Below are 72,089 nucleotides of genomic sequence, written 5' to 3'. Positions count from 1 at the left end.
AAACTTTGTCTTTCAATTGGAGTCGGCTTTTAACTCTTTGCATATTTGCACATCGCATCCTACACTTTTTAGGATTTTGTACTCCACCCCTGCAATTATGTCCAAATGCAAATTTTAAGTAGAATCCGACAATCAACAACATATTTGGCATAAATAATAAGGAAAATCAACCAGAAAATTAATAACAATTAACACCCTGTGCAATAATAATTACCTACTCAAGAAAAATATAAATTTTGTATATAGCGGTGAGCAGGGTCGAATCCACAGGGACTGGGGATAATTCATTTCTTCTAGAATTAAGCGCATGCGACTCTAGACAAAGGTGCAACTTTTCAGACACGGTCCATTCAACTGATTATTGATGCAAAGATAATTCAATTACTCATTACTAACTTGGTTATAGCTGTCATACACGCAATGAACAACCAGTCTTTCCTTAATTTCTCGATAGTTAAGGTACGACCATTAACTATTTCTCTAACCAAGAAATAACCCTAGGTACGACCGTAGGATTTAATTACTCGATTGCATTAATAATTAGAAAAACCCAACCCTAACCAACAAACACACTGCGAGGGTTTGTTTAAGTTAGATCATACGTTTCCCTAACATGAAACCAATCATGCTAGTCGCCACTGGTATTAGTCAATTGAACAATTACGGATTCAATCAATTAATTTGGCATTAGATCATTAGGTTAATTCGAATATTGGGCCCTTGACATTCAAATAATATAACAAGCATAAGCAATTAAATCAGGAAACGTACAAATACCAATGAATAAAAGAAATAAATAAAATTAATTCGATTTTACAGATATTTGGAACCGTGCCTTCAAATTGGCCTTCGACTAGATAAGAAACTTAGTTCATCTACATGGACGAAATCCCATGCGAAATTGCAGAAGTTATTATCCAAAAACAAGCTGTGTTCCCGTCGTTCTCCTCCAAGAGACGGAAAAAGAAGAAAAATAAATTAAACGAAGGAGCCCCAAAAAACGAAGTTCCCTATTCTAAACAAATGACTACTTATCTCCCTAGTTGGTCTCTCCGATGATAAGGAAAAGATAAGACAAAAAGTCAAGTGCTACTAATGTCCTGTTTTCTCGTTTCGTATTGCTAGTCAACTAGCTAGTACAATGCACTCCTCATTAGCACAAAGAAAAGGAAATCATTTTCTTCTTCTCCTTGCAGGCCAGGTTGATGGAGCTTTAAGAAGTCTCCTACGTGTGGAGCAATTTTGTCCATAAGGTCCATCCTTTTGTGTACTTTTCTGCTCCACTCCCTGATATTGAGTCCAAATACCAAATATAAGTAGATATTAATAATTAAGCAATATTTGGCAAGGACAGAGAAGAAAATTAACAATAAAATTACTAACAATTAACACCCTATCAATTCTCCCCACACCTAAATCATGCTTGCTCTCAAGCATAGGAACAGCAATTGAACACCAAAGTTTGACAATGGCTATTGCTCCAACTACCGCACTGCCAAAATACCAAGAAAAACATATATCAAGCATCATAGGTCATGATCCAAGAAAAATCACCCTGGTTAACTTCCCAACCACCAACTCCTCCAATTTAAAGCAAACTAATCTAAGAAAAAGGAATGGTTGCTCACATTTATCAGCAAATAGTCCAACTATTAACCAAAATCTCAATATTAAACCCATAAAATGGCAAGCTGACTTTCGTCACATTTGACACAACCTTCATTTTTTTTTATTATCACACTTTTCTATTTTCTCTCTTTTTTTTTCTTCTTTTGAGAATAGCAAAAGATTTAGTCTCTAGCCATTAGAGCCTTTTGATGCGAACTCTAACATTTGCCAGATGAAGGAGTCCAGTTACTTAACTCCTATCGCTATACGACCACGTACTCATAAAAATCACTACCTTTTGACGCGAGAATCAACACTTTAGGTGAAGATCCCCGGTTACTCAGTAGTAACAACTAGCGGAGTACAGTCAACACTTATTAACAACCTTATAGCACAATAACTAAAAATCACACAAAAGTAACAGCAGCCAGCCTCAAATTTCCAAACATGGAGAACTAAAATTAATAACTGGACCAATTCACATGAAAAATGCCAACAATCATTCCCTATGCCTATAAAAGTTACCCAAAAATTAGAAAAGTCAAACAATTACTGATATTCACCAAAGAGATGTTCTTGAACTCAACCACATTAACTTGATACATTTTTGTTACTAAAACTTGGCAATAGCAGAATTAAAGACAACAATCCAGCATCAAAACTTGGTATTCATATAAGAACTGACCGCTAGAAAAAAAAAAGAAAAGAAAATAAATGAAAGATAGGCGAAAACAAACTAAAAATAAAGGGAAAATCCTCTAGAAACTAAAACTGGAAAAACTATCACCACAACTGATCCCCCCCACACCTAAATCACACATTGCCCTCAATGTGATGATTTAACAACAAAAGTAAGCAAAAGAGCAACGGTACTTCCCTGAAGTCGTCAAAACAGGGATGGGTCAAGTGGGAACTGAGGAACAAAACCCGCATGGTGCATAAGTGCTACCAAATTCTGCGCCATGTTATGCAAGTTGATGTCAATGTGGGTCATTCGAGTCTCCAGTTTCTCAACTGTCATCCGGAGTTGGAGCCAGCCGTCGGCCCCTAGGGGAGGATCGTGGCTTCACCATGGTAACTAGCAAGCAACCCAACAATAAAATGCACAATGCAGGCACCCAAAATCGCAGTAGGTGTTCCAATGAACTAAGTAATTGAAATGAACAAGACAAAATACTCCCACACAAGGCAATAAGGGGCAACCCACTTCAATAAGCAAAAGCAAAGTCACATTCATAACCCAATTCAGCAAATGGATGCAATTCCACTCACAACCTCAACAGCTGTCTCCAATTGGACAGTCAAATACCCAATTAAACCTACTAAAATTAGCAATTGACCCAAGAAATGGCAACTCCAGCAGCCACAGTTCAGAATGCGGACTGAAACAACTCAAGCACAAATGTCCAGTAGTCAATTAAGCAACCAATAACATAAGAGGGATAAATTTTATACACACTATCACAACCAGTACCACTGGTGTGCCCCACAGAAAATGGAACAACTCGAACTTCCAAACAAATCAACAAAATCTCAAACTAGTCACTCACGGTCGAGATAAAAGGTGTAAGCAAACGCACAGTTTGAATCAATAATCAGACTATCTCCAGCAGGTCAATTAAATTCACCCAAAAGTTGTAAGTAAAGAAAATGGCATCCACACAAATTATGGCCCACAAATAACATCAATTTACTCAATTAGAAAGCAGCAAAAGGGCTTCAGTGAAAACGCAAGGTGACCCACGCACTTGAGAGTGCAAAATCGCAATCAAGGGTTGAAGAGAATGTGTACCGATGCCCCAAGTGTGAAGGTGGCACTGCCGGGTGGTTTGTCGTGAGGGTGGAGGTGTAGTGGCGGTGCGAGCTGGCGGAAGCGAGGGAAGCATGCGACTGCTTGGTGGAGTAAGGATGCCCATGGGGGGCACTGGGGAAGATGGATGGCAACCGAGCGCAAGGGGACAGCTGCTGGAGTGAGGCGTGGCTGCTTGGATTGGGGTAGCGGCGTGCGTACGGGAGGTGGTGGCGATGGCTAGAGCTAGGTGGAGAGGAAAAGGGGACTGGCGGGGAGCTCTGCGGTTGCTAGTGGCGGTCGAGGGTAGCACTCGATGGCAGTGGACGGCATGAGCTGGTGGTGAGCGAAGAAGAAAAGAAGGAAAAAGAGGAACAAGGCAGCGGGGAAGAAGAGGAAGAAAAGAGAAAGAAAGAAAGAAAGAAAAAGAAAAAAGAAAAAAATAGTTTTTGGGTTTTTTTTTTTCTCTTTTTTTTCTGATTGCAAATTCAAATTTCAAAATTCGAATTGTGAGAACCAAAACTGAAGGTGTAAAACGGAAAATATTTTTATTTTGATTTTGTTTAGGAAATTGAAATTCCAAAATTTGAATTTTTTTTTTGAAAAGAAAAACAAAGCTAAAGGTTTAAAAAGGAAAATAATTTGTATTTTTTTAAAATTTATTTATTTAATTTTTTTTGGTATTTTCTTTGTTTTTGGGTTGTCAAATACAGCGTGGGCACGTCAAGATTATAAAACGTCCACTGATCTCAGGAGTCACTAAATGGCGTAGGCACGCCAAGATTGCATTTCCTGCCAATGTCACGAGATGTTGAGATTTGACCAACATGACGCGGGCACGCCAAGATTGATAAACATCCACTGACCTCTGAAATCATTGATACTGCATGGGCACGCCAAGATTCCAGTCCTAACCACAGTGGAGGAAAATATTAAGACCGACTAGCTACTACTCAAGTGAGAAACGACAAAACAAAAAATTGAACAACTAAAAACAATAAAACCAATATTTGGGTTGCCTCCCAAAAAGCGCATTTCTTTAACGTCTTTGGTTAGACATTGTCATATTTGTTCAGGGAGGATAAAATCTTGTGGCTTGTTTCAATACTTCATCCTCTGTATAATCCTGATAGTTCTCGTAAATAGAGTAATCCTTGAGCACACGAGTTACGGTCTTCCATGGACTAGTAGATGGCGCCAAACAAGTCAACAATAATCTGAATTCTCTATTCATTCCTCCATCACGCGCATTTATTGGCCCAAGATATGCTGCCATCGCCACTTTTAACTTATTTCTGTCATGAAATTCAAAATTTTTTGGTATAATAAAGTCAATCTCACTAGCAGGAATTGAAAAATAAGAGTCAGAAGAATATTGATTAAGGAATTCCTTGGTCCCATTAGTAAGGGTTGAGGAATTCTCTTTTGGATTGCCCTTTGTTAGTGTTCCATCGGGGCTAAAGCATACATCCTTCTTGCTCCTTACTTAGGCAGTAGCTCTCCGATTAATAGTGGTCATCCACCCCTCTTGTATCTTTAGAGTGCTCCCGTCAAGATCTTCAAACGGGGCATTCAAGGGCCTCAGCCTAAGCCTCGTAACCAAGAGCACTCGCTTCATCAGCGGAGGGCCTACTCATAAAGGAAAAAGCATGGAGTTTCGCACAAGGTTCAGACCTCCCAGCCCCCAGCTTTTTGAAGAGGGCTTTTGGTAGAGTAAAGAACAGATACAATTTTTCCTTCTTTGTTGTCTATCGACAGAAGACATTTTTGATCGTGCCAGCTATAGTAACTTCTTTCGTTCTCACTTGGATATTAATCTAGTAGAGTAAGCAGGACTTTTCTAGGGTTCATGTGATCATTGCCACGGGGGAAGCTTACCCCGCTCGAAAGACTACAAGGACGTCTCCTTCTGGCAAGAAAGAATGTCCTTCCAAAAAGCTGAGTGCTTGCAAACGCCTCAGGTGCATCACAACATGCAGGCATGCCACTCTCGAATGCACCATTTTGTCCCACTGACGGACTCTACTTCTCCAGTGATTTCAGGCAAAGGTCATGGTCAAAGAGTGGTATACTGACTTGCTTGTTCGTCAATCTACCGCCCTGTGACTTTTTTGAAAGCAAGCTCCATTCAAAGCAGTCTAACGACCCCTTGTGACATAGCCAGGTTTCCATCAAGCTCAATCAAAAAAATGAACCGGCCCCGATCAGTCCCATGGGGCTCACCCAAAAAAGGGCTTTTCTCAATGGGCCACCATTTTCATGACATGTATGCCGCGCTGATGAATGCCTTGGGTCCTTTCTATCGGCATTTTCAGACTGACCGTTCTCAGGCATATTTTGAAGACAAAGATAGGGCGATGCAAGGCCGGATCAATCCCCCTAATCCTAGTTTGAGATTACCCAGTACTCACCATCAGTCTGCTGTGGTACCTCTTTCAAGATAGAGCTTGCTACTAAGCTAGCCCGGACGACCAAGTTGATCAATGGATTCGCGCCTCTCCGCCACGAGCTAAATCCCCAACTTTGAACGCACTTTTCACTCCTTACTCAAAAGACCTATGGACGAAATGGAATGCAGACAAACTGACTAAGCGAGACGCGTATGTTGCTAAACCTGAAAGACTCTCGCCTTCACTTACCGACTGAAGGAATCGGACATTGGACCAAAGCCCAAGGGAGAGAGAGGGGGTCTCTTTGTAAATGAAAGGCAAAGATGAAAGCGACAGAAGAGGCCTTAACAGCCTCCACTTGCGGGCAGCTTCAAGTTGAGTATCAAAGAGTGTCCTACAAGTGAGAAAGACAAAGAAGAAATGAAGAGACTTTCTTATGTTTCGGCCGTTGCTAGTTTGATCTATGCCATGGTTTGCACCAGACCAGATATAGCTCATGCGGTTAGTGTAGTCAATCAGGTCCAATCCTGGCAGAGAGCATTGGAATGCAATGAAATTGATTATCAGGCCAGGTTCTCTTTGTGTTTCGGCAATGGCAAGACCATGCTAGATGGATACACGATGCAGATATCGCTGGTGATCTTGATAATAGGAAATCCATATCTGGGTACTTGATGACCATTGCAGGAAGAGCAATGTCATGGCAAAGAAAGTTGCATCAGTCTATCGCCCTATCCAGTACGGAGGCAGAGTCTATCGCAACCACTGAAGCTTGTAAAGAAAGTCTTTGGTTGCTGAAATTCCTACAGGAGTTGGGCATGAGCATGAAGCAAGAGAGGTATCTTCTTCACTGTGCCATTCATCTTTGTAATCACTCTACATTTCATTCTCTCTTTCATTCTTCACTGCTTCTTGGTCTTTTTTCCTCCAATGCACCAAACCTCTCTCCGAATAAGAAACTTTGTCTTTCAATTGGAGTCGCTTTTAACTCTTTGCATATTTGCACATTGCATCCTTCACTTTTCAGGATTTTGTACTCCACCCCTGTAATTATGTCCAAATGCAAATTTTAAGTAGAATCCGACAATCAACAACATATTTGGCATAAATAATAAGGAAAATCAACCAGAAAATTAATAACAATTAACACCCTATCAATTCATCCCACACCTAAATCATGCTTTCCCTCAAGTATGGGGATGACAAATAACACCAATATTTGAAAATGGGTATTGCTCCATCTACCCTATTGCCAAGATACCAAGGAAAACATCTATCAAGCATTAGTGATCAGGTTCCAAGAAATATCACCCCAGTTAGATTCTAAATCACAAACTCCTCCAATTTAAAGCAAATTGATCTAAGAAAAAGGAATGGTTGCTCACATTTATCAGCAAATGGTCCAACTATTAACCAAAATCTCAACATTAAACTCATAAATCGGCGAGCTGACTTTTATCATATTTTGACACAATCTTCACCTTTTTTTTATCACACTTTTCTATTTTCTCTTTTTTTTCTTCTTTTTTTTTTTCAGAATAGCAAAAGACTTAATCTCCAGCCATTAGAGCTTTTTTGACGCAAACTCCAACATTTGACAGATGGAGGAGCCCGATTACTCAGCTTCAATCGCTACAGGACCACACACTCATAGTAACTGCTACCTTTTGACGCGAGGATTGACACTTTAGGTGAAAATCCCCGGTTACTTAGTAGTAACAACTAGTGGAGTACAGTCACCTCTTATTTACAATCATATAGCACAATAACTAAAAATAACACAAAAATAACAGCAGCCAGCCTCAAATTTCCAAACATGGAGAACTAAAATTAATAACTGGACCAATTCACATGAAAAATGCCAATAATCATTGCCTATGCCTAGAAAAGTTAACCAAAAATTAGAAAAGTCAAGCAATTACTGATATTCACCAGAGAGATGTTCCTGAACTCAACCACATTAACTTGATACCCTTTTATTAAAACTCGGCAATAGCAGAATTAGAAACAACAATCTAGCATCAAAACTTGGTATTCATAGAAGAACTGACCACTAGAAAAAAAGAAAAGAAAATAAATGAAAGATAGACGAAAACAAACTAAAAGTAAAGGGAAAATCCTTTAGAAACTAAAACTGGAAAACTATCACCACAACCGATCCCCCCCACACCTAAATGACACATTGCCCTCAATGTGACTAACCAACAACAAAAGTAAAGAGAAGGGCAACGGTACTTCCCTGAATCGTCAAAAATAGTGGAGGGTTAGGCGGAAACTGAGGAGAAAATCCGGCGTGCTACATAAATGCCGTCAGATTCTGCGCCATGTTAGCCACATTGGCGTCAATGTGGGCCACTCGAGTCTCCAGTCTCTCAACTTGCATTCGGAGTTGGAGCCAGTCATTAGCCCCTGGGATGGAAGGAGGCTGAGAAGTTCTTGGTGTCCTATACCTAGAGGAGGATTTGTGTCTCACCATTCTCTATAAATGGTACTCCAACCAACAAAAACACAATTCAGGTACTCAAAGCTGTACAAATACCCCAATAGCACAGTGATTGCAATCAAGAAGCACTGGTGACCCGAATTTAGTCAAATACAGAAACAATGCAGTGCAAAAGTGCAATGGAAGTGTCACAGGAGCCTTCCAATTCAACAAAAAGACGCAGAAATTACTCAACCAACGGCACTTCAATGGACACAAAACAGAAACTAGCAAAACAGAACTCAAGTGATACCAACAGGGACCCCAACAAAGCAGTGAATTCAACCAATTTGAGCAAGTGAAACTCAACAAATGTCACCAATTGGACAGTCAATTACCCAATTCGACCTGCTAAAATTAGCAATTGACCCAAGAAAAGGGAAATTCTAGCAACAGTAGTTCGGAGATCTAGTAGGAGCAACACTTTAAGCACAAAAGCCCAATAGTCAATGGTTCACAACAAAAATTAAATTAGCCACAAGAACCTCTTAGAAATCGCAACCGATGGTGTATAGAAGCAGCAACTAAATGCCCAACCCAAAATCGCAACAAACACCCAACAAAAGCAGCAAACCCCCAAAATCAACTCCCAATAACTTCCAAATAAAATAGCTATCAAAGGGAAATATCAATCTCAAGGGCTAAAAGAAGTCCCAAACGAATGAATTGGGATAGTAACTATGGCCATGAAATCAACAATCAATGCACTAAGTATTATAGTTGCTGGATTGAACAAATAAATGCACAACTCTGCCAACTACAATTCAGCAGAGGCCCGAATAATTTAGCAACTTAAATCAATAGTCATAGGGTATTAAGAATTCAGCAAAATAATTTAGCAGGGACCCGAAAACTAAAATTCAACATAAAACCCAAAGTCTGTGCCCAATTCAATCTAGAAATCTATTCCAGAAATAGTACTCCAAATATAAGTAATTTACCTTAGAAAGATAGCCAATAAATTGGGAAAAACAAATACCTCTGCTTCATACCAGAGACACCAAGCAGATGGCCATGGGTGGTGGAACAGTGGAGCAGCGGAGGAGCGCACGGATTCGCTTCAGTGGAGGAGCTGGGGGCTGTGAGGAGGAGCTGTTGGCCGTGAGCTGGTGACGAAATGGAGAGAGAGCAGAGGGAGGTGGCGGCGGTTGGCGCAGCTTGGGTGAACTGGTGGTGGCGCGAGCCCAGGAGGCAGCGGTACGCTTGGAGTTGCGCGTGGGGCTGTGGTAAGCTGGCGAAGAGGCGGTGGGTAGAGCTTCATGCGTGCAGCGGCGCGCGACAGTGGCTCTGGTCATGGATGAAGCTGGAGGAGAGCTGGTGGTGGTCGCGGGTGGTGGATTTGGTCGTGGCGCGCGACGGTGGCTTGGAGGAGCGGCTTGGCTGCGCGGGTGACGCGCGTGAGGTTGAGGCGCGCGATGATAGTGGGCGGAGTGGAGGAGAGAGACGGGTGGCGTATCAGACGATTGAGTGGCTGACAGCGACGACGTGCGTAGAAAGATTGGCGGCCAAAAGAAGAAAAGAAGAAAAAAGGAAACAGGGCAGCGGGGAAGAAGGAAGAAAGAAAGAAAAAGAAAAAAGAAAGAAAGAAAGAAATGAAAGAAAGAAAAGAAAGAAAGAAAAGAAGAAGAAAGAAAAAAAGAAAAGAAAAGAGAAAAGGGAAGAAAAATATTTTTTTTCTGGGTTTTTATTTTTTTCAAAATTATTCAAATATTAATCGACCAAAATTTGAAAATTTTTTTTTTTGTCGTCAAAGACAGCGTGGGCACGCCAAAATTATAAAACGTTCACTGACTTCGGGAGTCACAAATACCGCGTGGATACGCCAAGATTGCACTTCCTGCCAACGTCGCGAGATGTTGAGATTTTACCAATATGGCGTGGGCGCGCCAAAATTGGTAAACATCCACTGACCTCGGGAGACACTAACACCGCGTGGGCACGCCAAGATTCCTGTCCTGACCACAGTGGAGGAAAATATTAAAACTGACTACTACCCAAATGAGAAACGACAAAACAAAAGAATTGAACAACAAAAAATGATAAAATCAATATTTGGGTTGCCTCCCAAAAAACGCCTTTCTTTAATATCTTTGGCTAGACATTGTCATGTTTGCTCAGGAAGAATAAAATCTTGTGGCTCGTTTCAGTGCTTCATCCTCTGTATAATCCTGATAGCTCTCGTAAATAGAGTCATTCTTGAGCACATGAGCTACGATCTTCCGTGGACTAGTAGATAATGCCAAACAAGTCAACAATAATTTGAATTCTCTGCTCACCCCTCCATCAAGTGCATTTATTGGTTCAACATATTTTGCCATTACTGCTCTTAACTTATTCTGGTCATGAAATTCAAAATTTTCTAATATAATAAAGTCAATCTCATTAACAAGAATTAAAAAATAAGAGTCAGGAGAATATTGATTAAGGAATGGAGGAGATGTCACCGCATTTGGAGATTGTTCATTGGATTCATTCACTTGAACGAGTTGATATTAGGGTCTCATTTCTTGCACTTCAAGTTCCTTTTCAATTGCCTCTTTAGATCCATTTTCTTGAGACTCTTGTAGCTCCATATCATTTGTCCGGATAAATATATCCTCATCTTTCTTAACGTCGACGATGGTCTGTGAGGGCAATTCTTCATAATTTGAAGAATTCAATTTGCTCAGTGTAGATGCCAATTCAAGCCTTTCATCTTCCATCTCTTTTTGAATTTGATCTTGACTCTTATTCTCCCGAACTGTAGGCCCTTTAATTTCTTTTCCACTTCTGAGGGTTATGGCACTCACGTTCTTTGGGTTAACTTCAGGCTGAGATGAAAGTCTTCCTTGGACTTGGGATTCTAGGCGGTTAATTGCTATCACCATCTGACTCACCTGACTCTACATTACTTGCATCTGTCCAGTTGATTCCTCATACTTTGTATGTCAGAATCTGTCTTTTGTTGATTAGCAATTAATTGCTTCATCATTTCTTCTAGAGACGGACCTGGCATGGATGATGATTGTTGAGACTCTTGCTGTTGAAAATCCATTGGTCTGGTAGCATAATTAAAATTGGAATCACCCTACCATCCTTGATCATATCCGTTTGAATAAGGGTTATACCACGTTTGATATTGAGGTAAAAAATCTCCAAAAGTATCGATTGGATCACTTAGGCCATCTTGAAATGCGGGGTATATGTCAGTTGGATGATCTGAGACAAAATAACTTCCATAATTTGCAACAGCCAATTGATCATTAGAAAAAGCATGAGTCTCATAACCCCTTCTAAAAATAAAATCCATTTTATCACCAAAATACGGAATGTTAGGAGTCATAAACTATATAAAAAAAATAAGAGAAAAAAAAGAAAGAAAAACAAGATGAACTAAAAAAGAAACAAATTAATCAGGCACTAGTCCCCGGCAACTGTACCAAAAATTGACAAGTTGTCGAAACCTGTGCAATAATAAATATCTGCTCAACCAAAATATACTTTCTGTAGATAGTGATAAACAGGGTCGAATCCACAGGGATTGGGGATATTTGTCTCTTTGAAGTTCAAATTGACAATGGGGAAATTTTCTTGGAAAATTAGCAATAACTATACCAATCAAATATTGCAGTTAAATAAGAATTAAATAACAATAAAATAGCAATAAGGTAAAGACTCAGATAGTATTGGAAAACTCTAGTCAAGAATCAACTTCGGAAATGGTTCTTCTAATTGATTATCGATGCAAGAATATTCCATAGATAAACTGATAAACAAGTTATAATTGTCAAACAAACGATGACAATCAATTCCTCCGTAATTATTGATAGTTAAGGTACGACCGTTAGCTATTGCCCTAGTTGCAAAATAATCCTAGGTACGACCATAGAATTAAATTTCACAATTACCTTAAGATTTAGAAAAACCTTGTTTTAACCAGACAACACGCTACGAGGGTTGTCTACAAATTAGCCCGTATATTTCTCTGACATAATCTTGATTATGCTAGTTACCACTAATTTAGAACAATCAAACAATTACGGATTTAATTTTTCTAATTAGCTCTAGGTTATTGAATTAATCTAGCATCCGGGTCCAGGACAATTGAATAATACAATAACCATAAGAAAATAAAGCAGAAAATACACGGATACTAGAAAATAATAGGAAAGCTAAAATCGATTAGATCTCACAATTTAAGTCGAACCAAATCCTCCATTGTTCTTGACTAGAAGAAGAGATTAGTTCATCCCTGTTGAGAAGAATCCGTACGAGATTTTAGAGAAAATTGTCAAGTCCATTGTCTCCAATTGTGACAGCTCGATTCGTGCTCATAGGGAGAGAAAAGCAAAGACTACACAAGAGAAAAAACCAATGTCTAATTCCTAATTGCCTTCCATTCTAATGCCTCACATACGAGAGAAAGAAAAAGCAACCACAGGGATCCAAAATCCAATTCCAACCAAAAGTCCCAATTGGCAGCTCATTTCTCTCCTTTTTAATTCCTATACGGCTGCCAAGAGAAGTCCCCAGCAAAGAGTCCTGCTTCTTGCACTTTTTTCCTCCAACGCACCAAACCTCTCTCCGAATAAGAAACTTTGTCTTTCAATTGGAGTCGGCTTTTAACTCTTTGCATATTTGCACATCGCATCCTTCACTTTTCAGGATTTTGTACTCCACCCCTGCAATTATGTCCAAATGCAAATTTTAAGTAGAATCCGACAATCAACAACATATTTGGCATAAATAATAAGGAAAATCAACCAGAAAATTAATAACAATTAACACCCTATCAATAAAGCAAAACCATTATCCAACCTTCTACCATGCTTTCCTCATACTTGTATATTTACGACTCCAATAGTATATTTGTTCTTATTCATTGTTGTCCCTAACTTCGTAAATACATTTTTACCTTAGAAAGATTGGTATTATTGCAGTAAATTCATCTGCAAAAACCCAGAGTGAAAAATATAAACATTAGCTATAAAAAGAATATCGAAAGAAAATGAATATATTATTATGCAGCTACTGTTAGACTATTTATGTGGCCTACATGACCACATATAATATTATTAAGATAACTCTCATTAATTAGAAGGATGAATAACCATATGAATAAATACGAATAACCAATTACCGAACTCTAATGAGAATAGATGACTGGAGGAAGTAAGGAGTCTCATATTCATTGTATGTGGACATATTATATGATATTTATTGCAGTGATTTATCTGATAATTACAGTAATTTTAAACTGTATCTTATCATTATGGTTAACAAATAAAGTATGATAAGAATATTAGAGTTTATCATTATCCCATGATGGGAGGGATTGTGGCTCTATAAATGTTCTAGGGCTCCTGATCCTTCTCACCACTCTGACATACGTTATTTTTACCCATCACTAAAATAATATAAAAGAGAGTTAGGTGAGGGAAGGCTGGATAACATAAAGTTGTAGTTTACAACCTTGGAGATTGAAAGGCTTGGTGATGCAGAGTTGTAGAATTCTTCTCCAAAATGTCTTCAATGTCACACGGTATGTCAATTTAGAATTTATCTCTTAATTATAATTTACAAATCATGCTAAAGATCCTGCTTTTTATGTCTAACATGTGGTATCAGAGCCAGGTTAAAGTTTATGATTTGTGAATTAATTATGTCACACTTAATTCTGATTTATTTTGTCGATAAAAATTTAAGACATCTGGTTCATTGTCTCAAGTACAACATCCGCATATGAGGCCTTGATTCCTTTCCTTAACAATTTCCACTAGTTGTTATAGAATGGTGATAGTTAGATGTTTTTATTAATCATAAATATATGTTTATTATGAATCCCATGATTGATTGTATGCTCGGTTCATGATTAATCATGATTATATATATATATGATTGATTATATTATATATATGATTGATTATATTATATATATGATTGATTGTATGATCAGTTCATGATTGTTTGTATGCTCGGTTCATATATATATACTTATATGCTTATTATTAATCATAATTGATTGATTGCAAGAAATCAAGGAGGGTTAACTATATGCTCGATTATAGTAGCCAAGATTTTCTACTAATGATTCTGAATTTAACCATATTATGTGCATCTTAATTTCTATTCTATGAAGGGTTTTATGTATTAAAATAAAATTTGAATGGGTAAATTGTACTTGATTTGAAACACCATTTGTAACCAATTATATTGCCGATAAATATGCTCTTTAGCAATAGCCTCAATGTTCACGCTTCAATTATGCTGGCTGATTGCATAAATGATTGCATACTACCTTAATGGTTGCATAGTTTATGTCATGGTGTACCATTTTCTTTTAGCCCAAATTATTTAGTGCATATATACTCCTTGTCTTCATTGTGTCTGTCAACGACAATTGATATTTTGGGAAGAAAGTTTTGTATTGATATTAAGAATTACAATTATGTCATGAAAAGCTCAAATTTTAAGAGAGCATATATATAAATGCAGATTTGGGCAATATAAGATAAAAGTATTCTTAATAATGGTTCATGGATATTCAAGTTACCATATATTAAACTAATATAGTTATATTCTTGGGCAGTTTGAGGTTAAATAACCTAGATAAACATGATAGTGATGATTAATTAGCTGTTACCAAAGTGACCTAATTGTGATAAAGTTTATTAAATGGTTATTTATATTCAGGTGAAATCATGGTTATAGAATTATAATTTGTCCAAAGGTATTATATTTCTATATCCATGAAATAGTTGTTATATTACCCAAAGGTGTATAACTTCTCTGATGTAAGTGAATAATTGTCACTTACTTGTAAAATTGCCCAATTAATATAATATTTCTATTTTGATTTTATAAGTGAATAATAGTTTCTCACTTATGGAGTGAATCACTGGCGTGTCGTTATTCAAACCAAAGGTAGGATACGATGATGCAATGGATTACTCACCTAATGTTCAATTATTTAGTAAATCTATTATACAAGTTGATTTGCTAGACATTAAATTAGGAAATTTTCTATGCCCAAAGGCTAGGACTATTTCTTTAATTTATTGCTTTAGCATATGAGTTCAGATTTACTATTTTACAGTAAGACAAAATAGCATGCATCCTTACACCTTATGCTAGTATTCTTGTTTTTAACTTGCATTATATTCCAATAATTTGTGATTATTCTCTTATGCTGGTCACATTATTTTGTTCTCTTGATTTTGGGTGCAAAATTGAATCAGCACACATGAGCGTGAATCTCGCTTTAATGTGTATGTGCTAATATAATGGTTGGGTACAAGTAGTTAGACCAATTAATATTATTCATATGCTCATTAAATGTTGTATTCACATTGAGATGTATGGTTATTACCCTTAAAGTGATTAAAGTCAAATTTTCCATAAAGGTGGTTGTGGAATTATAGTATAATTTTGACTAAACACCCTTGAAACACCTTTTGTTTTGACTCTGAAATAGTGTAAATTAATTCTTGAATTTAAGGCGCACGCTGCTAATTTATTTATGGTAAATCCCGTGATTGATTATTTTTGATAATTTCTTGAGCATTTCGTTTTAAATTCTCTTTTGAAACTTTGAACTATTCAAAAATCTTTTATAATACACATTGAAGAATATGGTTATTACTCAAACTTAACCATGTGTATGTGAAAGAATAAGAGTAATTTAAATTTGAGAGACGGGACATTTAAAGTTAATATTATGTCTCATAGATGTGGAAATACAAATAGAGACAACAATTTTTCATAAAAGATGAAAATACATATTAAAATAAATATATGTTGCCCTTATCCAATCAGGAAAACATTGAAAGATTTGTCTTTATGATTGAAAATTATTTTGAAAGAATTTAATGGATTCCCTCATTTTATGACTATATTTGACACTAGATTCCAAAAAAGTAGAACAAATTACATGAGAAGATAGGAGGAAAAAACAGAGGCAACGCGTATGGGTACTACTCCCGTACACGCTGAACCCGAACATTTGAGAATTCCCTACTATCCAGTAGAACTGTTGCCCTTATGTTCCCTGGGAGGATAGCAAAGGACGTAGCGACCCACTCCCTTCCCAAATTGGATCCTGCTAATGCATCGGCTGCGCAGTTCACCTCCCTAAAGATGTGAAAAACAGAAGCAGACAAGGACTCAACCAACTGTCTGATCTGTCAGACAAAGTTGCAAAGAGGCCACTTAGAAGAATTCCTTGAGTTAACTAGAGCAACCAGCGTGAGCGAGTCCGCTTCCACCATTAGTCTCCCCTTGAACGCCATGGAGCACAATCGGAGGCAATGGCGCAGCGCCAGACTTTCTGCTGTTAGGACATCTGTCTCCCCGAACTCCTTATAGAAAGCAAAGATGACCTTGCCGTCGTGGTCCTAGAGCAAGCCACCCCCTGCTCCACTTCCCTGGAAAACACTCACGTCCGTGTTCAACTTTATACATTGAAATGGAGGCCGCTTCCATGAAACGGCCAAGCTTCCAAGTTTCGTCAGGCACGGGGTGACCAAAACCCTCCATGGGTCCTGCGGATCCCCTCTGAAGTGCTCCGGTTGAAGAATATTTGCCTGCCCTAATCGTACCATAAAATTTTCTACCATGCGGATAACCCCACGAGCGTTAAACATCTCCCCTTCAAACCGTGCTCTATTCCGGCCCTTCCATAAAAACCATAATATAGTGCAAGGAAGCGTCACCCTAATATGACCCCACCCTACGCAAGATGACGAGAGAAACCACGCCAGGCACATAGCTGAAACCAAGCGAGGGCTGGGTCCCACAATCCCAAATCGCTTAATGAAATGGTCCCAAACCTGAGCCGCAACCGGACCATCCAGGAAAAGATGTACCAATGATTCCTAATGGGCCGAGCAGCACAAGCAACAAGAAGCAAGACTGAAGCCCCAATTTTGTAAAACTGTCTCCACAGGGACCATCCTCTGTAGAACCTTCCACACAAAGAAGGAAATCTTCAAGGGAATCGTACCATTCCAAATCCGGCTATCCACTAACGACAAGTTATGTCTCTGTCTAACCGCAGCCCAAGCCATTTGTAGCGAGAAGCCGCCGGACGACGAGTCCTCCCAAACCATGACATCTTCTTGGCCAGGGAACAACTGCACCAATTGGATTTGCTGCACCAAACAAGGAGGCAACCAACTCTCCAACTGCCCTCGATTCCATCCATCATCGCCGCATATGCGGGTAGTCAGTAAGTGGCACCATCTCCGCCAAGGGCCGATCAGCTAACCACCAATCAAACCAAAAATCAACGAACCCCCTACCTAAACACCATCAGATTTTGCTCTCTGCAACATCTCGAACCTTCTCCAGTCGCCGCCAAGATAATGGGGGTCTAACTACCTTCAACACCATGGGGTGCACCCCTTTGATGTATTTCAAGTGCATGAATTCAGTCCATATGGAGTCCCTCTTCCGTAACCTCTACCATAGTTTACAGGCGAACGCCCTACTCATATCAGCGAAAGATCGGAACCGCAGCCCTCCTTCCTCCACTGGATAGCAACACCTCTCCCAGGACCTCTATCGAATACCTTTCACCCCGCCAAGTTTATTCCACAGAAAAGCACTACAGATTCTCCCCAAAATCTGAACCACACCCTTAGGAGGGCTCATTACCTACAATAAGTACATCGGCATGGAGGATAGCACATGGCGTAGCAGGATCAATTTACCCTCTGAGGAAAGTAGACGTGAGCTCTAGTGAAACAGTCGGTCCCGCATCTTTGCCATGAGGCCATCAAATAGACCACACGTCGCTTGTCCACTCGAGATTGGCGTCCCCAGGTAGGTAAACAGGAGCTCATGTCGTAAAAAATGGAGCTTCGTCGTCACCAAACGCGCATGCTCCTCTGAGGCCTTGTTTGAGAGCACGAACAAACTCTTGCTAGCATTTACCTGCTGGCCCGAATGCGCCTGATACCTCTCAAAGAGCCCTGAGAGCGCATCCAGGCAGTCCTTAAAGCATCTCATAAAAATAGGGATGTCATCTGCAAATGCTAGATAAGGCACCCGGCTACCAACTGAAACGTAAGACCGACCCTCGTCGCTTTGGAACAGACAATGCAACCCTTGACCCAAAAATTCTGCCACCAAAATGAACAATGTCAGTGAAAGGGGGTCCCTTTGACGAACCCCCCTGGAAGATTTAAAGTTGCTGGCTAGAGATCCATTAACCAGAACTGAGAACCAGTTATTTTCTAATGGATGAAAAATCAAATCCACGTTCCCCTCATCGAAACCAAGCTGGCGGAGCATGAAGATGAGAAAACCTCATTCAACTCCGTCATAAGCCTTCTCCACATCCAACTTCAAGATAAGATAAGATTTGGATTCTTTAGTCTCCGATCCAGATCCCAAACCAATTCCTGTGCCATCAGAATATTATCTGCTATACCCCTGCCCGGTACAAAACCTGTTTTCCAGTCGGAGACCAGCCGGGGAAGCAACTGATTAATGCGAGTCACCAAGATTTTGGAAATCAACTTCGAACTCACATTACACAAGCTAATCGGCCTGAGCTCCTGCCATCGCGAGGCACCTGTTACTTTAGGAATGAGAGTTATCAACATGCTTGTAAATCCCCTAGGCTATTGCCCGCCCTCAAAGAACTCGCAAACTGCCTGTAGCAGATCTTCACAAATTATCGACCAACAGTCTTGATAGAAGCCTACACTAAAGCCATCTGGTCCAGGCGCACTGTCCTGTGACATTGAGAAGACAACCTCCTTTACCTCCATAATTGGTAGTTGGTGCAACTCCGAATTGTCAAGTAAGGTCAATCTGGGGACAGGAAAATCCAAAAGTGGTTGCACCCTTCCCTTCTCGCTCCAAGGAGAACAAGGTTCTAAAAAAATCCACCGCTGAGGCTCTTATGCCCTCCATATCCTCGATTCAGTGACCCACTACATCCTTAATCCGAGAGATGGAATTCGTACTCCGCTTTTGTCTCACCATAGAGTGAAAAAATTTGGTGTTAGCATCTCCTGATTGAATCCATTTAATCGCTGATTTCTGTCTCCAGTAGTCACACTCCACAGCCAGGGCGTGAGCATGAATCACTCTAGCCTCCCCCAGGCTAGCTCTCGATATCTCGTCCCGAGCAACGTCGTATGCCAGCTCACGTTGGTGAAGAAGAACCTCAGCGTCTCTGACTTTCTGGAAAATATTATCGAAGGAATCCCGGTTCCACTGGCGAAACCTATCTTTTGTATTACGCAGCTTGTTGAAGAAGGCCCTTATACCCGTGGCATTCACCGGAGTCTGCCATACCTCCTTGACGACTACCAAGAAATCTGAGTGAGTCCTCCATGCATTCAAAAATTAGAAGGAAGAGGCCGAAGCGTTAACCTCACCACACCGAATCACAAGCGGGGCATGATCTGACCGGCCGCGCATCAGATGCATGACTTTAGAACATCCAAGTAACTTGGTCCAAGCCCCATTGCTAAGGGCTCTATCCAAATGTTGCCATACCACTCCATTAGTCCAAATGAACTGCGACCCCTCAAAGCCCATGTCAGAGAGACCACAATTAAAGACTGCCTTATTAAACTCCACCATATTCCTAGGATTGGGCGGGGCTCCGCCTGACCTCTCAGTGGCGTTAGAAATAATGTTGAAGTTGCCGGCTACCAACCAAGGGCCATGGCTTCTAGCAGCGACCGCCTCCATCGCCTCCCATAATTGGCACCTCCCCACCCTTGTGCATTTTGCATATACTGCAGAGATTTGAAACGCGGATCCCGACCACACCACCTCCATGTGGACCAACTGATCACCGACTTCTTGGAACTGGAGTGCCAAATCATCTTCCCAAAAAAGCCAAATTTTCCAACCTGCCACCGCCACGGCTTTCGTAAAACACAAGAAACGCCAAATTTTACCACTCCCAAGAGTTCTATTTGACACTAGATGAATTGTCTTACACCACACAATTCACATTGTCGATGCCTTTACGAATGTACAAGTGGAGTATTTTTACCCATAATAGAAAGTTCTTTTCAAAATATATTTTGTCGCAATCTAGAATTCGCTTTTTTTTAAATTAATAACTATTGAATACAATTTTAATATTGATTATTCAATAGGAGTTTTAAAATAATAAATTTATATTTCTAGATTTTCAAATGATGTATGAAATCAAACAAGCTTCGTTTGTCTTATGTAACAATATTGGCATTAAGTGTGTTATTCATGTAAACTTATTAAGTTTGCCATAGGAGATTGAAATTTGTCTCTATAAATGTATTTTGATAAAATACAAGACTAAATGATTTTAAATTTTATCATGGCATATATTTGGACTACAATACAAAAAGTTAACTAGTCAGATTATTATGAATGGCCAAAGGTGTCTACTCTATTAATAGTCATAATACGAAATTCTATGAATTATTTTCTGCCAAGTTGAAGTGGTTAAAGATATTTACTTATCTTATTTTGATAACATTCAAACTTAATGTCTTTGTTCTTGTATTTTAAATGTTGTACAAGAGATGAAGATATAAATGTATAAAAGGTAGAAAATAAAACTATAATGTCCTATATGCATAATTCTTGATAGATAGCATTGATAAAGAATATACAATGCTTAATTGACAAATTTTGAGTTATGTGTTTGCATCAAGAAACGAACAATTTTGGACATAACAAATAGCAGTTAGAATTTTTCTTACTCTTACCCAGTGAAATCTTGAAAATATCATTGTATATGTTTTAGTGCATCCATCCATTATTGTCAAGAATTTCATTTATGTTTTGGATTGGATAGATATCTCAGCTTAAATGGGGATATATTATCAACACTTAACGAAGTTGAATCAATAACATATAGATGTTTTAGCTTATATGGGAATGTATAATCAATTCCTAAAGAAGCTAAATGCACTAAAAAGAAAATGATTATTTTCATGGACTATACTGTCATATGTTGCAAAAGTGTTTTATATTAGAAATACTTGATTTTGAGAAAATAGGATGAGTGATTGGACTCAAATAATGGAGTTGAAAGGTAAGGTGAATCATGCATGTTGCCATTATGTTATAGAGATTAATTGCCTTTTAAGAGAAATTTCAAGTTTCAGCAATTGTCTCTACGTGACTAAAGTTGAGAGATCACATAAAGAATATTCTATTATAAACCCACTAATCTAATTATTAAGGAAATAGTGGGAGTCAAGAAATTCTCAATTCTAGTAAACTTTCTAATATCTATGTTTATAAATTCAAGAGTTTATGTGTGTTTTTAGGCTTAAATGTTATGTAGTTATTTTCACAACTACATTTAAGTTTGGTGCTACAATGGACAATGTTGTTTAACACTACCGGTAATGTATGGTCTATCAGGATTATTCATATATATTGGTGGTGTTACATGATATAATGATATAATTGTTGATGACTTGTTCAACTTAATAGAGTACAAATGCAGTAAATCTCTTATAATGTTAATAAGAGTTTTTGCTGATATTGGTTGTGGCACTTGTAGTTTATTATGTTTGGATCTACGTTAAAGTAGATGTGATTTATATATCTCTATAACATGTGCCTACCTTATGTTTGTCTAAAAGAGAATATGGCCTATTGATTACAAGTGATAGAGAATTTTTATCTAAACCAAATTGATATCCCATTAATGATTTATTTTTCTAATCTATTCTTCATATTGTTTTAAGAAGAATGATATTAGTAAATCATTATACATTGAGATTAGTGGGAATAACGTGTATTTGGTTTGTATATAGATAAAAATTTCTTCCATGTTTTGGGTAATAAGCAATTCTTATCTAAAACTATTAAGTGAAGGATATATGTAATACCTTTCATGTATTTGGTATTAATAGAGATAAAAAATGAATGTTTTGAACTATCTCATCTAGCCTTCACTAAAGAGTCTTTTTTAAGAATCTAAGATTGAAATATTAGTTATTATATTTTGAAATAATTGCAAGTTATATGGATGCTATAATACTATAATTAGGCACTCGTTATTTGGCCTATATTTTGTCAATTTTGTACTATTGGTCATTCAACTTTGACACTTCTATTAAGGTATATAAGGAAAAATGGGAGTTGAATCGAGTAAATTGACATAAAGTTAGAATATTAATGACGATATAGTTGCAACTACTTGAGTTCGTTAGATTTGAGTTATGATCATTAATGTTACAACTTAAGGATGCCGGCTAAGTTGTTGTTACGACCATATGATTCATAAAGAACTCATTAGCTTGTTGAGTAGTTGCTATTATATTTCTAACTATTTGTGGATAATTAAGTCCATTATGTTTTGTTGAGACTTTCCACTATTGTATCTTTATAGAATAGTAAATGCTTTAATGGATTTAAGCACATTAAAGTGAATCATGTATTATATTGTTGTATAAAATACGTCAAATTTAAGGTGTCCATTTGAGCATACCCATTAATGAAATATTGGTGCCAAAAGATTTTGCGAACATATAAGTTCAATGGTGTTTTGCTGTTATTGATGTTTGGACATATAAGTGTAAAATATTAAATCTTGTTGTTTGTGCACATTGTCACGAGAATTATGCATAGGATTAATATTTGGACCATGAAATGGACATCAAAGTTGTTGTCCATTTCTTCGTCATTAGGTTTGTCTACATTAAGTTGTTAGAATTGTGATACATGGAAGGAAATATATTCAAATTGATTTATGACCACCATGATTCATTCTAATGATGGTGTAGGATAAACATAATTAAATGTTGTGGCCACTCTACCTTACTTATTTGATTCTGTACGATTATTATTTATGTGGTCATTTGTCCAAGTGGGAGAATGTTAGACTATTTATGTGGCCTACATGACCACATATAATATTATTAAGATAACTCCCGTTAATTAGAAAGATGAATAACCATATGAATAAATACAAATAACCAATTACAGGCTTTAATGAGAATAGATGACTGGAGGAAGTAAGGAGTCCCATATTTATTGTATGTGGACATATTATATGATATTTATTATAGTACTTTATTTGATAATTACAGTAATTTTAAACTGTATCTTATCATTATGGTTAACAAATAAAGTACGATAAGAATATTAGAGTTTATCATTATCCCATGATGGGAGGGATTGTGACTCTATAAATGTTCTAGGGCTCCTGATTCCTCTCACCACTCTGACATACGTTATTTTTACCCATCACTAAAATAACATAAAAGAGAGTTAGGTGAGGGTACGCTGGATAGCATAAAGCTATAGTTTACAACCTTGGAGATTGAAAGGCTTGGTGATACAGAGCTGTAGAATTCTTCTCCAAAATGTCTTCAATGTCACAAGGTATGTCAATTTAGAATTTATCTCTTAATTATAATTTACAAATCATGCTAAAGATCATGCTCTTTATGTCTAACAGCTGCCACACAACAAATAGTAATGAACGACTAAATTGAACATTTTAGGGTCTGTTTGTTTGAATTGAAAATATTTTCTGATTTTCTGGTGTTTGGCTGCAGAAGACTTTAGGCAAATATTTTCCAATGTAAAACATTTTACGCTACAGGACGTAAAATGACTTACAGAGCGGACATATAGAAGTTAATTTCCATCAAACTCATGAAGCTTGTCAGCCATTTCAGGGCTTACCTATTAAGATACTCATAGCAAATAAGAAATACCAATACTGAGACCATTATTAAAAATCCATCCTTGCGCCTACTACGAAAAACCCCATTGTCTACCACTTTTCCCTCATCCTCATCTTTGCCAATCCTACTCCTTTCCTCCCATGCCAGCATAAACAATGCATCCATGGAGATGTAGAAAATCTATACCAAGAGCGGGTCTTGATAAGTTTTCGGATGAGAGAAATCTGGAAAAGTGAAGGAGATAGAGTGGAGGAAGACTTTTGTGCAGAAAAGTCTGCAACAAAATTCAAGAGCTGCTTTTCCATATGATGGTTGATCAATTATAAGGTTTTAATTACTGAAGTAATTTTTATTTACATTTTGAATCTTCATTGGTATGATGTGTAATTTGTTTGAGAAATTATGAATTTCTTTCTAGAGTTTGATAGATTTGGAGATTGGATGAATCTCTGGTTGAGATGGTAGATCCAATGTACATGGGATGACGGTAGTTGGAGGGATTCTACTGGGAATCTTCTTCTTGTAGGTTTTAGTTTTGTGGTGCATTTTCATAAGACTGCACCAAACAGCTGAATATAAAGGAAAACGAAAATTTTTTCTAGAAAATTATTTTCATTGAAAATGTTCTCCTTGGGAAAAAATTTTACATTGAAACAAACGGACCCTTTATCTTTCCTGCTCCTCCAATTTTGTTTGGATTTTTGTGCTCAAACTTTCTAAGGTGGGAATGATTATTATCAGCACTAAAACGAAACTTTCCAATCATTTTGCATCACTCAATTGTCTTGTATTTTGATTGTTTGCATCAAGGTTAGCATCCCATTAGAGTGTCAGCACTTCATCAAGGTCAAGTAAATGCCCGTTTTTCCACCCTTTAGTGCACGTTTACACTTTAATTCTTTAATATGCCTGCCACAAATAGGTTAGTACATAAATAACATCATTGGCAGTCTTCTTTTCAATGTGTATGCCTGTAATGATATGGATTCGTAGAAAGATAACAGCAGTTACAGCACGCACTCTCCCACAGATTGGAGCTTTCGTGGGTTAATTTGCACATCTCCTAGTTTCCAACTAGCGCACCTTACAAGGTGGATTTTTCATCCGTCTCCTTATCATCATTTTCTTTCCATGCGTCTAAATCCTATTGGACCTTTTTTCCATCTTTGATCCCACATTTTCCACTTTAATTTACGGACAAAAATATTCTACAAGTCTATTTTTCTATTTTTTTCTTCTTTTGTACAAATTGATGATGCGATTTGCACTTTCTTTTACCATCTGCTGTACCCAATTCTACTACTTTGTATACCGTAAGGTTAGGGAATGGAAAAGTGACGCGGGGTGGAAGCATAGAACTAGATGGGGCTAGATGAACATTTCCTAGAAAAAGGATCGAAGGGTTAATTCACAATCAAAACCCCAAAGTAAAAGAATTCAACTAGAATCTAAAATATAAAGCGCACTTCAAGGGATATGGCAACACCTACAACTCAAATCTTGCAATATGTAAACTTTTCCTATAGATTTTACCAGATTAAATTTGTTATCAGAATAATTTAGTTGGTAGAAAAATAAGTCTTATTGTTAGGATATTTGTTAACCAAAAAATATATTGGTTTTGTTAACAAATATTTAGCTAAGATTTGCTAGGTAGAAGATCATGTTATCAAGTAGTTTTTGTTGAGAATTTTTGAGAATTGTTAGTTAAAATTGTTTTAGTTTGTTTCTTTGTAAACACTATAAATAAGATGTTGATGAATAAAAAAATTAATCTCTTTTTCCAGCCCTCAATATAGTCTTGATATCCTTGTTTATGCTCCAAAAAATCAACAAAGTGGTATTAGAGCCTAAATCTTAAGGGTCTATTTCTTTGAAAGTGAGTTAATTTGGTGAGAATCCCTTTTTCACTATAAAATTATACACTTAAGCTTTTAACATCAAAATGCTAGGAAACAATTTCTTGTCCAACCCTCCAAGTTTTATTGGTGACAACTACCAAATTTGGGCTGTCAAAATGAAGTCCTCTTTGATGGCTAGTGATCTTTGGGATATGGTAGAAACAGATCCTATTTCTGAATTGTCAGAAGATCCAACTATTGTAGAGATGAGACTCCACTAGGATGCAGTCAAAAGAAGATAAAAAACCATGACGTGCATTCATTCAGCAACTTCCGATGCAATATTCACAAAAATTATGGCTTGTGAAACTGCAAAGGAAGCTTGGGATGCTCTTAAAGTAGATTTTCAAGGCAATGATACAACAAGACAGATGCAAATTTTGAATCTTAGGAGAGAGTTTGAACTCCTTAGGATGAAAGACACAGAAAACATCAAAGAGTACTCTATTAGACTCTTAGATGTTGTGAATAAAATTAGATTGATTGGAGAACAATTGCGGGATAGCAGAGTCATAGAGAAAATCTTAGCATGCTTACCTGACAGGTTTGAAGCCAAGATTTCCTCCCTTGAAGATTCAAGGGATCTCTCAAAACGGTTTGTCTGAACTAATCAATACCTTACAAGCACAAGAGCAGAGGAGAGCCATCCGAAAGGAGGAAGCAGTAGAAGGTGTGATGGCCCCACCTCCCCTTAGGGTGACCCAAGTGTTTAATAGGCTGTCTGCCCAACTCTAGTCATGACTCAATCACTAACTTACCAACAAACCTTAGTTACAAGTGCAACCACCTCAAAAGCAAGAATCACGTCTCCAAACGACAATAACAAGAACCATTCTTCAATGAATACATGAGATAGTGATCACTTCAATCTTAAGGTACATCACTAGCTCAAAATTTCAAAAGTCGAGTTTTCAAACTTACAAGTCATAAACAAAACTAGAGAGTTGATACTATTACAAAGATTTAGACAAAACTCAACCCTTCGCAATCAATTGCCCAAATTCTAGCCCCCTGTAATGAAAATAAACTAAAAGGGTGTCATGTAATCAATAATATAATACACAAGCCACAAAGAATGTAAACCACCACCAAATAGAGTAATTACACTTCACTTAAACAATAACACATTCATTTAAAAGGATATGGGACTCTCATGAGTTTGTTCAAGTAGTTTGATCAAGATTCAAGATTTCCATTTACAATCCGTCAACTTTATTCCATAATACTATCAAGTAATTCACTACTTCACGTCATTCTCCAACTACCGTTCAACCCCCTATCGGGCCCGCACATCAAATTCAATAAGGATAATACTTGAGTATACCGGTTCCAGATCAAGTTCAAGAACTCAAACATAGGTTCCAATTCAAGTTCAAGTGACAAGGCCCATGGTTCATTAATCTCATCGACCAACCCCTTGTTGGCTCGACTCGACTAACTAGACAATGGAGTTTGGGACCCCAAGCACATAATGGAGTCGATGGGATAACAATCCAAACAACCATCAAGTCAAGTACAAGTAAAGCAATTCATTTAATACAAACATTGAGAATCTAGTTAAGAAGGTTTGAGTATGATAAGGTACATACTCGCTCAGACAATATCAATTCAAGTACAAGTATCTCCATCAAGAAAACATGTCATTCAAGCAAGAAAACATGGCACATAAGCATTTCACAAGCACTTAGAACACTCGCCACTGAAAACAAAGCTTAAATGTCTGCCTTGAGTGCAACTTCGGCCTCACTTCCAAGTCCTAGAATCAAATAAATAGAGTACAATAAAATCCACTACTCCAAACCACAACATTTAAACAAAACTACTTCCAAGTCCCAACTAAGAGGTCTCCAGTTTTTAGATTTTTCTCACTCACAAACTCTCCCCAAAACGAATGGTTTCTTGTTCAATTCAAGGGGGAAATCCATGTACATGTTAAGTCAATGATTCAAGTAAAAGATAGTGCAAAAATATCTCATTTTCATCCAACAATTAGGGCTTAAAACTTCCCAAAATAGTTTTGTTTCTAAGCTGGAAATCCAACACTTAAAACAAGGAAAAGTGAGGTTTTTCAGCTCTTGGACTTATCATATTTCGCTTAAATCCATCACTCATGTTAGGGTTAAGGTATAATCAAGTGTATAAAGCATTAATATGACAATTTCACCCTACAACTTCAAGAGAAAAGCTACACAAAACCTCTCTCTCTCTCTTTTCGGCCAGCTTGAGTAGAATTTCAGCCAAGAAAATAGTGAGAAAATGGAGTTTAAACTACTTAAAGTCCATGATTTTGGTTCAAATCTAATACACACTTGTAGTTTACAGTCTTATAGAGTGTTTTTTCAATATTTATCCAACTAATCACTCAATTTTTAACCAAAAATTCCTAACAAATCCACAAAACTTCATCCCCATCATGTTAACAGATATATATAACCATAAATCTTAACAAGTAAAGCCACCAAAGTTACATATAAACATCCAAACCCTAAGTTGTCATCTCAAGAAGTCAAGCATCAAATTCAAAATGAGCAACTTGGGAAATTTCTAGGATTCACCACAAGATCTAGTCTTTAAGTTCACAAGATCAACTTATCTTAAAGATAAGAAAAAAAGAAACATAATCTAGCATGTTTACCTCTTCTAATCCACCAAACAAGATGAAATCAACCCACAAACCCACCAAATCTTCTTCCTTCCAAGTTTAAACCAAGGATGAGTAAAGTAATCAAGATCTTCCCTTCCTTTTTCCCAGAATTCCAAGCAAGATTGGAGTTTGAGCTGGAGAAGTTTTTCCTTCCTTTTCTTCCTAAGAGTTCTTGGCCTCTCTCTCTCTCTCTTGGAAGATAAGAAATTGAAAATGGAAAGAAAAGAGCTTGATAGGTGGAGTCTTATAAAGTGCTTGGTTCCTAATGTGCCACTTGTCCCATTCTCATGGTATCTTGCTCCAAATATCATATTTCTCGAAAAATCTCTTTTTTTGCACTAAAACTCCCTCTTTTCACTAAAGTTTCTTCACACACCTCACTTAAAGTCATAGTCACCCTACTTACTAATCCCCACATGTAACAATTTAAAAAATCATTAAGACTAAAATCATTGTCAAGTCATTAAACAAATAAATAAGTAATTATATAAATAAAATGCAATGCAATTAAAATGGATAAAATGACAAAAATTTTCGAGTCCTCACAGAAGGTGCTTTTTAGGTGAAAGATGAAAATTAGAATCAGCAAGGTGGCAAAGGAAGGAAATAGCAATGGAACAAGAAGAGCAAGAAGGAAGATGAGTCTCGCTGAGATGAAGGAAGAAGAGAAAAATTTCCTAAATGTCCACATTGCAAAAAGACTTCACACCTACAATAATATTGTTGGTGGAGACCTGACATCCAATGTAGGTCATGCAATCAAAAGGGACACGTAGAAAATGTATGTAAAAAAAACAGAAGAGGCCAACATGCTCAGGTAGTTGACCACCAAGAAGATGAGTAATTATTTGTGGCCACTTGCTTTGCAAGAAAGACCTCCAATGAAACTTGGCTAATTGATAGTGGCTATACTCATCATATGGCATATGATGAGTCCATATTTAGGGAACTGGATAAATCACATATTTTCAAAGTTAAAATTGGAAATGGAGATTATATTGAGGTGAAAGGCAAAGGTAATGTGGTTATTGATTAGGGTTCAGGTACTAAAATAATTTTTGATGTTTCATATGAACCTGAAATTAATCAAAACCTGTTGAGTGTTGGACAGTTGCTTGAGAAAAATTATTTTGTTGTCTTCAAAAATAGGAGCTGCTATTGCCATTTATGATCAAAATGGAGGTCAACTTTTTTCAGTAAAAATGAATGAATTTTTTTTCTCTAATTTGGTTGAAAACAAGTTCAAATGCATACCCAAGTTTAGTGGATCAACCTGAATTATGGCATAAATGATTGGGCCATTATCACTATTTTGCACTTAACTATATGCATAAGAATAGTCTTGTGTAGAACTTGCCTTTTGTTGAAGAAAAAGGTGGAGTTTGTGAAGTTTGTCAGTTGGAAAAGCAAAGCAGATTGCCATTTTCTCACAACAAATCTTGGACAGCTTCAGAAAGGCTTCAACTTGTTCACACAGATATGTGTGGTCTAATGAAAACTTCTTCATTAAATGGCAGCAGGTATTTCATAGTTTTCATTGATGACTTTAGCAAATATTGTTGGGTCTATTTCATGAAACAAAAATGAGAGTTTGCTGCTATTTTTTGGAAGTTTAAAAATTGGATTGAAAATCAAAGTGGTAATGTGACGACCCCACCTCCCCCTAGGACGTACCTCAGGGTTTAGTGCACCGCCTGCCCAACTCTCGTCAGGACTCAGTCACTCACTTCAAATAAAATAGTTCACAACCTCAAGTGTAAATGGAATAACAGTTTCCAAGTTTGGAACGTACAAATACATTCATTTCTATCTCAAGCATCCATACAATCCCAAATATATCAAAAGATTTAATTTCTCAATACATTCAACCCTAATTGAGCGATTAGTGTGAGTACAATCGTAAAAATTCAAAAACAGTCTATACCAGTCTCATGCCCTCGCTCGTACCCCCTGTAAGGAAAATAAATTTAACGAAATAGGGTGAGCTAAAGCTCAGTGAGGTTGCAAATAGCAAGTTGACCATTATTTAAAAGTGCAAGTAGCAAAGTAGCGAGCATAACAAGTCAAGAAAATGACCGAGTGTAAAAGTTCATAAAAAAATAACACGACAAATAATAATCATTTCAAAGTATAAGGATACGGATGGCTCTCAGGAGCCAAATTTCCATTGCTTCACCAGAACTTGATCAAGTAGTAGTTGACACTGTCAACTTTCGAGTAAAGTAACTAGTCCCGTAGTGCTCTGCTTGACACCAATCCATCCACCCTTCAACCCCTTTACCGGGTCCAAACGTTCAAATAAACACGTGTGGTAATACTCGAGCATACCGATTAGTTGAGGAGGTATCACTCCACTCGACAAAACAAGAGACCCAATGGTTCGTTATCTAATCGATCAAGCCCTTGCCGACTTGACTTGATTAACTAGCCAGTGGGGTTTGGGTTCCCAGTGTAAGCAGCATAGTCAATGACCAATCAATTTAGTCAAGAAAAAGTGCGGAGATGGGAATGAGAGACACCTCCCACTCGAATTGAGTGTGGTACATACGGCCGCTCCGCACTTATAAATCAAGCACAAGTACAAATATAAATGCAAATACAGGTCACATGCAAATCAAGCTACTTGTACACGCATGAATGAGATATCAAGTGTTTAGTTGAATTAGGTCAAGTGCAATAAACTACACATTTGCCCGACCAAACTAAACAAATCTTATCCGATCACGTAAAGGATTTAAATCAAGTATCAAGTTCAATCATGTATTTGGAAGCACTTACCAAAGCTTTAGTGCTTGTCAAAATCACGTTTAGGTGTAACTCCTTGGTTGGAGTCCAAATCTGTGATAAAATATCATTTACGAGTTTAAAATCAACTAGGGTTTGAAACTTAAGAGTTTCGCTTTAAGAAGATCAAGTAAATGAAACTCATTTCGATAAGATTTATGTTACATATCAAACTCTAGAAAATTCATGCTCGCTCTTTTGGTGTTGCTAAAGAAGCAATTAAAACTTTGGAATTCGCATTTGAGTCCAAAAGACGAGGAAAACATATTCCGACTGGTCACTACTTTTATTTTTCTAAGGGTACGAGTTTCAGTCAAATTTCAGCTTTACAAAAGAAGACTCGAATACCCTAGACAATTCAAGTTCAATTCGTCTTCAAATCTTTGCTCAAGTCGCGAGTACACACGCCTAACCCTCGAGTGAAAATTTGGGCGGCATGCCCTTTGTATTTAGCTATTTTTCAGCAATTTATGGCTTCATTATTTCCTCAATTCAGTCCAAAGTCACACATAAGTGTTAACACAATAACCCTTCAACTAGGTTCAATGTCATCCAATTACAAGGCAAGTTTAACAATGCGACCGGAAACCAGTTTTAAAGACAAATGGCTAAACAGCAGGTTTGACGTCTCTTGGCGTTTCGGTCACAACTGAATCTACGCTTATCGGATTGAGGTAGATTTTATAGAGTTTCGAAGCTAAGATAGAGAGATACATTTCTTATGCAGACATAAACACCCAATTCATGCATTTTCAAGGTCAAAATGTGAAATCTCAGAGAAAACAGAAAGCTGTCCGTTAAATAGGCATTTGGATAGTCAGGGGTATTTTAGTCATTTCACATATTAAAATTCTCCGATTGAGCTGAAATTTTACAGAAAGCTAGTTAACTCTATTCCCTACAACTTTCATGTTTTGAGAAAGATCTGATTTGGCCTCTATCATACACGAATATGCAGGTTAGAAATAGGGCAGATTCATCATCAAATCTGGAAATTCACTTCTACTCTTACAATTTATATGCTAACTCAATACTATCAAGTCCTATATCATCAAAACCATCAATTACTAGCTCAATACCATCAATTACTAGGTAGAGAACCATAACCAAGGCTGGAAATATAAACCCTAGCTAACCTTTCCATTATAACATTCAAAACTAACTAATTAACCATCATAAGCCAAGATTAAGGACTTCTATCCAAATTTTAGCAAGATTAACAAGAGAAAAGCAAGTTCAAGCATGATACCTTCCCAAAGCTCCTTGTAGGTGTGAAACAAATCATTTTCTTCCCAAACTTTCAGCACCCCAAGTCTTCCAAGCACTAAAAGGAAAGGTTAATTGGTTTGGATTGGTTGATTTCTCTCAAACCAAGATGGATTCAAGGTTCTCTCTTGTTTTTTTCTCTCCTCAAGCTCAGCCAGAAATTGCAGAAATGAAGCAGAGATAAAGTTAATTTGGTGATAAGAAGATAGGAAATTGGTTGGTCAAACAACCCTTGGATGGTTGCCAAATGTCGCCTCAAGATTAAAGCTCAATTTTTTTTTTAATTTTTCCCCTCTTTCCTTGGTCAACATTTTTGGCCACTTAAGGGTTAATTTAAGGGTTAATTAGCTCAATTAAATACAAGGAGATTAAAGTAATAAGGTGGTGGTCAAGTGGTGTATTCATTTGGTAACAACCGGTACACGTCGGTTCAAACAGTTTTTCCTTAACTTACACGTACTAGTGTTTTAACTTATGATTCACTCATTTATTATTATCACTTCTAATCACACCTTTTACCTCATCTAAAACCCACTCTTAACTCCCGAATTTAATACACACACCTCACCAAGTGATCACACTACCAAAATGCACAAAAAACATACCAAAAACCCTAGTATGCACAAAAATGCCTAACTTATGCCATTCCTTTACAAAAATCATAACTTGGGTTATAAATGTCAAACATTCATACAACTTGGCCTGTTAAAACTAGACTTAAAACACTAATAATCTTTAGGAGACACCTCAAAGAAATTCAGCGCATAAGTTGGTTCAAATTGAGCCATAAGCTACTACAACATTCCTATGTTTACTTGTGCAGGGCAGAATTTTCAGTCAAATTTGCCAATTTTCTGAAATTTATAAAGATTGAATCAAACTATGAATTTTACATCGTAGGAAGCTCTATGAGTCTAGTTTCAAACGCAACAAATAGAACTCAATTCTGACTTTCCTATACGAAGTTATAACCAATTTCCTAAAGCTGCGCAGAGCCTCCTATGAAAATTTCTAAATTTTCTAACAACTTGAGATTATGAACCATTTCTTAACAAAATTCAGTCCCTTGGTTCAAATTTAACCATTAAAGAAACCAAAAATCAAAGGTAAGTGAGTTCACATAAGTGTTATAAAGACAACTAAAATTTCGGGATCTCACAGATAAGACGATTAAAGTGATTCAGTCTGATAATGGAACAGAATATACTTCTAATCAGTTCAACAAATTTTGTGAAGATGCAGGAATTGAACATCAGTTAACAATCACTTATACTCAACAACAAAATGGAATAAGTGAAAGAAAGAATAGGACAATTATAGATACGGATAGGTGTTTGTTGTTTGAGAAAAAATTGCTAAAGAAGTTTTGGACAGAAGCTGTCAACACTGCAGTATATCTTTTAAACAAGTTGTCTACAAAATTATTGAATGGCAGAACCTCATTTAAGCTTGGTTTGGATGTAGACATTCAGTACAAAATTTGAAAGTGTTCGGCTCCATTTGTTACACACATATTCCTGATGTAAAGAGAGACAAACTTGACGAAAAGGCAGAAGCTGGGATTCTAATTGGCTGTTGCAGCAGTACCAAAGGATATAAAGTTTATCAACCTTTGACTACAAAAGTGATAGTCATTAGAGACATCCATTTTGATGAATACGCAACATAGGATTGAAAAAATTCCAAAGTTGAACATTTTAAGAGATCAGAATCTAAAGAATCTTAGAAAGAGAAAATTGATGAGTCAATAGATCATATTCAAGTTAGAGGTACCAAACTACTCTCTGACATTTATAACAAATGTAATGTTGCAGTTCTTGAACCTGCAGATTATGTAGAAGCTGCCAAAGACTTGAAGTGGATCGAGGCAATGAAGGAGAAGTTGAGAATGATTGAAAAGAACCCGACTTTGATGTATGACAGCCCCACCTCACCCTAAGGCGAACCAAAGGGTTCGGCGGACCGCCTGCCCAACTCTCGCTGGGACTCGATGCTCTAGAACTAGAAAATAGAGTTCATGCCAAAAGAAAGCTCTATTTACTCTATTACATCTTCAAAAGTTGCATAAACCAATACATCAAGTCATATATACCACCCGTACCCGAAAGTAAACCCTAGAAAAGTTGATAACTATAACCACCACGACAAATATATACAACCTACTAGTTAACTTATAACAAGTACAATTCAACTATTCTATCGCCAAAAGTCTAACCACCTTCCCGAGCGATCCCCACGTCAGCCCCCTGCTAAGGAAAACAAATGGAATGGGGTAAGCTATATGCTTAGTGAATAACCAGGGGTAAAATGTAAACTCACATAATTAAACAAGTAGATTAGGATATTTCACATCAATAACAGAAAAGTAACATCACAATGGTAGGATACGAGTGGCTCCAAAACCAGTTCAATTTCCCGAGTTTGAACGCTTGTTGACACTCCGTCAACCAAAGTACTCATTTGTCGAGTTTGATCACTGGTTGACCCTTGAGATCTTGAGCCACACAACTCGCTTCTCTTAAAGGATCCCCCATAGAGAGACCATGAGCCTCAACTCAAGTCATGAGCAGTAAATGCTCTAAAATATTTTTCAAGCAATAAATGCTCTAAAATCGTAGTTCAAGCAATAAATGCTCCCAAATTGCGTCACAAGCAATAAATGCTCCGCAAATGTTTCACAAGCAATAAATGCTCCATAACAAATCACAAAATCATATTTCATAGGTATCAAGAGCAACTAATGGGGTTTAGATCGAATACGATAAAGTACACCTTCGCCTAAGTGCCCATTTTTCATAGTAAACTCATATTAGTATTGAGATATACAAAAACCCTGATTACTCACTTGATAAAGCTTGGCTCGAAAAATGATACAAGTTACTGAGCTTGACCGTCACCGTCAAAAGCCTCATAGTCTGTATAGACAGATTATATACACACATAAGTGAAACGGCTATATAATAGCAGTTTATAACTTAAACGATTGAGAACGGTCAAAAATAATCAAAAAACGGTACGGGTTACACGATTTTGATCATAATTGGAGCTGTGGTTATCGGATCAAAATGTACTAGATAGTGTCTCGAAACTTAGACAAAAAGTTACAATTTCCATGAAAATACCTCAACCCATTTTTCAGTGTATCCAAGTTAAATTTGCAAAATACAGAACTAGAAGTCCAAAGGCTAGTGTATCTTTCTCGTGAAAATTTGGCGGCATGCCCCTTGTTTTTACCCATTTTCCAGTCATTTATGGCTTCAATATTTTCCTCAAACAAACCCAAAGTTACACACAAAATAATCTCATTTCAATAGCCGTTCAATAGGCTCAAAGTAATATAAGTACAAAATCAAGCTAACGACATATGCGGAAATGAGGTTTAGCCAAAGACAGATTTGACGTGATTTTGCGTAACGGACACAACCAAAGCTACGCTTATCAGATTGGGGCGCAATTTATACCGTTTCTAAGCTAAGACAAAGGGCTACAATTTTGATGAAGATCACTTAGTCCAAATTCCAAGTGTAACCCAGTCAAATTCCCAATTCACAAAACCAAATTCCAACTAATAGACCAGTTAACCGTACTACCTTCAAATGGCCATATCTCAAGCTACCAGAGTCTGTTTAAGACGTTCTTGGAGGTGTTGAAAAACTAAGACAACGTACTAAAACTTTCATGTTTTGACTAAAAGTTAGTTCAGTACGTATCTAGGTGAACAAACGCAACCAACTTAGTGTATTGGCAAAATTGTTCGCTGATTTTACTCCTAGGGCAGTCAGGATTTTCATCTTTTCATAGGCTATGTTCCTTCAATTGAGATGAAATTTTGTAGACAACCATAAAATATTATTCTATACAACTTTTATGTTTTGTGTTAAGCCTAATTCGACCTCTAAAATGATGAAATAGAATCGGGCAGAACTGAAGCTAAATTTTCCAGAAATCTGGACTTTTGCTATATTCAAGCTATAATTCACATTTTCACCTTAAAACTACCACTACTATCTCCTTTACATGATTATATACCACATATATACATCATACAACACCTAACCCACAAGAAACCCTAACTCAAAAGTCATCCATCCAATCATCAAAATCACTTGAAACAAGCATCACAAGCACAATACTAACATTAATACCCAACATAATCATGATTAATGGAGAAAGAATGGTTGATCAGCCATTATACCTCAAGACACAAGCTTGCAAGAATGATCCTCCACCACTCCTTGAAATTCTTGGTTCCTTAAGCTTCCCAAGCTTCCAACTAGTGATTAATCGGTTTAATTTTTCTTGGTTGGATTCAAGGTAGAAGATTGAAAACTCTCCTCACTCTCTTCCCTCACCTTGCTCTCGGCCAAACCAGAAAAAAAATGAGGGAAAATGAAGCAAGATGAGAGATAAGAAGACAAGACAAATGGTTGGTCAAGACACCATAGGTGGTTGACACTTGTCACCACCAAAGCCATCCAAATTTCTCTTTCTTTTCCTTGCATTTTGGCCACAATTTTCAGCCATATGGATGAGGATGAGGGGGGGATATTTTGCAAAAATATCAAGGGTATGTGGTGGTAAGGAAATGGTGGTCAAGTGGTGAGTTTAATCGGTAGTGATCGATACCCATCGGTTTAAGCCGATTTTTCTTAAATCGCGTATATTAGGGTTTTTACCTTCTAATCGCTATCTTGTTATTATCACTTCTAATCATATAATATGTCCTCATCCAAAAGTCACTCTTACCTACCAAATTTGATCCTCACTCCGTACCGAAAAGTCACACTACGAAAAAACGTGAAAATCCTAATTCGCTCTAACTTGAAAACGGACAACGAAAACCCTTACTTCTATATTCATTTACACTTATTGTGGGGTGATTGGGTAGTAAGACCATAATAAATGAATAATTTCCAAATAAAAGGGCATTTTTAAGAAAAACGTGAGGGGTTTTACAATTCCATAAATTGAATTTAGGGTTTCGGTTAAAATATGAGAAATTTGAGAAAACGGTCAGTCACAAGTGAAACTAGGGTTTTGATTAGACTTTTAGGGTTTCTAGTCTTTTAAATCAAACCCAAAGAAATAACTTTAGTTTCTTCTTTAAAACAAAATAATATTTTAAAATAAAAATAAACTAAAGAAACCGTAATATTCTCTTTGGGACTAAACAAAAAAAATGATTATAAAAATTGGGATATCACAATCTCCCCTCGTTCAAAAAATTTCGTCCTCGAAATTGCAATCAACGAGTTAAGTTTTGGAATACTCGAACAAAAAATATGGTACAAGATCGAAGTGTTGAAGAGTTATAAAATGCACGAAATAATCAAAAGATCAAAATGTGTACATATATATACAAGTCACGCCAAAAATATACATAATATAATGCACTATATATACTAAGGGACATTTGAAGTTAGACAAAGTCAAGTGCAATAAGTACTATAGGTGTAGGCATTATCATACCACAAGTAAATGACATGTAGGGACAATGCAAGGGCAAAACGAAAGAAAACACGACTTGTCGTCCCACACTCAGTGAAAATCACCCCCGTCCGGTTTCCTACTCCACTTCCCAAGGTGCCCGTTGGTCTCTTGTACTCACTCTAGCCAGACAAAACCTGTTTATGTTCCTAAAATGCAAGTCTCAAGTACTTAGCAGTGCCTCAACTCTGGAGTACTCAGGCACGAGAATCTGAAATAAGATAATTCACATCTCGAGCTGGCCAGTCCCAAGAATAAATTATCTATAATCGAAATTCCTGCCTAATGTACCTATCTATGGTTCTCAAATGCCGCAAGAAAATATAAGGCCTATAACATTCACAATTCACAGCTTATGCTTGAACAAGCACTTAGTCATTTATACTTATTCACCACTTAATCCAGGCTCACTCCGCGCAGAGACCACGTGAAGCAGGCTCTGCTACCACCTGTGACAGCCCCACCTCACCCTAAGGCGAACCAAAGGGTTCGGCGGACCGCCTGCCCAACTCTCGCCGGGACTTGATGCTCTAGAATTAGAAAATAGAGTTCATGCCAAAAGAAAGCTCTATTTACTCTATTACATCTTCAAAAGTTGCATAAACCAGTACATCAAGTAATATATACCACCCGTACCCGAAAGTAAATCCTAGAAAAGTTGATAACTATAACCACCACGACAAATATATACAACCTACTAGTCAACTTATAACAAGTATAATTCAACTATTCTATCGCCAAAAGTCTAACCACCTTCCCGAGCGATCCCCACGTCAGCTCCCTGCTAAGGAAAACAAATGGAATGGGGTAAGTTATATGCTTAATGAATAACCAGGGGTAAAATGTAAACTCACATAATTAAACAAGTAGATTAGGATATTTCACATCAATAACAAAAAAGTAACATCACAATGGTAGGATACGGGTGGCTCCAAAGTCAATTCAATTCCCCGAGTTTGAACGCCTGTTGACACTCCGTCAACCAAAGTACTCATTTGTCGAGCTTGATCACTAGTTGACCCTTGAGATCCTGAGCCACACAAATCGCTTCTCTTAAAGGATCCCCCATAGAGAGACCATGAGCCTCAGCTCAAGTCACGAGCAGTAAATGCTCTAAAATATTTTTCAAGCAATAAATGCTCTAAAATTGTAGTTCAAGCAATAAATGCTCTAGTTCAAGCAATAAATGATTCCAAATTGCGTCACAAGCAATAAATGCTCCATAACAAATCACAAAATCATATTTCACAGGTATCAAGAGCAACTAATGGGGTTTAGATCGAGTGCGATAAAGTACACCCTCGCCTAAGTGCCCATTTTTCATAGTAAACTTATATTAGTATTGAGATACACAAAAACCCTGATTACTCACTTGATAAAGCTTGGCATGAAAAATGATACAAGTTACTGAGCTTGACCGTCATCGTCAAAAGCCTCACAGTCTGTATAGATAGATTATATACACACATAAGTGAAACGGCTATATAATAGCAGTTTATAACTTAAACGATTGAAAACGGTCGAAAATGGTCAAAAATAATCAAAAAAGGGTACAAAACGGGTTACACAATTTTGATCATAATTGGAGCTGTGGTTATCGGATCAAAATGTACTAGATAGTGCCTCGAAGCTTAGACAAAAGGTTACAATTTCCATGAAGATACCTCAACCCATTTTTCAGTGTATCCAAATTAAATTTGCAAAATACAGAACTAGAATTCCAAAGGCTAGTTTATCTTTCTCGTGAAAATTTGGCGGCATGCCCCTTGTTTTTACCCATTTTCCAGCCATTTATGGCGCCATGATGGTTCTATCAACAAGCACAATGCAAGATTGATCATCAAGGGATATGCTCAACAATTCGGAGTGGACTTCTCGAATACATTAGCACCAGTAGCAAGACTTGACACCATTCGGTTGATCTTAGCATTGCAGCTCAAAAAGAATGGAGAGTTTATGAACTTGATGTCAAGTCAGATCTTTGTGGAGCAGCCTCAAGGATTTGTAGTGAAAGGTCAAGAAGACAAGGTGTACCTACTTTATAAGGCACTATATGGCCTAAAACAAGCACCAAGAGCCTAGTACAGTAGGATTGATAATCATCTTTTGAAGATTGGATTTAAGAAGAGTTTGAGTGAATCAACGTTTTATGTAAAAATTATTAATGATAATATAATTGTTGTTTCATTATATGTTGATGATTTTCTTGTCACAGGAAGTAAGCCAATCTTGGTACATCAGTTTAAGGAGTAGATGAAGCAAGTCTTTGAAATGACTGACTTGGGAGAGATGTCCTATTTTCTTGTTATGGAGGTTATTCAATCTCAACAAGAAATCTTCATAAATCAACACAAATATGCAAGAGATACGCTGAAAAAATTCAATATAGAAAGTTGCAAATCAATTAGCACTCCATTGATGGAGAATGAGAAGCTCAGTAAAGATGATGGAGCTGCCGAACTTGATGAAGGCCTATACAGAAGTCTTATAGGTTGCTTGATATATCTTACAGCAACAAAGCCTGATATTATGTATGTTGTGAGTTTATTGTCCAGATTTATGAATTGTATAAGTGAGTTGCACTTCAAAGCTGCAAAAAGAGTACTTAGGTATGTCCAAGGCACTGCTGACTTTGGAGTTTGTTTCAAAAAATAAAAAAAAATAATTTACACAGCTATTCAGATAGTGACTGGGCTGGTTCGTATGATGATATGAGGAGCACTTCTGGATACCTATTTAACTTGGGTTCTGGATGTTTTTCATGGAATTCAAAGAAGCAATATGTGTAGCTCAATCTACCGCCAAGGCAAAATATATTGCTGCTACTACCGTTGTTAATGAAGCCTTATGGCTTAGGAAATTGTTAGCTGATCTAAATCATGTTCAACAAGAAGCTACCCAAATTTTTGTTGATAATGAAGCTGTTATAGCTATTTTCAACAATCCAGTGTTTCATGGGAAGACTAAGCACTTCACAATTCAATATTATTTTCTTCGAGAAGTTCAAAAGAATGAAGAAATAGTTCAGTTCATTGCAAGACTGATGATCAGATTGCAGATATTTTTATGAAGGCCTTGTCCAAAACAAGGTTTGATTGCCTAAGAAGACAGTTGGGGATCTGCAGTAAAAGTGCTATGAAGAATTGTTGAGATATGCTAACTTTTTCTATAAATTTTATCAAATTAAGTTTGATAGCAAAATAATTTAGTTGGTAGAAGAAAAAGTCTTATTGTTAGGATATTTGTTAACCAAAAATCATATTGGTTTGTTAACAAATATTTTAGCTAAAATTTGCTAAGTAGAAGATCATGTTATCAAGTAGTTTTTGTTGAGATTTTTAGAGAATTTTTAGCTAAAATTGCTTTAGTTTGTTTCTTTATAAACACCATAAATAGGATGTTGACGAATGAAGAAATTAATCTCTTTTAACAGCCCTCAATATAGTCTTGATATCTTTGTTTATGCATCAAAAAACCAACATCAAAGAATTAATTTGATTTATTTGTTGAGAGCTATTTACAGTATCCTAGATATTTCTCTTTATAGGCTACAAATATCTAAAATAAAAACAAAACAAAAACACATGAAAATGCCTAAAACACATAAAACTTCGTGTTTGGCTGCCACGAGGATCTGCCGATGGATTTAAGCTGCCTAGGCATGGATCTACCTTGTGAAATCGTGTCGCTACTACTGTCTGCCTTGAATTGAGCTCTATAATTCATGGATAGATTAAAGGCCCGGATTGCCTCCAGAATGCATGCAAATTAGACCTTTCTTCTACTGTTTCTTCGAGTGATCCCTTATCGACACACAATTATTATTGCTAATTAAACTAAACAAAAATGCTAACAAAACTATGAAATCTACAACAATTTAGAATTCTAAATGATTCTCGAGTAGTTTTATTAGATACAGACAAGGATTCATGAACTCGGGGTTCCTAGTTTATATCAAAAAGGACTAATTCAATTTCTTATATTTAGGGTCTTATAAATTATCACATGGTCCTTTTTATTTATGGTAAATCAATTTTAGTCTCTTAACTTTAACAAATGTGGCTGATATGTTCCTTTAATTGAAGATTAGGAGTAGATCTGCGAGATAGGTGAATAATCTTGGAGTCATTCAAGTTGGCAAAAAATATAAAGATTTGTAAACAATTAAAAAAAGCTCTTAAACTCATTTGAATTCTTCACCATGAGGATGATATTTTTTTGTACCATGAGATCACCTCAAATAAAGTTCAAGACATGAACTAAAGCATTTTGCTTCTCATTAGTTAAACAATCATAAAAAAATACCAATTGAGTTTGGAAGAATCTTCAAATTTGCAATAACACTATAAAATTTACAAAAAATTATATTTCAAGCTTTATGGAAATTTCTAATGGTATAGTAAGTATTTCAAGGAAAATTGCTTGGCTTTTAGGTTTGATATTCATTTTGAGGTACGCCAAGGTATAAAGAAAATCAACGTTATTCATCTACAGTTTATATTTACTATAGGAGCTTTACAAATCATGTCAGATTCATTCAAAATTTTAGTATTTTGAGACAAATAGCACATAAATTGATAATAGCTTTTGATTTTCAAAATTTTTTTAATAGTAACTAGTATTTTTCTTGTGCCTTAACATGGTTTAGTTTTTAATTTATTATGAATTTGTGCAAGCATGAATAATTTAAATAAAAAACTAACAACAATTCTATATGTTCATTCATATGAATTTTAAAAAATTTATGTATTCCAAATGTTAAGTATCATACTAATTTTTAAAATTGTGTTCATTAAATATACTTTTACTACAATATAATTGTGTTCATTAAATATTGTAATGCATATAAAAAATATCAATAGATATTCTTTGTTTTATAGATATTCTTTTAGATACTTAAAATTTTTATAATGACCATAATCTTACCTATACTTAATTAAGTACAAAAGATCTAGCAATTTATTTTCTACATCAACAAATGTTAATTCAATTTTTAGCAATATTGATAAACTTATCAATGTAACATTTCAATATTTTTCAAGACTCTAAAAATTATTATGTGAGAATCATAATAAATCAATCAAATTTAAAATTTCATATAAGCTCAATATTCTGAAACTTATGTCAAGTTGCTTATGACTCCTTGACATTACATTGGTAAATAATATGTGCAGAAATAAACACATTTGACGTGCAACACATGTTTTGCCAATCTAGTTGAGTGAATTGGAGATAACATATTGAGCAAACCAAATTTGAAGGAACTAGGTATCTTGACTTATTTCTTAAAATGGAACAATAACATTCCCTCAATGGTTACCTACCAAGATTTTGCCCACATGGTGCACCCATAGATAACAAACTCGAAACAATGTGCATAGTTGGCCTAGATTCTAGATTCACATGTGAACATGCCATTGCTAGTTTGATGGTTGATATCAGAATCTTTTCATTCTTGTGTGGGATGCGAAAGTCTCTGGTCCAACAAGTCTTTCAGTTCTATATCTCTAGGTGTTGAAGATAATTGATGGGAAACTAATTCACCAGGGTGCTTCCCTTTGATTATTTCCAATGTTAGGACACTAAAGCTATAAACATCACATTTTTCAGTGACGCTCAATGTATAAGCAAGCTCTGCACGAAATATCATATCATCAGTGAAATTTTGACACGTAATACCTACAAAAGAGAGAAATTATAACCCTATTAATTACCTGGTGCAACATATCCTAATGTGCCAACAAGAGTAGTCCAATTAGATGAATTTGTTAGAAATATTCACTTGTTTTTAGTTAACCATGTTTGTTTATTTTGTTCAACCTAGTTAGTGGAGTTAGTGAAATTAGTGGAGTTAGTGGGGTTAGTAGAATAGCTAGTGGAGTAGTTAGTAGAGTTAGTGGAGTTAGTGGGATAGTTAGTGGAGTTATTTTGAACTCTATAAATAGAGAAGTTTCATGTTATGAGTTGCATATTAGATTTACAAAGAAATAAAGTCTATCCCTTTGCTTCTCTTATTATTTTTTCATTAATTGTATTAGTGGCATCAAAGCTAGGTTTGTGAGTGAAAACAAAAGTAAGTTGTAAAAATTGTGTTGTAAATCACGATGGCCACTGACAACTTTGTGCAGTTAGCAATTCCTTATTTTGATGGTCACTATGATCATTGGAGCATGCTAATGAAGTACTTGTTGAGATCTAAAGAGTATTGACAGGTTGTCGAATCTGGAGTAGCATAGCGAAAAGCCAAAGTAGTATTGTCAGAGGCGCAGAAAATGGAGTTGGAAGTATTGAGACTGAAGGATCTTGAAGCCAAGAATTACTTTTTTCAAGCTATTGGTTGAGTCATCTTGAAGACAATTCTTAGCAAAGATACCTCCAAACAGATTTGGAGCACCATGAAAAAGAAGTATCAAGGAATTGAAAAGGCAAAGTGTGTGCAGTTTCAAGCTCTTTGGACCGAATTTGAGACTTTACGCCTGAAGTCAAGTGGGTTAGTCATAGATTATTTCGTAAGAACAATCGCAATCGCTAATAAGATGAGGATCCATGGACAGAATTTTGAGGACGTCACCATTGTCGAAAAAATCCTTCGAACAATAATAGCAAAATTTAATTTTATTGTATGCTCTATAGAGGAATTGAAATATATTGATGCACTTTCAATTGATGAGTTGTAGAGTTCTTTGCTAGTTCATGAGAAAAATATTAACCAACAAGAAAAAGAGGAGCAAGCATTGAAGACTTCAATAGAAAGTCACTCAACATGGAAGGAGGCAAAGGCAGAGGTAGAGGTAGAGAAAGCAATGATCGTGGCAATTAACAACAACAATACCAACACTAAGAAAATCAATTTCAAGGAAGAAGAAGAGGATGAGAAGGCCATCAATCAACAATTCAAAGGCCAAAATCAATAGATAAATCTAATGTTGATTGCTACAAATGTCATAAGTATAGTCATTATCAGTTAGAATGTCAAACTAATTTGAATAGATAAAATAGAGAAAGAACTAACTTTGCAGAAAAAAAAGAAGATGTGTCTCTTTTGATGGTGTGTCACGAGTGAAGATACTTAACAAGACATGTAATATTTAAACACCGGGTGCAGCAATCACATGTGTGGAGATAAGAAGACATTCTCTGAATTGGATGAGTCATTCCGTAATACTGTCAAATTTGATGATAACTCCACAATTTTCGTTATGGGAAAAAGAAGGGTAACTATCCAAACTAAAGGAATTCTTCTACTCACATTATCACTGATATTCCTTTTGTTCTAGATTTAAAGACAAACTTGCTTAATGTGAGTCAGTTGCTAAAAAAGGGGTAGGAAATTTCTATCAAAAATGGAGTATGTCAAGTTCAAGATGCAAAGTTGGACTTAATTGCTCAAGTTAAGATAATGGCAAATCGTATGTTCCCACTCTATTTGTAGAACTCGACTCATTCGTGCTTCTCAACAAAATCGAATGATATGGCATGGTTATGGCATTTTTGTTATGGACACCTAAACTTTAGTGGATTAAAAACTTTGTAACAAAAAAATATGGTGGCTGGTTTACCTCAGATTACAATTCCTTCAAAAGTTTGTGAAGAGTGTGTCATTGGCACACAACATCGGGATAGCTTTTCAAAAGAAAAATCATGGAGACTAAATAACGTATTGGATTTGGTTCATTCTGATTTATGCGGACCCATAAATCTGCCATCTAATGGTGGAAAATGTTATATTATGACGTTTATTGATGATTATAGTTAAAAAACTTGGGTCTATTTTTTGCAGAAAAAGTTGAAACATTTTCAGCTTTCAAAATTTCATGACTCTTATAAAAAAGGAAGCAGACAAGTCCAAAAAGATTCTTCTCAATAATCGTGGTTGAAAATATAACTCACAAAAATTTATAAATTTTTGTGAGGAGCATGAAATTCAGAAGTAGCTTACAGCAGCTTATACGCTACAACATAATGGTGTTTCAGAGAGGAAGAATCGTACAATCTTGAACATGATGAGGACCATTTTGACAAGAAGTGGTGTTCCAAAAAAATTTTAGCCTAAAACTATCAACTAAAACATTCATATATTGAACAGAAGTCCCATATTTGTTGTTAAAAATATTACACCTGAGAAAGCATGGAACTGATGAAAACCAATAGATCACTTCAAAACTTTTGGATGCACTACCTATGCTCCTGTTCCAGACCAAAAGAGGACAAAACTAGATAATAAGGGAGAGAAATGCATTTTTTTTTAGTGTTAGTGATCAATCAAAGGCCTACAAGCTTTATAATCCCATCACTAAAAAATTTGTCATCAGTCGAGATATATTTTTTTATGAGAAAAATTTTTGTCCATGGAATAACAATATTATTAAACAACAAATACCTGTTGATTTTGATGAAATTGATGAAGAGAACAAGTAGTCGACTGAACGAATTTCACTAGATGGTGCAAATAATGTTTCAAGTTTTCAAACAATAGCAGAAGATGAAGGATGGCCTCAATGTATTAGAAAAGGCCTGCATGGATGATCGATTATGAGGTAATTGGAATTGATTAATTTGAACATCCACTTGCACATTTTGCACTATTTTTCGATTGTGATCCTACAGTTTTTGAAGAGACTATCAAAGGTTCAAAGTGGCAGAAGGCAATGCATGAAGAAATTGTAGCTATTGAACGAAACAATACATGGGAGTTAACTGATCTTCCAGAAGGACCAAAATCAGCTAGTGTCAAGTAAGTGTATAAGACGAAATTGAAAGAGAATGGAGAAGTTGGCAAGTACAAGGTACATTTAGTAGCTAAAGGTTATAAGCAAGAATTTAGGGTGGATTATGGAGAAATATTTGCTCCAGTCACAAGGCATGACACGATCAAGATAGTGATTGCACTGACAGCATAACAATTATGGCCTATCTTTCAGTTGAATGTGAAATCAGCATCTTTACATGGTGATCTATAGGAACAGGTATTTATTGATCAACCCCCTAATTATTTGAAGTTTGGAAGTGAACATAAGATATGCAAACTCAAAAAGGCATTAAAAGACATTGTACATGTTAAAACAAGTCCTACGTGTTTGGTATAGTCGTATAGATGTTTATTTTTCTAAGAAGGGGATTAAAAAATGTCCATAAGCATACATTTTTTATAAAGATTAGAGATGGAGGTAGATTGCTTATTGTTTGCTTATATGTTGATGATATTATTTTTATTAGAAATGATAGTGCTATGTCTGAGAAATTTAAAAACTCTATGATGGCTGAATTTGATATGTCTAATCTTGGAAAGATGCATTACTTTTGGGCATTGAAGTGGCGCAATCTGCTGCTGGAATTTTTTTTCTATTGAAGAAAACACGTGCAAGAAATTATGAATAGGTTTCAAATAAAGAATTGTAATTCTGTTAGTACACCAGTTGAAGTGGGTTTAAAACTCATCAAAGAACTTGAAGGAAAGAGAGTTGATAACACTCTTTACAAGCAAACAAGGGAGATACATCTTCTAGTTGCCAAGAAGGTTCTTCGATACTTGCAGGGAACCATTGAATATGAGTTGTTCTACAAGAATAGTGAAAAATTAGATTTATTTAATTTTAGTGACAATAACTATGTAGGCGATCTTGGTGATAGAAAGAGTACGTCTGGATATATATTCATGATGGGTTTAGCAGCTATTTCGTGGTATTCAAAGAAGCAACCAATTGTTACTTTATCAACAACTAAAGCAGAGTTCATAACCGCAACAGTCTGTGCCTGTCAAACAATTTGGCTAAGGAATATTCTTGAAGAGTTGCATTTTTAGCAAGAAAGAGCTATTACAATTTACTGTGACAATAGTTCTGCCATCAAACTCTCTAAAAATCCAGTTCTACATGGAAGAATCAAGCATATAGATGTGAGATTTCAATTTCTAAGGAAAATCATAAGGGATGGAATAATTGATTTTCTCCACTGCAAAAGTGAAGATCAGATTGCTGACATAATGACAAAGCCATTGAAATTAACCACGTTTTAGAAACTAAGGAAGCTGCTTGGAGTCTGTCAGTTCATAAGTCCTATTAAACTGAATGTTTGGAAAACTTTCAGTTTAAGGGAGGGATTGTTAGAAATATTCACTCGTTTTTAGTTAACCATGTTTGTTTGTTTTGTTCTACCTAATTAGTAGAGTTAGTGGAATAGCTAGTGGAGTTAGTAGAATAGTTAGTGAAGCTAATGAAGTTAGTGGAATTAGTGGGATAATTAGTGGAATTGTTTTGAACTCTATAAATAGAGCAGTTTCATGTTATGAGTTGTGTATCAGCTTTACAAAGAAATAAAGTTTAGTCCTTTACTTCTCTTATTATTTTTCAGTAATTGTATCAGAATCCTTCCTGATAAATTTAGCAATGCCAAAGACTGAAACACGAGCCTCATATTCTAAATCAAGCAACACATTGTTGCTTGAAATGTCCCCATGAACTATTGAAGGTGAGCAATCATGATGCATGAAAGATAGGGCATGAGCCAGGCCTTTGATGATGTTCACCCTCTTTTCCGAGTCTAGTTCCTTAGCTTCTTCTTCCATGCTGAAAATTTTGGCCAAGCTACCATGCTCATGGTACTCATACACCAAAAGGAATGTGTGGATTTTGAGTAGAAACCGACAATGTTTCTGTGCTTGATGTTTGCCAAGGCTCTTATCTCATTTAAGAAACTGTTGAAGTACACCTTCTTCGGTAGCAGATGAAGTCTCTTTACAGCTACCAATTTACTAGGTGGGACCATTGCCTTGTAAAGACTTCCATAACCTCCTTCCCCAATGTAGAATATTTTGCTGAAATCTTCATTTGCTTTTAATAGTTCTCTGTACATTGCTTTGCCATCAAACGTTGATATGGAAAACAAATCAGCATGCACTACATTCTCTGTGGTTTTTCTTTTCCTTTGTTGACATATTTTATGGGCTCCAAAGAATGCACAAAGAAGTATGAATGATCCTAGAAGAGGGAGCACAATTATGAGAACAAGATTCAATCCCTTAACATTTATATGATTTCTACTCAATTGAGGACTTTCACATAATTGTAAACCAGTAATATTACTGCATAAACCTTTGTTTCCCCTTAATTCTTTTATGGCGATATTTTCAAAGGCTTTGCCATAAGGAATTAGATCCTCAAAGTTATTGAAAGATATGTTAATATGCAAAGAACCAGGTAGTTCTGCCAAAACCGTTGGAAGGAAACCAGAGAGGTAATTACGGGAAAGATCCAATATCTCAAGACTCTGTAAACTTCTGAACATGGATGGTATTTCACCTGTGATGTAATTATGACTCTGATCCAAGATAGAAAGTCGAGTGTCACCAACCCAAGCTGTTCCCAATGGCTTCTTGGCAGAAGTATTGGGATTCAGCTTGAGGGGACAGAAATGAGGACGTGAATTAAGGTGGAGAGGAAGAAATGTAAAGAAGGTGAAGGAAGATGGTAGAGAAATTCGCAAAGGAAAGAACTATACCTTTCCCTCAGGAAATCTGTTACAAATCAATCAAAAGTCTACTTCTCCTCGGTGTAGAGTCCACTGCTTAATACCAGTGCCTAAAGGTTGCATGCAGTGCATGCATGTTGCACGTAACCGAACGCTACATGGATCGATTCCCAAAGATTCCTTCTAACAACCTTGCTACGCAACAATTATGAAAAATGACACCGTACCACTAATTCTGCTAAATAAGTAAAAACGACATAGTTTACAACTAATTCTGTTAAATGAATAGAACGACACAATTACTGCTACACCTTATTCCAGCTTGTTCCATGACATCTCCTCGCCCTTAATTGCAACCTTGTCCTCAAGGTTCAAAGTCTGGAAATGCAGTGCGTATGAATTCAGCATCTTCCCAGGTAGCATTAGATAGAGAAGAATTGAACCATTGGACCAACCATTGCACTGCTACACTATTCTTCCTCTTAACCATTCGCCTATCTAAAATTGCCACTGGTTGGACCTTCAACTGCCCTTTCTCATCCGAATATGGTAATGCTACACTAGGAACCATTTTTTCTCCTACCTTCTTCTTTAACAGTGACACATGGAAAACATGATGAATTTTCGAGTCTTCTAGCAATTTCAGCTTATAAGCGATAGCTCCAATCCTTTCAATCACCTGATATGGTCCATAGTATTTTGTAGCAAGTTTCATGTTCTTCCTAAGAGCCATAGAGATCTGTCTATAAGGCTGTAACTTGAAGAACACCCAATCTCCTACAGCAAATGTCCTTTATGATCTCTTGTTGTCTGCATACTGCTTCATTCTCGCCTGAGCTTGCTCTAAATTATCCTTAAGCAATCTCTCCACTCCTTGTCTATTCTCTACACAGTCTTCTACTGCTGCTATGTTGGTTTGCAAGTAAGGTCCCATGGCAAGTAAGGGTCATATCCTCAGGGATTGGGGATATTTGTCTCTTTTGAAATCCAAAGTAACACGGGGGATGTTTTTGTATAAAGGATGACAATTAAAGCAGTTCAACTAAAATAAAATAGCCAACTAAAAATTAAATGACAATTCACTAAAATCAAAGTAATAATAATTAAAAGTCTAGTCAAGAAATAACTTCAGCAGTGGTTCACCTAATTGATCATCGAAACAAAGGTAATTCCAATTATTTACCAATAAATAGGTTATAACTATCAAACAAGCGATGACAGTCAACCCCTCCTTACTGTGTCGGTGATTAAGGTACGCCCGTTAATCACTGCTCTAATTGAGAAATAATTCTAGGTACGATCGTAAAATTTAATTCTCAAATTGCCTTACGTATTAGAGGAGCCCTATTCTAACCGAATAACGCACTACTAAGGTTATTTTAGATTAACTCGCGTATTCCCCTGACACAAATCCAATCATGTCAGTTGTCACTATTTCAAGGCAATTAAACAATTACAGATTTAATACCCTAATTGACAATAGGTTACTAAATCAATTCATTATCCGGATCCAAGACAATCAAGTAATTAAATAGCCATAAGCACTTCAAGCAGGGAATATGCAAACACCAATAAATAAGAGGAAAAGATAAAATTAAATCGATCTCATAATTTTTAGACCAGCCAAATCCTCTGTTGTTTCTTAACTAAAAAAAGGGGTTTAGTTCATCGTTAATGCAAAAAACCCATACAAAGCTGTAAAGAAAGTAGCGGCCATTGTCCTTCGAAATTGGGAAAATTCAATTCATTCGAATATTGAAAAGATAGCAAAGCTACAAAAGGCGATTGATTGTTTTCACTTCGTCTGGCATACGAAGAAGGAAAAACTACTAAGAGCCAAAAGAAGAAAAGTCAAAAACTAGAAACTAAAAAGTAGTGCTTGTTCTCTGCTATCCTATTTTCTATCTAATTACTACTTCCCTTCTGCGGCTGCCTACAGGAAGAAAGAAAAAGGAGACTCCAGGTCTCTCTCTTTTTGAATGCTGTCTTCGGCCAAATTACCAAGAAGGGTCGCGTCTTGATATTCCAAAACTATCCCTGAATGCCTGCTACTTGAACTCTTTTCTGATGACTGCCAAATTGACACTTGTTATGGTATTTTTGTTCTACTCCTTGTAATAAGTGCAAATTTTCAAAAGTGAGTAGAATCTGATAATTAATCCACATTGGGTCAGGTAATAAGGGAAATTAATTATAAAATAAACAATAAATTGCAACCTATTAATTCCCCCCACACCTAAACTATGCTTGCCCTCAAGCATGATAACAGCAAACAAACACCAATATTTGACAATGGCTATTGCTCCATCTACCATGTTGCCAAAATACCAAGAAAAACATATATCAAGCATTAGTGATTAAGATTCAAAAGCCATCACCACGGTTAGTTTTTAAACCACAAACTCGTCCAATTTCAGGTTAACTAATCTAAGAAAAATGAATGATCGCTCAACATTAACAACAGATGGTTCAACTATTAACCAAAATTTCAACATTAAATCCACAAATCGGCAAGCTAACTTTTATCACACACTAACACAACCTTCTTTTTTTATAACGATTTCTATTTTTTTAAATAGTAACAAAAGACTTAGTCTCTAGCCATTAGAGTCTTTTGACGCGAACTCCAACATTTGCCAGATGGAAGAGTCCTGTTACTCAGCTCCGATCGCTATAAGACCACGTACTCATAGTGATTACTACTTTTTGACGCGAGAATCGGCACTTTTGGTGAAGATCCCCAGTTACTCAGTACTAACAACTAGTAGAGTACAGTCAACTTTTATTCACAGCCAGACAACACAATAACTCAAAATAACACAAACAAAAACCTAAAAACAGCAGCAGCTAGCCTCATTTCTTTAAACATGGAGAACTAAAGTTAATAACCTGACCAATTCACATAAAAATGCCAACAATCATTCCTTACGCCTAGAAAAATTAACGGGGCATTTGGTAAAAGGGTATCGGAATGGGGTTATGCAATAAACTCCATAACTCATGTTTGGTTTACTGGTATGGGAATTGAAATATTGGAATGATATCTAAAAATTTGGCATTTCTCCATTCCTTACTAATTTCGTGGGTTTTGTCCAAAACCCAAATCTTATTCCCGGTCCCTCTTCTTTCTCTCTTTTTCATTATCTCCATCGCTTTTCTTCCCCCCAATTCTCTGCCCTAATTACCCCCTAAAAACAGGACAAGCTGGAGCTTTTGCCGTGGGAAGAAGAATAAAAACGAGGAAAACCACACCTGTGCTACTGAGAGGTACGCAAGTTTTCTTCTGTTTGTTTTCTTGTCCCAGGTTCTCTATTCTCCAAATCCATAAACAAGAATACTTTATGCAATAGTGGATCTTCTTCTGCTGATTCTCAATCTTCCATTTCCCCTGTAGATTGCTCCTTAAAAGGTTTGTATCTCTAGTTTCTTTAGATTTTTTTGCTCTTGGGAGCAGTACGCACTATGCTTTCTGTACGGTCTTACAAATTTGCACACTTTTCTTATTTTGTTTTCTCTTCTGATATTAGCAGTCAGCAGATCTTCATGATTCTTGAGCTTTAGTGCTTCTTTTTTGTGGGTTCTATTTCTTTTTTGTTTTGTCTTCCGCTATTGACTTTGTGGGGTCAAAATGAAAATCATATTTTATTCCATCATCTTCTTGAATGCTGATCCCAAATGCAACCCAAAAAATGCAAAAGAATCCAAAACCAATAAGCATCAGATTCGTATCAGTAGGATGAAGTATGGATCTGCATCATATCACCAAAGGTTCCCCTCTCGCAAATCGAATTGGAATTCAGATGTTACTCAAACCATTGATTTTGTGAGTAGAGTTATCACTTGAAACCCACCTACTTCATGCTGGTGCAAGATTAGAAGTGCAGACCGTGGAATATTATAAATTACATTTTCATACTCAAAACAACATACGTAGCAGTGATGAACTGGCTGGAGATAAGTCTTTGGCCGTGGTGAATTGGACAGGGACTTGCTCGGCAGACCCCACTACTTGGAAGTTGTTATTGGGTGATGCATCTGTGGTTAAGTTCATTGAGATTGAGAATTGACTCCTAAAATGTCATCTTCCATTATCTGTGTTTTAGTTTCAGGGATTATTTTAATATAGTTTCCGAACAGCCTGGCAATAAGTAAAATGCAACAAGTGCAGAATTTTCGGCCGGCACTTGTGGCTTAAATTTCCTATGTTTCTCTGCTCTGCTCTTCTAAATTCCTGAAGGGTACTTGTATTGGTTCATTATGCCTCGCTTGTATTGGTACTTGTAGGGAGAAATTCTTGAAAACCTTAATTAATGGAAACAACTACAAATATAAGTACAACCTAGTTCTCAAGTGTACAGCCGAATTATAACTACATAATTATAATTACGAATGAAAACCTTATTGTGCTTGTTCTTAAGTGTGCCTAGTTCGTAACTAGTTATGATGTTTGACCACCTAAATCTAATAAGTACAGAATTTCCCTGCTTTTTCTAGGTAATATTGAGGTCATATAGCACAATATTCTAAAAAATTACACAAACGAGGTTGGAATTCATTTTTCTACAAGTTTTTATTTACTCTTCATGTATGTATCATTCTCTTTGGACATTAATCCTCTTTGGACATGTAATTTTCTTCAATACAATTATTTATATCATAGAATTATATATTTTTTGAAATAGAATTTTACTTATTCTTGTAATTTTCTATTATAGATAAATGACATGTCTTCCTATTACAAATAGAAGACGGAAACGAATGCGCAATTTTCAAATTATGTCTGCAATGCTTATGACTTTCATTGTGGTTTTCATGATGTGGTACCATGTGACTTTGGTGTATTTGTACAATGTGAGACATTCAATAAAATCTAAAGAAGAAAAAAAAAGAGAGAATGCAATGGTTATTTAGAATTACTAGAGAAAGTGATATTCATTGTGTGAGTATACTTCACATGGATAGACGCACATTCGGCATATTATGTGACATGGTTAGAAATTTTGGGGGTTTGAGACCCACAAGAAACATGAGTTTAGAAGAAATTGTTGCCATGTTTGTGTACACTTTGGCTCACCATGAAAAAAAATTGAATGATTGGCCTTACATTTTTGTGAAGTGGAGAAACAGCGAGTCGCCAATTTAATCTTTGTCTTCTAGCAGTATTAAAATTACATGACTTGCTTCTCGAGAATCCTGAGCCTATTACTGATGAGTGCACAGACGATAGATGGAAATATTTTAAGGTACTGTATATTGTAAATTGGCATAAATATTTTGAATTTTAATGACATTTTTCTTTGATTTATGACATATTTTGTTACTAATTTGATATGTTTGGTTCTATAATAGAACTGTCTTAGAGCTTTAGATGGGACTTTAATTAAAGTGACACCACCTAGTAATCAGAAGCCAAGATATCGAACAAGAAAAGCAAGTATTGCAACAAATGTATTAGGAGTTTGTTCCCCAAACATGAGATTTATATATGTTTTGCCTGGTTGGGAAGGTTTTGCACATGATGGTCGTGTGCTTCGAAATGCTATCTCTAGACCTAATGGTCTTAGAGTACCACAAGGTAAATGTATCATTGAAATATCTAGAGAAATGTGATAGAGAGATGTTTTGGACTACTAAAAGGAAGATGAAAAATTCTAGCATCACCTTCATTTTTTACAATTCGAGCACAAGTACGAATTATAATAGCTTGTTGTTTATTGCATAACTTGATTCGAAAGTTCATGTCCTATGATCCACAAGAACAAATGCCATGTGAAGTGTCAAATAGTGAAGAGGATGAAAGTGGTGTCGACGATAGAGAAATGGAGTATATAACAACTATTACACCAAGTGATGACTGGACAAATTTTAAAAACAATTTAGCTGAAGAAATGTTCACCACCTGGCGAGCTACATTTGATGGTTGATTTTTAAAGTGTATCACCCTTTAGCCAATTTAGCCCCAAATGCAATCTTTGGTGTATTATTTGTTACAATTTCAAAATTTTTATTTCCCTGTAGTTTGAATGAACTTTTGCTTCATAATTTGACAATTTCTTTCTTGAAAGTTTGTTGTACTAAATATGTAAATTTGTGAATTGATATTTACTTTTAAACTAAAGTTTATTTGTTGACATTACGGTTTATTCTTATAATTATTTAGAATGATATTTTATGGTAGGGTGGAGAAAGATGAAAGCATTCGGGGACGAGGAAGAAACAAGTGCTTCTGGAATGATAATGAAGTAAAAGTATTGATTGAAGCACTACAAGAATTAGCTTGTGATCCCTTATGGAAGACGGATGGTGGATTCAAAAACAACTACATGAATGAGTTACACAAGATAATACTACGCAAGCTTCCTACTTTTGAAAAGCAAGTTTCTCCACACTTGGAGTCAAAGGTAAAATGGTTGAAATCTAGATATCATGCAATCACTGACATGTGTAAAGAAAGTGGTTGTCAATGGAATGATGTTGAAAAAAAAATTCAATGTGAAAGGCAATGGTATGAAGATTGGTATAAGGTAAAAAAACTTCTAACCATAAATTTTTAGTAATAGTTTATTATTTATATTTTCAATGGTATGAAGATTTAAATTTCTGCTTATTTATTTGATTACTACTTTTTAGATGCATAGAGAAGCAAAAGGCCCTTGGGATGTTAAGTTTCCATATTTGGATGATCTTGACATAGTATATGGGCGAGATAGAGCTACTGGAGTTGTTGCTGAAGGTTTTGCAGATGCTGTCCACAATATGGAAAAAGAAGTGGAAGAGGTTGCTGCTCAAATAGACTTAACGAATGATGATAATGGTGATGATGATGATGATGAAGCAAATTCAGCAACACAAACAGCTTCAACAAGGACAAGAAACTCATCAAAGAAGCAAAAGAAAGCATCACCTACAATAGGAAATCCATCAAAAAAGATGAAATCAACTTCAACACAGCCAACCATTGATGTTCAATTTCAACAACTAACAGGACAGTTTGGATCCTTCATGGAGGGTATTGCCACTAACTTCACCACTATGGCAACTATCATGGCAAATGAAGATAAACGTGAACAGTTGGCTGTAGATAAAAGCAATAATTTGCATACTAAGTTGGTCAATCTTGGATTACCAAGTGGAGACGTTTATAAAGCAAGCAACATTATAGGAGCAGATGTAGCAAAGCTAAATATGTCCTTTAATCTTCCTGCTGACATGAGAAGGCAATATGTCATTAATCTCCTCTATCCTTTGTCTAATTTCTGAAGTGTGGCTCCTTATTATGGATGTTTGGAAAAGTATGGCTAGTAAACATGATGATAAACTCGATGGGAACTTTTTGTCTATCTTGGAAGTGACTCTGTTCACGATCTTTTGGGTTATGCCATAAACATGTTGATTTTTTGTTTGGATTCTATGTAATATCTTCTACTTTTGATAAAATGAAATGACAATATATTATTTATGTCATATGATTATTTCTAAGTAATTATTGTTATGTTACGTTATTATGCTCATGATAACTTGCAATTATATGACAAGATTATTAATAAGGTTTATGTAATTTTTCTTTTGAAACCTTAAGACAAAGTTTATTGTCAATTTTACAGGCAGGGTTAAAATTGAAAATTTATTATATTCCATTCCGAAAGAACCAACGAACCAAACATCAAGTATAGTAATGATACCCATTTCAGATGCTTGAACCAAATAGATGTATTGGAATGAATGGTCTCATTTCAAACCCAGGATATCCGATTTCAAATCCGAATCCGATTCCAAGTTGCGAACGAATCGCCTGCTAACCAAAAATCATAAGAGTCAAGCAATTACCGATATTCACCAAAGAGATGTCCTTGGACTCAACCACATTAGCTAGATACACTTTTATTATTAAAACTTGGCAATAGTAGAATTAGAGAAAACAATCCAACATCAAATCTTGACAGTCATAGGAGAGCTGATCACTAAAAAAAAAACAAAAACTAGACAAAAAGCAAACTAAAAATAAAAGAAAAACATCTGAAAACCAAAAACTAAAAATAGTAGCACCAGAGCTGATCCCCCCACACCTAAATAACACATTGCCCTCAACGTGACAAATAAATCGTAAAAGCAAGAAGAAGGGTAACAGGACTTCCCTGAAGTCGTCAAAACAACGATGGTTCAGGCGAAAATTGGGGTGCAAGACCCGCGTGGTGCATAAATGCTGCCAAATTTTGCGCCACAAAAGCCACGTTGGTGTCAATATTGGTCACTCAATCCTCTAGTCTCTGAACTTGCATCTGGAGTTGGTGCCAGTCATCAGCCCTTCGGGGGTAGAGGAAGCGGGGCGGAGGTAGACGGGCCGAGATCATCGCCAGTAGGAGACGAACGGGCAAAAGAGATTCGAGGGGGGACGCAAGGTGGTCCTCGGGGAGTGAATCGGTAGAAACCATTGACGTACTCGAGAATCCCCATCATTTCCAAGCATTTCACATTCAGAAATTTCATTTCAAATGCCAAATGCAGGTCGTGATCCAAAAAATTAAGAACCCTCAACTGTACTGCCAAGTGTATAATGTAGGACCCGATAATCAGAGGTTTGTTCTTTTTGGCTAAAATGGTTTTGAACTGTGCTACCAACCAACACCCTAAATTGACCTTGATATTATTTTTCATACCCTAGATAAAGAAGAAATCGGGTCGAGAGAGTATACCGGAGTTGTCCTTACGACCCGAATAGATGTAGGCCAAGAGTCGCTGAACGTACCAGGCACTGGGGTTCTTAAGAAAAGAGCTCCTAGATCTAGAAGGATCATAGCGGTGCCTGTTGACAGACATGTCTTTCCACACATCGTGGTCGAAGGAGCGAAATGACTCTACGTAATCACAGGCACTCTCGGCGTACTCTCTAATCTCAGCACACTCCCGAGTAATGAAACCAAATGCTAGATTAAATTGAGTAATGGAGAAATTGAACTCCTGACCCATTGACGGAAATGAATGATATATGCGGTATCAACAGTATATCTCATAGGCAACTCAAACTCAAAAGTAGAGTAAAACTCCCTAATTAACTCGACAAAAGCGGGACGAAAAATAACGAGATAAGGGTGCTGTCCAATGGCAGTAAACATGCGCTTAACCTGCTCCTGAATACCCAGAACACCTATAGTCATCTCATCAGAGCATTTACACGGGATAATACGCCGCTCACAAATCATAGCGTATCGCTGCTGATCGGTAGGTCTAGTGAAGTTTAAATGCCCCCCGAAGTAAGCGGGGGGTAGTCATATGAACACCCCTACACCTGTCTAGGCGGGATCGAGCACCGGAAGAGGAAGGTTGGTTGGTAGGTACATTGACCGGAATAGAGGGTTGGGGTAGGGGCTGAGGTTACGAGGCTCTAGATCTAGAAGAAGATTTTGGTCTCACCATATCCTCTAACAGTCAACTCAATCAACAAAATATAGAATTTCCCACACACAGAGCAACAAGCAAAGACAATAGTCCCCAAATATGTATTTAACCACCAGAGAATAAGAATACCCAATGCTCATCAGAAAATCAATAGAGGACGAAGATTACAGTGAATATAGCAAGCAGAGAAACCCCAGATAGGAACCCAGTCCAATGGAGTCAATAGGCAATCCAAGAAACAATTGTGCCTGTAAATTTGGCAACGAGGTGCACAATTTATTGGGCCAAAATCGCAGACAAGTGCATAACTCAACCAACCGAAATCGTAGCAAAAGTCCCAAGAAGTCAACAATTCAAGCAATAATAGTTCAGGAATCTGACAGTAACAACTTAAATCCCAAGCTCCTAGCTTCCAATCAGTCAGCCAATAAAGTAGAATTAACCAATTGTAGTCAAAATACCCACACAGTTGATGAAACAACTTAAACGGCAGACCCACACTAATGATAACCCCAAACAACACCAGACACCACCAAAAATTAGGGTTGAATCTCAACTACCTTGAATTCCTGGATGATGGCGTCGAATGTGGGTGGATGCATCGGGTCGCACGTGTGACGTGAGTGAGAGATGGGCGAGAGCAGAGGTAGGTGGTGCGAGATTCGTGGGTGAAAGAATGAGGTAGTGGTGGTGTGCGATTGACCGAAAGAGGAAGAGGAACAGCGGCGGTGGACTGTGCGTGAGAGAAAGAGGCGTGCGGCAATTGGCTTTGGGTGGAGTCGCGGCGCCCGACAGGCAACGGGCGATAGGGAGAGGGAGAGGGATGCACGCGAGGAAAGAGACTGGAATGGGGGCAGCGCGCGGAGCTTTTGACGGAGTCGCTGCCCGCGACAAGTGGCGAGAGGCAGCGCGGCTGCGTCGCGTTGTGGAGCATCACTGGTCGGTGATGGCTGGCGGTGCACAAGCAAGAGAGAGAGGGAGAGAGATGCGCTGAAGGATGACGGCGGCGCAGCGCGGTAGGTAGAAGAGCGGCGGCGGACGTGAGGAGTGTTCGGCCAAAAGAGAAAGGGGGAAGGGAGTAACAGGGGAGAAGAAGGAAAGAAAAGGGAAAGAAAGAAAAAGAAAGGAAGAAAGAAAGAAAGAAAAATAAAGAAAAAAGAAAAGGAAAGAAGAAGAAGAAAAGAGAAAAAGAAAAAATAAAATGATTTTTGGTTTTTTTTTCTTCATTTTTTTCTTTTGAAGTTACGGCCAAACAGAATTTTTTTTTTAACAAAATGTATATTCGAATTTCAACATTTAAGATTAAAATGACCGTAAAATCTTTTGAGGTTTGAATGTCTACTTTTCCCGCGAACATGACGCAGGCAAGTCATGAAGGCAAGAACCCTTCTGACGAAGAGCTCTCCATGTGACTTAACGCGGACACGTCATGAGGGTGGAAACCCTTTTAACCAAGCATCAAGAAGTTGCACCTTGCCACGCGCCTTGTTGACGCGAGCGCATCAAGTCAAAGAGAGAGCTATGAATCATTAAAAACGAAAATTGAAACCAGAAATCGGTCAAACTCAAATAGAACATATTTAAGCTATCAAACAAAATTGAACAAACAACTAAAAAAAATTGGATTGCCTCCCAATGAGCGCCTTTTTTTAACGTCTTTAGCTAGACATGGCTAATGAGTGCTAGTTAGAACATTTTGGCGTGTCCAAACTTATCACCTCCACCTCTCTATCTGCAAAACCCTCGTAATAGTGTTTTGAGACGATACCCATTTACCACAAACTTCTTGTTTGTCTTAGTATTTTGGATTTCCACTGCACCATAAGGAAAGACGTGAGAACAACAAAAGGACCAATCCATCGGGAACGTAACTTACCTGGGAATAATTTGAACTTGGATTGGTGTAGGAAAACCTTCTGACCAACTACAAAGGTCTTCCTAGAGATTTTTTGGTCGTGGAACACCTTACTCCTCTCCTTGTAGATCAATGTATTCTCATACGCTTCATTCCGGATCTCCTCCAATTCCTGCAAGTCCAACTTCCGATGGGCACCGGCCTCCTCTATCTTCATGTTGCACTGCTTTATCGTCCAAAAGGCCTTGTACTCAAATTCCACTGGAAGGTGACACAGCTTCCCGAATACCAATCTATAGGGTGACATCCCTATAGGGGTCTTGTATGCTGTCCGATAGGCTCAGAGTGCATCTTCCAAACCTTGACTCCAGTCCTTCCTATCGGGTCGCACCATTTTCTCTAGTATAGACTTGATCTCCCTATTCGATAGCTCCGCTTGACCATTGGTCTAAGGGTGGTACGATATTGAGACCTTGTTGAGTACACCATACCGTCGGATCAGCGCAGCTATGGTCTTATTGCAGAAGTGTGTCCCCCTGATACTAGTAATGGCTCTTAGCATCCCAAAACGCACAAAAATATTGAATTTAATAAAATCTGCAACCACTTTTGAATAATTAGTCCGGGTGGCTTTAGCCTCCATCGATTTAAAAACATAATCGACTGCCAACAAAATATATATAAAATCAAATGAGGTAGAAAAATGCCCCATAAAATCTATACCCCAAACATTAAAATTTCTACAAAAATCAGCGGGACTCGGGGCATATGATCTCTACGGGCTATATGATATACCCTTTGACATCGATCACAGGATTTACAAAACAAGTATGCATCTTTAAATATCGAAGGCCAATAAAACCCATTCTTTAATATCTTATATGCTGTTCTCTTAGGTCCAAAATGACATTCACAAGCAAAAGTATGACAAAAAGTTAAAATTGATTGAAATTCAAGTTCACTTACGCATCGTCTCATCACTTGGTCAGTACACCTCTTCCACAAGTACGGGTCATCCCAGATGAAGTACTTGGCATCGCTCTTCAATTTGTCCCTCTTCAATTTTGGCCAACCTGCAGGGAAATTACCCGTTACTAGGTAGTTAACTAGATCAGCATACCAAGGCAATTGAGACTTTAAAGAAAACAAGTGTTCCTCAGGGAATGTATCCCTCAATGGCTTTTTCTCCTCTCCCATGGGTATGCGACTTAAATGGTCAGCTACCAAATTTTCTGAGTCTCTTTTATTCTTTATCTCGAGGTCGAATTCCTGCAGGAACAATATCCACCTTATGAGCCTTGGCCTTGCCTCTTTTTTTATCATTAGGTATCTTAACGCCGCATGATCAGAAAATACAATAACTTTAATACCTAACAAATATGATCTAAATTTTTCTAAAGCAAAGATAACTGCTAGAAGCTCCTTCTCAGTATTGGAGTAAATCAATTGAGCCCTATTCAAGGCTCTGGATGCATAGTAGATGACGTGAGCTGCCTTCCCTACTCATTGCCCCAACATAGGCCCCACAGCATGATCACTGGCGTCGTACATGATCTCAAATGATAGACTCCAGTCAGAGAGTTGGATGATAGGTAGCGAGGTCAACAACTTCTTTAGTATGTCAAAGGCTCTCTCACACTTGTCATCGAATTCGAAAGCCACATCTTTTTTGTAAAAACTGGAACAACGGGGCTCCAATCTTCGAAAAATTCTTAATGAATTTTCGATAAAATCCTGCATGTCCAAGAAAAGAGCACGTTTTCCGCACACTCGTAGGGTAAGATAAAACAGATATAATGTCTATTTTAACCCTGTCAACCTCAATACCCTTAGAAGACGCAACATGACTTAAGACTATCCCATGTTCAACCATAAAATGACATTTTTTTAAGTTAAGCATGAGATTAGTCTCTATACATCTCAACAGGATCAATTTCAGGTTATCTAGACAAGTATCGAAACTATCACCATATACACTAAAATCGTCCATAAAAACTTCAATAATTTTCTGTCGCGCCCCATTTTTTGATAAAAAATAAATTGGTTTAAAAAGTGAATTTTGATTCAATTTTTGGTTGGAAAATGAATTTGTGATTTAAAAAAAAAATGAAAAATATGAGTCTAAATGGGACATGAAAATGCGACGATTTGACCCAAAATATAGTTTAAAAAGGGTTTATTGAATGAAAAATGGAGTCGCCACTTAGTATAGAGTTAAGGTGTACCAAGTCACCTAAAATGAAATTTTAAAGAATAAATGAAAAACCCTTTTTAAACGAATCCAAATCTACGTAAATCAAAGGAAAAGGTTCGGGAGTCACATTTGACGAAGGGGAAGGCAAGGATAAAAATCCAAGGCACCCCTTCGACCTAGCTAAGGCTAGTTGCGTGATTTAGTCAAGGATTTTCTTATTTTAACCAAAGAATTTATCACATTTGGACGTGCTATATGAATGCAACCCTAGACCTAGGAAGGTATCGAGGGGGTCAAAATCTCTCTTCAAAGCTTGAATGGTGCCAATCACATTAATTGTGATGCCCAATAATGACCCTTTGGAGAGGTCAAAAATAATGCCAAAATATGAGACTCTAAGAAGAGAAAAGGGATAAAACAATTATACAAATATACATGTCTTAAAGGAATGCATCATGTCAGGTACGGGGGACTAATGTTCGTGACTCAATTTTCCCTTTAATAGAGGGAATACAAACGTGCTAAGGCTAAAAAAGCCAAACTCGTCCATATCCCATATCCAAAGAGTATTCCTTAATCTAATCAAGCAAATGCCCTATCCTAATCCTAATTCTAAAAATGAAATGCAATTCTAATGTTATGTATCACACATAAAGGGCAAGTAATATACATATAAGGGAAATTAGGGATACGGGATATACATATAAGGGAAATATCATACTAAATGATAAAAAGCCCTAGAAAGTGAAAAATATGCATGAGATGAAGTGGTTTGATCACACAAGCATGGTCTAACGCTCGAAAGGCTCTTAAGGGTCTAGCGTTGGACTAGCCCACATCTACGCCCTCTCACAAGCATTGGACTTGTAAGAGCTCGAAGGGACAATCATGACTAGCATTGGACTAGCCACGGTTACGTGCATTTGCATCCATCATACACATATACAAGCAATGTGCATAATTAAAGCAAGTAGACATGTGAGCATGTAATTCACATAACACATAAGCATGCATATCTAGATGCCAAAACCTAAAAAAAGCGAATAAACACATAGCACATAGACATGCAAAAACACACAAGGCAAATAAAGCAAATAAAGCCCTAACTATTACATTAGGGAGGCCCTACTACAATCTAAGGGGGAACGAATTAAATAAAATAATACCTAACTATTACAACTTTGGCATTCAAGTGCCTTCAAAACAACCAAAATTGAACTAAAAATAAATATACAAAAACTAAAGCCAATAAAGCGAATGAGGAAATAAATGAAATAGATAAATAAATAATAATAAACAACATTCAAGAGCAGGCAATTAAAACACGTAAAGTCACGTAGGGCACATAGAGTCAAATAAAGTAAGAAATAAGGGATTAGGGTGTACCTCCCTTGAATTGGGGCCCCAATGAAATGAAATCACTTATTTGTCCTCCAAAATACAAAGAAAAGGTCAAGGCACCACTTTAATTAACAAAACAATCATAAAGATAAAAATGAATCATGAAATTGAATTAATTAAATCATGTAGACAACCCACATTTAAGAAGTCAAAGAAGAAAGGACTTGATTGCAAATATTAACAAAGTTTTGGGGTCAAAATTAAAGAAAAATAAAGTTTAAGGGTCTACTTGCAATTATATTAAGGACCTAATTGAAAGAAACTTAAAGCATTTAGGACCATAGTATAATTATTTAGAAGCACAGGGACTGATTTGCAATTTCATTTTCTGGTTCTCAACCAAGTAGGCCATTGGGCCAGTTTATTTATTCCTTGGGCCAAAACCCCTCTTAGCCCCAAACCGAGACCCAAGCAAAACAAACGGGTTAGCCTACATTTTACAACAAAATAAGCCCAACCAAAAGAGTGGGCTTTGGCTATTCAAGCCATATCAAAAATCCAAACAAAAGTTAATCAAAACCCATTTGTTAGACCCAAACAAACATAATTCTTGACCCAACCTTTATCTTCTTACAAAAAAACCCACCAAAATATCAAACTAGCCAAAATTATTAAGATCTAATTGTACTCTGAAACCCGTAAATAATCTACCCAAGAAAGTCACATAAAACATGTAAAAGTGGATTAAACTTAAAAAAAACGAAATAAGTTGGATTATTCCCAGTTTTGGGCCATAGCAGTATAAGGAAAAATGTGAGAGGTTCAAACACAACCAAATTAAAGACCTGATTGAAGGACTTATGATTGTCTTGGGGTCGAATTATGAAATTCTAAAACTCTGGGGTTAAATTACAAAACAAGGAAAATAAGCATCAGTTTCCACTTCCATCGAACTCATACAAACAAACACGTTCGGGCATTTTAACAAACAGGTTGAGGGCATTAGAGCTTCATCAGATTTTTGCTGGAATTGAAGTTAATCGGTCCCAAAATTGTTCAAAAAGCAAGAGCTTTCAGTCCAATTTAACACACAAAGCACATATAATCTAAAATTATGAACAAACAACATGAAACTTCCACTGAACAAAACGCATGGCAGGTGTGCTCTGAAAATTTCTCAAAACTTGCTAACCATGTCATTTTTCTCATACACAAAATGCAACAAAGTCATTTTTCAATTGGAATTCTTAGCGGGGCATTCTATCGAACAGCAAATAGGCATTACAATTTCACCCAAATTTTTTGTTCAGATAAGGTTATCATCAGCCCCAAAATTATCCGCAACACAAGAGGTTTCAAACCAATCCACATATAAACATGTAAATTCAAAATCGTGTGCGGTTATCAGGAAAATCATAAGAATCAATTCGTTTGCTTTGAGAGTCTTAAAAGTCTAAGTTTGAAGAAAATATGAAATTCGCAGGAAAGGGATAATTTACCTTACTCTCTCGGCGAAGGTTCGCCGGTGATGGTGGAAGATTCACGTAGCGGCTGCGGCAACAGCGTCCGCTTGCTGATTCCTTTGTTCCTCAGTCTCTTGCCGCGGCTGGCTTTCCTTGCTGAAGCCTTCCCTTTTCCTCGGTTTTTCATTCAACCCAGCCGTCCGAAGCTTTCTTGCCGGGCTCCCTTTTTCTTCTAGCTCCAACCTATTCCCTCTGTTGCTTTTTCTGGTTTTTCCCGCAGCCCCTCTTTTTTCCCGTTTTCTTTTTCCATTACTTTCTGGCCGACCGAAACCCTAGCCGACCTTCTTGCGTTTCTCCTCCTCTGTTTTCTTTTTGCTCAAGAAGTGATCCGCAGGCGATGGTGGATTCAGGGGAGGTGATGGCGCTGGTGGTGGTCGACGGCAGTGGAGTGGCAACCTTGCTTTCGGCGAGTGCTATCTCCAGGGGATGACAGCGTGTTTCCCAATTGGCTCGCAAGTCAGTCATCTGGTGATGATGGACCGCCATTGATGTCGCCCGAAAATGAATCGGAAGCCATGGTCGCAGTGGATCTGTACGACAGGGAGTGAGAGAGGGGTTGGGGGAGATTTGCGCGCTGGGCAGATGCTAGTGAACAGTAGCAGCAGCGGATGAGGACTAGATGGTGGCGGCGCTGGTGATGGTTTCCGGTCCTCCCTCCTCTATCCGTTGCTCCCTTCCCTTTTCGTTTTTTTCTTTTTGCCGTCCCCCGCCCCCTTTTGTGTCTGCAGCTGTTTGTATTTTAAAGACACCTCCAAAGACTAAATCTAATATGAAGGGCCCAGATTTCAAACCCCAAAGTAGGCTTATGTGTTTTATTCTTTGTCCCTTTGATTGACTTTTTTTTTTCTTTTTTTTCTTTTTCGAAAAATAAATAAAATAAAAACCTAGAATCGAAACAAAATCAAAAAATAAAAAATAAAAAATAAATGATTAAGTTTAATTAAATGATAAAATGACTTAAAAAAAATAAAAATAAAAGGCTAAAAGTTAAATTAATAAAATAAAAATAATAGTAAACAAAAATACCCTAAAAATTTGGTGTCTACAGTTTGCCCCTCTTTGTCTGAGTTTTGGAAAAATTTGAGACAAAGAAGTAGACACCAAATACTCACCTGTATTATTTGGCTGCGAACGATCCGAACGACGGACGCTTCTGAAACGAGGACTGACCTCTTTAAATGAAATGGGACTGACCCAAATGAGAAATTTTAAAATCGGGACTGACCCGAGACAAGCAAATTTTAAAATCGGGACTGACTCGAGACAGGAAAATTAAATGGGACTGACCCGAGGGGACTGACCCCAACATGAAATTTAAATTCGGAACTGACCCGAGAGGGCTGACCCCAACAGAAATTAAAATCGGGACTGACCCGAGGGGACTGACCCCAACATGAAATTTAAATTCGTGGTATGCACACTAGTGGGGCTGACCCATGGCTAGTGGCGATGCAAAATAAAATGCTCTAACAATCGGTCAGTGGGATTAAACCCGAGCCTGCCGTGATGAAACTTGATTTGATTTTTGATTTTGATGATTTTTTTTTTATTTTTGATTTTTTTTTCTTTTTTCCTTTGATTTTTTCTTTTCTTTTTTGATTTTTTTTTGATTTTTTTTTTTGAGAATCTTTCCAAAAATAATTTGCCCCAGTTTCTACCAATTATTGTGCAGTCGATCCTTTGATTTGCGTTACGGCATGGTTGCTCCTCCTTAAGGTCTCGATTCGCAAGATTTTGACTTATGCTTCTTCATCGATTTCAAGCCATGGATTCCTGCACAAGGGGTTTATCCAAGTACAACATGCACTTAAATTTCTTGATGCATCTACTACTCATGAAAAGAGCAGTATGATTGATTTAAAAACGTCTTGCTTGACTCTTGGACAAAATCCTTAAATGGGTTACAAAAACTTTTTGCCCCAGAGTGGTGTGTTGTCATTTTCACTTGAAACTTTCTTTCGAAAATCGTGTAAACATGAGTCTTCATGTGACCCTTCCAAATCTTATCATCCGTGATGTCCATTTTTGTTCGTCAAGCTGTTTTGACATCAAGCCACTTTGAGACTTTCTTCTGACATTCCATTGAGATAAACCTCTCTGTCTAGAATCAAGATGGTTAACTGTTCGTTGTTTCATCATACTTTTCTAGGGATGAACAGATCCAAATGCTCTTTTGATTTGATCAGTTGGATGAATACACGAGCCTGCCTTATTTGGGTCAGTGGGATGAATCCTGAACCTGCCTTTGATCATGGAATTTAGCCAAACGATTGATCACTGAAAACTTTTCTAGATTTTGACATTCCATTACCAAGTCCAAAACTGATACTCTCTTGTCCAACCGCAAAACTTATCTCCAAGTTTTCTTGCTCTTGTTGTGAGATCATCCATGACTTCCAACAGAAGCTGATCCTTAATGCTTCCGGATGTTATCTTCTAATGCTAATCTGAGCAACCCACACTCCCATATTCTAAATTAGCATTCACAGACAGTATTGCTGTTAGTGGAAGGCGACGCAATTTCATAAGTTGTGTTGTCAAGACAAGCCTTCTTTTGGTGTTAAATATCAGCGATCCATCATCAATCTCACTTCATCTCCGACCTTGTCAACAAGTCGTTGCTGCTTTAGCCCACCTAATCTCCTCCATACTGATATTTTGAAGATCTTGGGAATCTTGTGACACTTCTTTGTGCCAAGGGTGAAGTTCATAAGTAGCACTCTCGCGCTTCTTCATCAATTTTCAGTTGTAAACGCCTGCGCAGGGGGCTTACCAAAGTACAACATGCCACTATTCTTCATGAAAAAGCAGTGTCATTGAAATTAAAAGTGTATTACTTGACTCTTGGGCAAAGTCCTCAAATGGGTTACAAAAATTTGCCCCAGTGTGGGCTTATTTCGTGAAATCTCACAAATAAAAATTTGCCCTAGTGTGGGCTCCCTTAATTGTAAAAATTTGTTCAGATGATTCCCTATTTATTTGAACAAAGAGAAACCGCACTTTCTAAAATTTAAAAAATAGTCATATATACAAATGTGAAGAAACTTAAACATCGAGTTTGAACTCATGCAGAAATTTCAAGATGAATCCCTCAGAGTAACACTAAATTCAAGAAGATTTCTTCCTCACTTTTAGCATCGGTGCTTAGGGTAATGGGTCACCACTTTTGGTTGGCTCATCTTTCAGGACCAATCAAATGGGTATTTCTGATTTTGAAATGGGAGGTCAAGATTTGTCTTATTCTTGTGCCCAAATTGTATGTAATCCCTTCAATACCACATCTTAGTGAAAGCAAATAGTATGTCACCCCTATTTCTTAAGAAAATTTAGTCAACATATAAGCTTTTTAGGCTTGTAACGTGTGGACAGAAACGATAGCTAAACATGTGGAAACAGGTTATAGCCTTAAGATCACAAATGGCTGATGAATTCCTCAGAAGCATAATCTTCACTTCGAGTTGTCATGAAGGATAAGTCAACGATGGACTTTCTGAGTTTTTAATGTGGCTTGAAAGCGATAGTTAAAGGAATAAAATTCTCAAGGACATTGCACTGAAGATCGCATTTTTCAAAATTGCCCCTATTTCGAACTCAAAGATCTTAGATTTGGTAACTCTTACCATCACTTAACGGGGACTTTCAGCATCGAAAATTTTTCATTCCCTTTGCATTCATTTCACTTGCCTTTTCTTTTCTTTTCAAATGTGCCCTTACGGATTTTCACATGATGAGCAGTGTCAACCTCATCTAATCAATTCAAAAATACATCTAAAAAATTTCTCGGCATCAGTATATGAGCATCACTTGCCAATTAAAAAATTTCTTGACAGAAAAATTGCAAAGAACAGAAGTCAGGGCTTCCGGCTTTTATAATGGGGTCAGGTGGGGTGCTTAGAAAGGTTAAGGCTTGAAAGCGGATTTCAAAAGCGGTTTGAATGACCTGAGATCACATTATTACGCCAACCCTGTTTTAGGGTTAAATCAGAACTTGCCCCTGTTTATTCTCAATTGAGGCTCTTTTCTCTTTCATTTTGTTCTCTTTTGTCGGCCTTCTGCCATTCTTTTGAACTTTTCAAAATTTGCCCCAGTTCATGTTCAACTGAGGTTCTCTTTTCTCTCTTTGTCTTTTGATTTTGTTGCCTTATCACTTTTCACCTTTTGAGACTTTTCTTCTTTTTCAAGTTAAACTTGCCCTAGTGTGGGGTTTGCGATGCTCAGAGGTTGCCAAACGAAGTATTTTATTCTGAAGGCTCAAAAGGGATAACTAGGGATAGAATGTTTGATTGGAAAGGAAGAGGGTCTGACTTTTAATCCGTTCCTTACATTAATTTTGAAAGGAAAATTTTCATTAATGCGAAATTTTTTGCATGCATCTGAATCAATTAACCGATGATGACTTCTGTTCATCCATATCCGTGAAACATAGAGGATCCGCCGGACAACTTTTCTTTCTTTTCTCTTTCTCTTTTTTTTCTCTTTTTTCCAAAATTGAAGCTCAGGTAGAATCAAATTTTCCCATTTGGGGTTCTCTCTTTTGGTTCAGCATTTTTACCCTTTCTTTTTCCTTTTGGAAAATTCTTCAATCTCCTTCCCCAATGTGGGGTGCGATCATAAGTGCTTTGAAAAGAACCACCGATTTTAGCTCAAATGAGGATGCAAGGGGTAAAACAGTGTTTAGGTTGTAGAAACGACGGCCAAAGCATCATTCTTATGCTTCATGACAACCAAAGTAACGAACTGCTCATTGAAAATCCATTTCCTTTTGATATTTGAAAATTTTCCAATGTAGGGTAGTGATCATTAAGTCTCTTATTTGAAACGAAATTATTCTTTCAAAGACTCAAATGGGAGAGCAAATGATAAAATCTGTATGGGTAGAGAAACGAACTGTGACGACCCCACTTCTCCCAAGGGCGAACCCAAGGGTATCGGCGGGCCGCCTGCCTAGCTCGCGCCAGGACTCAAACCTTAAAGCGATAAAAACCAGAAAATCCAAAAGAGTACCTTACATACTATATACAAATCCCAAAAAGGTTATAATTACATTCTCCAAAAGTACCTGCTCAAACTATTACACCCTTATAATTACAACCAAAACTAAAAGGTAGACCCTAAGGAGGGTCCTTATACAAACCACCACAATAAAAACAAACATCCTAATTGTCCAACTATGACAAACCAATACTAGTGGAAGTGCCCATAAGTCCCCGCGTCGGCCCCTGCTAAGGAAAACAAAAGGAACGGGGTAAGCTATATGCTTAGTAAGTAAACAGGGGCAAAAGCGTAAATGTCACGTAACCACAGTTACTCAATAAGAGTAAAGCAAAAGCAGAAAAGTAACATCACATAATAAGGATACAGGTGGCTCCAAAGCCAAGTCGTTGCCATGCGTGACCTCCTGTCGACACTCCGTCGACCATACATAAGGTCCGTAGAACTCCACTTGTACACCCACCGAACACCTTATCACCCTCACTGGCCAGTCACCTCACAAACTTGCCCAGGCGAACGAAATCACAAACTTGAGCTTGAGTCACAAGCTCGGGTCACAAAATTGGTTCACATACTCAGCGAACCGGGTTCACAAACTTGGTGACCTCAAACCAAGTTGGACTGATTTCGACCAAGCCCTAACCGGCTCGAATAGTCCATCTAGGTATTGAGTTCAACCTCAAACTCACAAAATTCACAAAATTATTCAAAAGTCACCCTGAGCCACCAGCTCAAGGGTTTTAGTTCCAAAATTGCTCATATACATAAGCCATTTACAAATATGTGTGCAAATTAGGGTTTAGAGCGAGTGCGATAAAGTACACCCTCGTCTAAGTACCCTCTTCATACATATCGAAACACATAAGCAACTAACATACAAAAGCGGCCTGAATACTTACTCCAAATACAAAAGTAGTACAAAAGCGGAAATCACTTCGTTGGTTGGCTAGTAGTGGGCCCCACCGGCTCCGCCTAGTTCACCACCGTCTGAAATCGAAGATTGTGTCACAATATATCACAAACAGCTACTCACACACGTAAAACAAGCAAAACGGCAAAATTGGCACGCGCAAGTGCGAAAACGGCAAAAAGGGGCACACGCGCGCGCGCGGAACGGCAAACGGGACGGCCAAATCGGCCATCTTAAACCGTTTTGGTCGAAAGTTAGGCTAGGAGTGTCGGATCAAGGTGAACGAGATACCGTTTCGAAGCTAAGAGGAAGGGATACAATTCTCATGAAGACATCTCAACCCAGATCTCAATAGGTATAGGTCAAAAAGGCACGAAATAGTGCCAGCTGTTTCATGGCAAGTTACCAAACATGCCCTGT

The 72,089-nt window shown here is 37.1% G+C and overlaps 5 protein-coding genes across 5 annotated transcripts; 1 reads left to right on the top strand and 4 right to left on the bottom strand.

Annotated features, from left to right (window-relative positions):
• Positions 1–19,177: 19,177 nt before the first annotated feature.
• LOC140038428 (uncharacterized) lies at positions 19,178–19,957 on the bottom strand. The gene is made up of 2 exons (XM_072083783.1): positions 19,639–19,957; positions 19,178–19,578 (listed from the first exon to the last, which is right to left on the bottom strand). The coding sequence occupies exons 1-2, from the start codon at positions 19,955–19,957 to the stop codon at positions 19,178–19,180; spliced, it is 720 nt and encodes a 239-aa protein (XP_071939884.1).
• Positions 19,958–26,059: 6,102 nt separating this feature from the next.
• LOC140038427 (uncharacterized) lies at positions 26,060–26,416 on the top strand. Its single transcript, XM_072083782.1, has one exon. The coding sequence runs from the start codon at positions 26,060–26,062 to the stop codon at positions 26,414–26,416; it is 357 nt and encodes a 118-aa protein (XP_071939883.1).
• Positions 26,417–48,331: 21,915 nt separating this feature from the next.
• Positions 48,332–49,275, bottom strand: LOC140038426 (MDIS1-interacting receptor like kinase 2-like). The gene is made up of 2 exons (XM_072083781.1): positions 48,698–49,275; positions 48,332–48,557 (listed from the first exon to the last, which is right to left on the bottom strand). The coding sequence occupies exons 1-2, from the start codon at positions 49,273–49,275 to the stop codon at positions 48,332–48,334; spliced, it is 804 nt and encodes a 267-aa protein (XP_071939882.1).
• Positions 49,276–49,822: 547 nt separating this feature from the next.
• Positions 49,823–50,392, bottom strand: LOC140038425 (uncharacterized). Its single transcript, XM_072083780.1, has 2 exons — positions 50,277–50,392; positions 49,823–50,180 (listed from the first exon to the last, which is right to left on the bottom strand). The coding sequence occupies exons 1-2, from the start codon at positions 50,390–50,392 to the stop codon at positions 49,823–49,825; spliced, it is 474 nt and encodes a 157-aa protein (XP_071939881.1).
• Positions 50,393–60,582: 10,190 nt separating this feature from the next.
• LOC140038424 (uncharacterized) lies at positions 60,583–61,016 on the bottom strand. Its single transcript, XM_072083779.1, has 2 exons — positions 60,731–61,016; positions 60,583–60,668 (listed from the first exon to the last, which is right to left on the bottom strand). Exons 1-2 carry the CDS (start codon positions 61,014–61,016, stop codon positions 60,583–60,585), a joined length of 372 nt encoding a protein of 123 aa, XP_071939880.1.
• Between the last annotated feature and the right edge of the window lie 11,073 nt (positions 61,017–72,089).

The sequence above is a fragment of the Coffea arabica genome, chromosome 3e (genome assembly GCF_036785885.1).
Source record: "Coffea arabica cultivar ET-39 chromosome 3e, Coffea Arabica ET-39 HiFi, whole genome shotgun sequence".
Classification (NCBI taxonomy): domain Eukaryota; kingdom Viridiplantae; phylum Streptophyta; class Magnoliopsida; order Gentianales; family Rubiaceae; genus Coffea; species Coffea arabica.
The sequence above is the reverse complement of the archived record's forward strand: the minus strand, read 5'-3'. Positions and strand labels throughout refer to the sequence as shown.

Bases quoted from the DNA above. Each gene is read 5' to 3' on its own strand.
- LOC140038425 (XM_072083780.1), bottom strand. From the start codon at position 50,392: ATGGGACCTTACTTGCAAACCAACATAGCAGCAGTAGAAGACTGTGTA. The intron at 50,181-50,276 runs GTATGCAGACAA...TATGGCTCTTAG, and splicing joins GCTCAGGCGAGAATGAAGCA to GAAGAACATGAAACTTGCTA.
- LOC140038428 (XM_072083783.1), bottom strand. From the start codon at position 19,957: ATGGAGGCGGTCGCTGCTAGAAGCCATGGCCCTTGGTTGGTAGCCGGC. The intron at 19,579-19,638 runs GTGAGGTTAACG...GGACTCACTCAG, and splicing joins CCCGCTTGTGATTCGGTGTG to ATTTCTTGGTAGTCGTCAAG.
- LOC140038424 (XM_072083779.1), bottom strand. From the start codon at position 61,016: ATGTCACCCTATAGATTGGTATTCGGGAAGCTGTGTCACCTTCCAGTG. The intron at 60,669-60,730 runs GTAAGTTACGTT...CTTATGGTGCAG, and splicing joins CAAGTTCAAATTATTCCCAG to TGGAAATCCAAAATACTAAG.
- LOC140038427 (XM_072083782.1), top strand. From the start codon at position 26,060: ATGACGTGCATTCATTCAGCAACTTCCGATGCAATATTCACAAAAATT.
- LOC140038426 (XM_072083781.1), bottom strand. From the start codon at position 49,275: ATGTTCAGAAGTTTACAGAGTCTTGAGATATTGGATCTTTCCCGTAAT. The intron at 48,558-48,697 runs GTACTTCAACAG...CAAAATTTTCAG, and splicing joins CATCTGCTACCGAAGAAGGT to CATGGAAGAAGAAGCTAAGG.